Genomic DNA, 72,089 nt, shown 5'->3' with positions numbered 1-72,089 from the left:
CAGACAATAGTACTGAAGGCCTGGGCTGGGCAGGGGTAGAGTGGAGGAGGTCAAAGGGAGGAGAAAAGGGGGTCATGTGTAATACTTTCAACAATAAAGATAAGTTTAAAATAAAAATAAGTAGGATTTAACTGCAACTTACTATCAGTTGCCTAAGGATGCAGCTTCTCATCAGCTTACATCTAATTGCAGGCTGGGGCCTTCCTAAGCCTGGAAAAGCTAATGGGAACTTTCCTTGTCTTTTCTCTGTCTCGGTCAAACAATAAAATTAAGTCATGGGCTTCTCCCTGGAAGGAGCTTGTCCATACACCCAGCACTTCAACTGCTAAAGCGGCCAACAGAGGAACAAGTCCCCAAATTAAGCACATCTGAGAGCTACTAGGGCTTGGCATTCACACGTCTCACAGGACTGCAGTAAACAAAGAGGCAGGTTTTAAACAGGTGTGTGAGCACTTTCGGCATCTATACAGACATGTCCCACAGGCATGTAGTACTTAGCATTTTATTCAACAGCAGCAGAAAACACATTCTTCTCCAGCACACATAGAACATTCTCGGATCATATATTAGGCCACAAAATAAGTTTTTTGCAAATTTAAGAAGCTTGAACTTTTATCAAGTATCTTTTCCAACCAAAATAGCATGAGTCTTCCGATAAATAATGGGGAAAATGTTTCAAGAAAAGAAAAGAAAAAAAGAAGAAAGGAATGGTTGGCTGTAGAAAATGCAGTTGAGAGATAAGAGACATGGATCTGTTTAATGTGTTAGTATTTGACAACAGTGTATTTGAAATGGCAACAGCATGTTAATTGTCCGGTATTATATTTTCTCCAGCAAAAGCCATCATTGTGTCCAGGATGATGAAGTGTAGGAGAAGGAAGAGTGATCTCACAGGAGATGGGCTCTGTTAAGGAAGCAGCTAGTGGAAAGAAAACAACCCAGGTATGAGTTAAGGTAGGGGTAGTCACTCAAGCTATTGAACCTATGGTTTACGCTGTGGAAGAAGTGAAGTGAGATTTTTTGAAGCTGGAACATTCCATGTGATAACAAGACAGAAGGTATATAACAGATTTTGGATTCTGTTATAAAACGAAGGCCCCGAGATTGGACAAGCAACCCACATGGAGTGTGGTGTCCAGAATAACGACAATGACATGAACAAGTCTTTCAAGTGTGTGTCTAAGTTCTCAGGGGATGAAGAGCTGGAATGGATATTTGACAACTAGACATGTTGTGTTGTGTGCAGGTGAGTGCATGTGTGTCAATTTGCGGGTAATCATGCTACCCTCATGAACTGTTATGTTAAATTCAACAGGGTGTCTCAGTAGTTACAACTGATTTATGTGTTTCATTTGGTGAGAAATATTTAAGGCACAGTCATCTCATCTTATATGTGGTTTTGCTTTATGTGGTTTCAGTTCCCTGCAGACAGGACCAAAACAGTAAAGGAAAATTCTAGAAATAAACAATTCATCCATTTCAAATTGCACACCCTATGGGCACAGTAATGAAATCTCATGCTGTCTCTCTCCTTATATCTCTAGAGAGGAATCATCTCTTTGTCCAGGGTGTCCACACTCTATATGCAACCTCCTAAGTAGCCGCCTTATTTATTAGATGCACGGTTGTGGCCTCACAGAGCTTGTGTTCACTTAATCCTTATTTTACTTCATAATGTTCCCAAATTCATTCATATAACTTTTATTTTAGGATTCCTATACATTTTCTATTTTATTATTCATTAGTATTACATCCTTACTGTGCCTAATTTATAAACTAAACTTAGTTCATACATATGTATGCATAGAAAAAAAAAACAAAAACAGAAAAATAGAGTTTGATACCATCTTTGGTCTTAGCCATCTACTTGGAGTCTTAGAATGTATCTCCTGTGGATAAGGAGGGACTATCATGCAATTCAGAATGGTGGGAATAGTTATAGTGGTAATTCTTCTACGTCTTAAAATTAGATGTAAGAACTTTTCTACTTCAGAAAGTGATGTGCAATAAAATTTTGCACAGCTTTTTAATGGTAATTTGCATTATAAAGGAAAAATGGGAATATGTTAATTTGCTTGAGGTTTTTTGTTTTTTGTGTTTTTTTTTGTAACCACAGTTATTTCCTTTTTTTTTTTTTTAATATATTTTATTGATTTTGTACAGAGAGGAAGAGAGAGAGATAGAGAGTTAGAAACATCGACGAGAGAGAGTCATTGATCAGCTGCCTCTTGCACACCCCCTACTGGGGATATGCCCGCAACCAAGGTACATGCCCTTGACTGGAATCGAACCCGGTCCCTTCAGTCCCCAAGCTGATGCTCTATCCATTGAGCCAAACAGTTATTTCCATTTTGGAGTGAAGCTCCAAAACTAAAATTCAAATTTGCTATATTCAGTTATATCCTAGGTGACTTTGTTTAATGCATGGTTATAATTACACTGAATAATCAATGGACAAACAGAAACCTTCAGAGACTAATGAATAGAATACTCTATGGACTTAAGATAAAAAAAACATGTCTAGCTTTTCTTTTTTACTTCTCTATGCTTTTTGCAAAACTAATTCCTATCTTTCGTCTTCATGAACTAACTGGAACCCATGGTATTATTTTTACTATATAGGTTAGTTCTATTCAAAACTCTATTGCTTATGAGTTATATATTGGTGCTTTTGAGCCATCAGTTATCACTATAGATTTTTAAAATAACTTTGCTCCAATACAGATTATTTTTATGCTTCACCGAGACAGAAATCCAGATCAAAATATCATCAAATGGTGTTTTCTATAAGAGGATTTAATTATCTCTCCTCATATCCATTGCCATGTAATATTAAAAATAAAATTTTTAAATTACCTGCTTTCTTTTGTACTAACATCTCTGTAGATAAACTATGATATTTGGTCCATTTTTAAAAAATGCTTTCCAAGAATATAAATATGAGCCAAATAATTTTTAGGTTTAAGGATTTATTCAAACTTCTTCCTAAACTATATTTTTCTTTGCAATAGGTCCAAGTGACATTTGCTGACTTTTTGATGTTTACTAAAAAAAAAAAAAAAAAGAAATTTAATATATTGACTAATCTGCATATTTTATAAATTTCTGCATGAGGATGATGGCTGTAACTGAAGAAATAACCCAACTATGAACACATTTTCACAGCATTTTGACTATAATGTCATTTGTACAAATATAGTTTTTTAAGTTTTAAAGTGTAGTTAGCAAAGTTTCTATAGTAGTATGGAGTAGTAAATTTGAAACTGCTTTCTATGTATTCCAAGACTGATGAATGAGAATATATATGGTGGACAAATGTGTCAAAGTGTTTCACTTGTTGGAAAAGGAGTGGTGGATAGAGTAACTCATGGAGTGTCGAATTGTAATGGAAAGTATCTGCTTGTTATAGCTAATTAGAGGTCAATGTCTTTAGGTTTCTACTCAACAAAGATAATTTATCTGATCTTTCCCTTTGAACACTGCTGTTAGTGTTGAATATTTCTGTATATGTTCTAACTAGTTGAACTTCAGTTTTTCTTTTCTAGAATTACCATTTCACAGAGTAAAAAATAAGGTAAAAATTATATCAAACATTAATTTATAGGGACATTGGAAAAAGAAACTTCTTTGAGTTTGTGATCATTGTTAAAGTGACTGTTCTTCCCAATTTATTACAATCATCCTTGTAGACAGACAGCTTAGATGCTGCTGAACTCTGGCTCTATTTTTTAAATTTATTTTTTAACCAGAGGCCCGATGCATAAAATTTGGGCAAGAGTAGGCCTTCCTTCCCCTGGCTGCTGGCACTGGCTTCCCTCCAGCACCAGGGATCTAGTCTTTCCTTTGGCCACTGGCAGGCACCAGGGACCCTGGCAGGCCCGGCTTTGTCTGGAAGATCTTTCAGAAGGATGTCCAATCTAACTAGCGTATTACACTTTTATTATTATAGATTACAGTTGACATACAATATTACATTGGTTTCAGGTAAATAACAATGATTAGAGATTTAAAATTTAAAAAGTGATTATCTAAAGCCTTACTTTTGAGGGGTAATATTAAATCACCCTTCTTACATTCCTCTTCTTCATTAGATTAATGTTGTAAAACAGCATGTCAAACTAAAAGGCTAACATGGGCCAACTAAATAACACATGTGCACCAGGGGCCACAAGTTTGACATGCCTTGATATAAAAGGTTTAAAGTAATGTATAAAGGCTTACATTTATCAAACTGGAAATACCTTGTGACTGCTTGTCAGAAAAACACCTTTCCTGTTTTAAAAATATTACTGAACGAGTTTTATTCAATTGATGATTAACTTTAGGAGATCTGATAAACCAAGTTAGGAAATAGACTGGGGAAAATGCATGAGTAATTGGTAAACCCAATAAATATAACATTATGCAACATCACTGTTTGCCCTAGATTAAAAGTTGTACATATATAAGTTGAAAATACAAATATGGTGGATTTGAATCCTATACTGTTTCATAGTTTACGAGGTACCATATAAGTGTTTAATGCCCATTAAATAATTTGAAATCAACTTTGCAGTAATGTTTTATTGATTGCACATTCAATGTTCATTTATTAGTCAGGTTATGTTCATTGTGGTACCTCCAGTCTACAGCAGATGTCTGAGACCTGTTTTGAAACATTTAAAACATATCCTGTGAAGCTCACATAGTCCTTGAGTATTGCTGTATATTTTAGCAATATGCTGAATTTCTCACAAACGCCTAGCGTAGTGCTATAACTGTAAAAAATTGCCCTAATGCTTTCTAAAAGCAGCTTTCTTTAAGAGCCTGTCTCATTAACAACTACACGAGAACTTTTAGCTAATTAAACAACATTACAGATTTACTGAGTTACTAAGTCAAGAAATGTTAATTGATGTACTAAACTGAAAAAAAAAAAAAAGTTCATTTAGTTGTAGCTTATATGTTGTTTAAGCAAGGAGCAGACAGACCTAGAGTCACTTAAAGTCATAAAAACTAATTTCTGTAATTTAAAATGTTCAGTTCTAGGTAAATTGCAAATATACACACTAACATATGCTCACTATCATTAGTTTTTAAATGAAATTAAAATTACAATGAGAAACCATGACATGACTATTCAAATGGCTAATATTTTAAAAGGCTGACCATAACAAATGTCTAAGACATTAAAACAACTTGAATTCTTTCAAACAATCTGGTGTGTATAGAAAATGATACAACCACTTGACAAAAGTTTAGAGTGTTGTTTGTTGATTTTTTTTTTTTTTAAGTTAAGCATAAATCAACCATTTGACATTCATTCTACTCTTAGGTATTTACTCAAGGGGGAAAAAATGAAAATATAGGATGTCTTTAAAAGTGTATAGATTCTTTGAATGATTATAAAGTCAGGGTTTATTAACATGATTAATTTTTAAAATTTAAAAGAATCTATAGAAATAAATATACATTTTTTGTCAATGTCTATTTTCAAATTGATGACCATTCTTGTCCAGAAATTGCTGATAATATGAAGCAATGGAATCACAAATATCAAGAATCATTTTGTTTCATATTTGTGCAGCTTCAAATTGTCATATGTTGCTGTTTTTTACTGTAAACTTTATCTATCTATCTATCTATCTATCTATATAAGCCTAATATGCGAAGTATCTGACCATTCGACCATTTGACCAGTCACTATGATGTGAACTAACCACAGGGGGCAGACACTCTGCCTGGTAGGCTAGCTTGCTACTGGGGTCTGGCTGATTGGGACTGGGCAAGACAGGTGGGACATACCCTGGAGCCCTTCCTCAGTCCCTCCCTGGCCCAGATCATGCACTGGTGTGGTTCCTTGGCCTGGCCTGCACCATCTCTCAATCCAGCACACCTTGGGTGATGTCAGAGAGCTGTTTTTGGCCCTACCTCCGTAGGCCAGGGCGAAAAAACCCACTGGTGCATGAATCTGTTTACTGGGCCTCTAGTCCTTTATATATCCCCACTAGTAGTCCAGTGCATAAAATTCGTGCAGGGGGTAGGGGTTCCCTCTCAGCCTAACCTGCAACCTCTCCAATTGGGGACCTTTTGGGGGGATGTCCTACAACCACTTGAGCCCAATCCCATAGTCATTACATCAACAGAATAAATTGTTGATGTAATCAACACCATAGGTGAACTTCAAATATATATATGATTCCACTTATATAAAATTCAAGAAAATGGAAACTAATCTCCAGTGAAAAGAATACATCAGTGGTTGGGGATGGAAAGGTGGGCAGAGATGAGAGTTATTTAGGAAAGGATTACAAAATGTCAAGGCAAAAGTTGGGGGTGGGTGGTGAAAATATGTCCACTATCTTGATTGTGCTGTGGGTTTTACAGATGCATGCATCTGTAAAATATTAAATTTTACACTTCCAATTTGTGCAATTTATTTTGTTTATTAATTATGCCTCAAGAAAAGCCTTTAAAAAATAACTCAAACACAATTAAATTGTTTCCCTTATCTCCAGCTAAGGCCTGCTGAAGGTGAGAACCTGTGATTTTAGAAGTAAATTAGAAGTCCTTCTGCTCCCTTCAATCCAATATTTTACTTTCAACATAAGATTTCTGACCTTTTGAGGGCTGGTCTGAGAGAAGACAGAGTGGGGAAGTAAAACTAAAGGTACTGAACTGCTATTAAAGTATCTTTATGCTGCTATGATGTGTGGTCATGTGTCCTAGGTCCCTTCAACTACAACCCTTTCAATGTAGATGATGCCACTCTTTCATCTGCACATTCCCAGCCCTTCTTTCTGCTTCGGCATCTGAAGATATGCTCCTCCTCTTTTTTCCGAGGACATCTCAACTTTTGGCAGAAATCCTCAGGAACTGGAAATCTTTGAGAGGTTGTTGGGGTTCACACCACTTGGGCTGCCCTAGATAAAGAGTGCAGTTCAGACCTAGTCCCAGTCCTGCTCCAGCCAGACCCCTCCTCGCCACGCCCGGATCCTCTTAGTCAGGCATGGGTCATACATCAGCTCCCTGGGTCTCCAATGGCAGGAGGCACACACAAACTTTTCAAGGGGAACTGCACACCAAGGGCTTGGGAAGAGTGGGCTGTATTCTCCACCTTTTGGAGAATGCAATTTTAGCACACATCTTCCCAATTACACCATCCTCACAAAGTTCTACTGACACATCTGACTCTTGTGTATGTTAGATGGTGAATCTTCTAACTGGCTCTCAACCACCAATGATAAAGTATCAGCTTAGAGTTGTGCTCTACAAGCTGCTTTGCAATGCAACACCTATTAATTTTACATCTCATACAAAAGTGAGTTAGAAAACCTTCCTTTACCAACCCGTTATAGGTCTACTGAGTTGGGATATTTATGTATGTTTACTCTGTGTAAGACAATGTACCAGGTTCCATAGAAAATAAAGAGATGGTGATAAATATACTATCTACAAATATATTTAATAAAATCTAATCTGAAAAACAGGATACGTGGGTACATGAGTATAATTCAGATAAAATTTATTTAACCATAAAAGAGCTACAAGTAGCCGAAACTGGTTTGGATAGAGTGTCGGCTTGGGGACTGAAAGGTCCCAGGTTTGATTCCGGTCAAGGGCATGTACCTTGGTTGCGGACATATCCCCAGTAGGGGGTGTGCAAGAGGCAACTGATCGATGATTCTCTCTCATCGATGTTTCTAACTCTCTCTCTCCCTTCCTCTCTGTACAAAAATCAATAAAATATATTTTATATATATATATAAAAAAAAGAGATACAAGTAAATCACTCTTATCATTTGCAGCAACCTGGATGGAATTGGAGAACCTTATGCTGAGTAAAATAAGCCAGTCAATGAAAGAAAAACACCACATGATCTAACCCATTTATGGATAATAAAGAACATTATAAACTAGTGAACAAAAAGATACAGAGACAGTAAAGCAACAGACTGTCAAATTATATCTGGGAGGGTAGGGAGATATGGGCGAGATAAGAGATCAACCAAAGGACTTGTATGCATGCATATAAGCATAACCAATGGACGCAAAACTTTGGGGAGGGAGGTCATGTATGGGAGTGGGGGGGAGCAATGTTAAGATATGTATACATATAATACCTTAATAAAAAATGAAAAAAAATATCTGATTAAAAGAGAGAGAGAACATTATAAAAACATTATATAATTATATAATAAAGAACATTATAAACTGATGAACCAAAAGATAGATATAAAGACAGTAAAGCAACAAGCAGACTGTCAAATTACAGCAGGGAGGGTAGGGAGATCTGGAGGAGATAAGAGATCAACTGAAGGGCTTGTATACATGCATATAAGTACAACCAATGGATACAAAACTCTGGGGAGGGAGGGTATATATGGGAGGAGGGCAATGTTAAAATATGTACACAGATTAATAATTATTAAAAATAAATAAAAATAAAATAAAGAGAGAGAGAGAGAGAGAGAGAGAGAGAGAGAGAGAGAGAGAGAGAGACAAGTAAATCACAGTGAAAAAGTAAAGGTACAAAATAATCCAGTATTCTTGTTTTGTAGGATCTGGGATAGTGCAGATAGTGAAGTGAGTCTATATGTGTAAAAAAAATGATTAGAACTAGGGAGTATAATACTTTACAAGAAAAATAGCCCTTCATCACTAGTTATTTCTATTTAGTACAATAATTCAATTTTAAAACCTCAGACTGCATGACTTTGGTGCTATCCAAATATCTATTAGTATGTTTCTGAATATATTTGGAATGAGCAAATTGAAAATTTATGTGCGCATTATATTCTAAAAACATAATAAATTACAGTTTCATTTACAGTTTATTAGTGAATAGATTCCCTCCTATGCATCCTGGCTACTTTCATATTGATCAGAGACTTAATAGTAAGATAGAAATGATACTTACACTTTGTAATTGCATTTAATAAGGAGAGTTTTTATTCTATGAACAACATAGCAATATCTGATTTTAATTAAAAATATGCTATGTCATGAAAAGTATACATTCTTGAGATGATAAAAAACAGAAAGATGAAGACAACATTATGTAATGAATCTTTTATGAAAAAAAAATGTCTCCTGTCTTGATAAGACTATGTGAGGGTCATTATGCAATGGAAATATGTAATTAAGCTTGATGCCAGGTACTTTAGGGAAAAATTTTGTTTTTTGTATAAATGATAAGCTGAGATAAGGGCTTGATAGTTAACAGACGAAAGAGTAAATGATCCCCCAGGGTCCTCACCCTGAGCATGAACAGAGTAAATAGTATATATGTGGAAGAAGAAATCGGTGTGTGTATGTGCTTATGCATATTCATGGGTATCTGTGGACATACATTTTTTTTTTTCACTCTCTTCAGGATGGTGCAGAATCACTAAGAAGAAGATGAGCAAAAGCTCCCCTGGACTCAACTTTCTCCTCTATGTAGGGGCATTTTGTAGTGTTGCAGTCCCATTATATAACCCAGATGGAAATCCAGGACCTCATATCTGACTGCTAGTCTTCTCCCTCTTTCTTCTCTTTGCCAAAGCAGTAGCTCAAAGCAGGAGCTACTGCTTTGTCATGTTTCCCTCTTTCCAAATAGCATTCATCCTTTTCTCCTCTAGGCTAGACAAAAAAGTTCAGGTTCTGACATAATTAGTGGGCTGTAGAGAAATTTTATTTTGAAAGTATTTAAAATACATCTATTTACTATTGTCACAACATTATTTACATGTTAATTAACCTACGTATTCATTCTGATCACAAGAGTGCATTGAGTGTCTTATAGTTAACACAAATGCCAGCCTGTGAAGATACATAGTGATTCACTTAGTCTATTTTCTCAATGAGCTTAGAGTAGGGCAGGGAAGCAAATAATTTAAAAAGAGAATTAAAAAGAGTTTTATAAATGCTAGCCCAGAGGGTCAAGAGAGAATTATGGGAGAAATGATCATGCATACATAATCTAATATAGCTAGCTCACTTTAATGCAAACAGGAACACCTTGCAAGTATCTAGAAGGGCTATGGCTTAATGTAATAGTAAACAGGGAGTAAGTTCCCATAGGATGTAATGAAGTAATGCTACTTTAGGATGATTAATGTGCTAGTGGAAGACATATTGGATAGGATAGAGACAAAACAGATGACTGTCAGAGTCTCAAAATTGTTGATAACCCAGCCAGTTTAGCACAGTGGTTGAACCTCAACCTATGAAGCAGAAGTTCAATTTCAATTCCCGATCAGGGCATATGCCCAGGTTGTGGGCTAGATCCCCAGCTGGGAGCATGCAGGAGACAGCCAATCGAGGATTCTCTCTCATCATTGATGTTTCTATCTCTCTTTCCCTCTCCCTTCCTCTCTTAAAATATTTAAAAAATTGTTGTTGTATGAATGAATTCAGAAGAGAACTTCTTTTGTGTGGTGGGGATACTATAAGGTTTAAAGGTTAAAAAAAATAATGGGTAACTGGAGATCCATGACCATGGAGAAATCTTCAGTAAATGCCAAAATAAAAAGAATCCAATAAGATGCTGAGAAGTATTCAGATAGTTGTAGGAGGAGTACAGAGTAATCTCCCTGCTACCCTACATCAATCAGGCTTCTAGAACAGTGTTTAGTTTTAGACACTGAACTTAAAATAAATATTTTTAAAGTGTAAAAATGGGAGATTGTCAGGAATAGCAGCAAAGATAATTAGCCTTCTGGCAAATAGAAATTAAATGAATTAGATTTGTTTGGCTTAGAGAAAGGAAGGAAAAAAGTTAATCTGATTACAGAAATGAGTCATACACGGAGTAATTAGGAGGGAGATGCAATGTTCCATTTCCCCAGATGACTAAACAATAGGAAATGGACTTTAATACAGGAGTAATTTTATTTTCTAATATATGTGAAAAAAATGTTTAAAATCCAGTACAAATAGGCTACTATGTAGCTTGCTATGTTTGTGTTGGAGTCCATTAGTGTCTATATGTGCTGACTGGTTAGTTGTGAAGTTAAGATGGAGAACTAGATGTACTCACGGGTCTGAAATTAAAAAAAAAAAAATTGCAACGTCTCATAACTTGATTTCAAAGATTTGTTCTGAGGATTAATTTAAAACAATATAACTTTCTCACTGTGCTCTTTTAAAGTCAATGGCCTCTCAATAAAATGTTATTTAAATTTGAGAGAAAAGGAAAATCTTATAGAATAAAAGGGTAATATGGAAATTGATTGAAATAAGTAATGACCAGTTGTGGGGGGCGGGGCTAGCGAGTGAGTGGCACCAGGCCAGCCAAGGCAGGTGCCAGCAGGCAGAGGGAGGGTATGGTGATTGGGGGGCAGTGAGGCCAGCAGCTCGCCTGCAGCACCATCCCCCCACTAGGGTTGCCTCCCACAGAGGAAGGCCCTAGGCGATGGTGATTCAGGGCATGGCTGGCCGCTCTCTGGCTGGCACTGGCTCCCAATTGTCTGTGGTCGCCTCCCACAGAGGTTTATTCAGTTCGGCTGCACTGGCCTTTCTAATTTTATATTCGGTTCAAGCACAACATTTGTAAGATGGGGCAGTGGGGAGCAAGTGCCCTTCCCACTGGACACAAGGACTGGGTGCCGGCCTCATGTGTGTCCTCAGGTTGCCAGCACATGCTGTCATGCCCAGGGGCAGCAATCTAGGGATGGGACCACTGAGGAGCGGGTTCTTCCTCCTTGTGCCACAGCTGGGGCTGGGTGGCCTCTCTGCCTCCTTCTGCGTCGGGCCTATGTCCTTGACTGCAAAGCCATCATAGAAATTATGATGAGCAGCCCACCAACCCAAGTAGAGAGCCACAAAGCCTGGAAGTACATCCCCAGGGCCTTCAGTTTGAGACTCCTCCTGCATCCCCAGCTGACTCCCGTTCCCCACTCACTGGCAGCCAATCAGCCTCCCCTATCTCTGGCTGGCCCTGCCTCCTGATCACCCACAAGGGACCCTGACAGGAGAGAGGAGGGGGCTCAATTCCTCTAGGTCATCATCAGGACAGAATATGTCTGGAGACCAACTAATGGCACAACAGCACAACGTAGCTATGCAACTGAAAGAAAGCGGTGTTATCAACAGAAAATGTCTCAAGACCAGCTATTGGCACAATATATCTCTGCAGCCAAAAGAAAGTGGCATCATCAACAGAATATGTCTGAAGAATAGCCATTGACAAGTACTACCAATACTGGTAGAAACTGCCTTCACAGTAAATGAGGATGCAATTATCTTACATAGTTGTGTTGGAATGACTGTTACATGTCAATTTTGCCTATCACTAAATTTACCTGATGAAAAACCACATGATGGAAATTTACTCAGTGTTGTAGCAAAGGTAAAGTTTGTCCAAATGATGTACATTTTCCAGGATACCAGGCATATTTAAAAAAAAATAATGATAAACGAAGATTCTAACAGTAGAAATTTAATGGAAACTATTCGATCCATAAATAGTTCTTTTGCTTTTGCTTCCATGGGTGCAAATATTACATCACCATTAGGATATGGGCCATACTGCTTTAGAAAACAGTAAGTTAACACTGTACTAGAACTTTACATCCTTCAGATTGTGTTTCTCAGAAGTTTGCTCAAATCTATATTTTAGATAGGGCTGAAGCAATAAGTAAAAGATTAGCAATGCCAGAAAGCCACAGTTGCTCAAAAAGATTCATGATCAACATCAACAACCTCATGCATGGAATAAAGGAATTAACAAAATAATACAAGATGATACGTGAGATAGAAGCAGCAGCAAAAGGTATTGCTCCCACAGAAGTAATAATGGCTATACAAAATGATCATGATAGTGATCTGGGTAGATATAATTCTCCCCAAGTAACAGAAATTGCCATAATATTCAGAAACAAAGATGGAGAACCTTCTTTTGAAAGGGACTTCATTCATTGTAAACCAGATCCCAATAATCTGAATGCCACTAAAATGAAACAAATAAATATCCTGTTTCTTACCTTAGATATGATGACAAATCCTATTCTTTTTCGACATGGTAAAAAAGGCTGGGCAATGATATTGCATCAAGAATCAGAGATGACAGTTTAATCATCAATAATACTAGACAAAATGTAAGAACACACAAATCACACAAATGCAGTATTATGGATTTCATCTCTCTGTGTGGAACATATTCAATCCTATTTTAAATGCAGAAAAATTAACTCGACAGTATATTGTAGATTCATATTAAAAAATGGAAGCCAATCAGATAAATTTCATTAAAGAAAAACAATCTGAGTTGAGAGTTGAAAAATTTAGTGGTTTGATGGATTATCTCACATCTTTATCTGAAAATTACAATGTGTCGATTGGTAAAATGATAATACTTCCATCATCTTTTGAGGCTTATTCCAGAAATATGCAGTAGTGATATAAAGATGCTATAGCAAGTGTAACAAAGTATGACAAGCCATGTCATAACCATGATGTGCAGCCCAAAATGGGCAGATATTATAAACAATTTAAAATGCTGGCAAATAGTTGAAAACAGACCTGACTTTGTAGCCAGAGTTTTTAATATTAAGCTGAATGCTCTTTTAAATGATATATGTAAATTCAATTTATGTGGCATAGTAATAGCTAAAATTCATTTCACTGAATTTCAGAAATGTGGATTGCCTCATGCTGACATATTATTGATATTAAATAGTGAATCCAAATTACAAATGGGAGATGACTGACCAATAGTTAAGGCAGAAATTCTCAGTGTAGACCAGTGTCTTCAACTTTTTCAAATTGTAAAATCAAATATGATTCATGACCATGTGGAATACAAAATCCAAGTAGTCTATGTATGGGAAATGGAAAATGATCAAATGGATATACAAAAGAATTTCAAAATGCAATGGTTGGAAACATTTATGGACATCCCAAATACAAACAAAAATCTGGTAGCACCATTTCTATTAGAAATAAAGTTGTCAATAACACTTGCATTGTCCCTTATAACCCATATTGGTGCCTTAAATATAACTGCCATATAAATGTTTAAGTCTGCACATCGATTCCAAGTGTCAAATATTTATTTAAATACATCTATAAAGGGTACGATTGAGCAAACGTTCATGTTTCTGAAAAATATATTGTCCATCATGTTGAAGTTCAGGACTTCATTGACTCCAGGTAGATGAGCACTCCTGAGGCTGTTTGGAGACTTTTTGCAAGGCAAATGCATGACCAATCTCATGCAATCACAGATTAGCTACTCACTTGTCAAATGATCAGTATGTGTATTTTCATATCAATGATTTTGCTGAAGTTATAGATAGGGCTAAAAGGCATAACTCGTCTTTGATGGCTTGGTTCTTATTGAATAGAGAAGATTCTGATGCCTGTAATTATTATTATTGGGAGATTCCACAACGTTATGTGTTTAATAATTCTTTGTGGAAAAATGCCCAAGGACGGGAATTAGTTAGACTGTTCACTGTGAGCATTAGAGAACCAGACTTTTGCTTCCACATGTAAAATGTGCAATAAGTTTTGCTGATCTGCAAACTATAGGAGATGTAATTTATGATACATTTTGTGAAGATGCTAAACATTGATTATTACTAATTGACAACACTATCTGGAAAGATATGATTGACAATGCAATCATCCTTAATATGTCAAATCAACTATGGCAATTTCTTTGCATATATATGCATGTTTGGGTGTCCTTCTGATGCAGACAAATTATGGGATGAAAATAAATCTTATTTTATTGAAGATTTCTGTTGGAAATTACACTGAAGAGAAGGTGCCTGTGTGACCTGTGAAATGCATGCCCTTAATGAAATTCAAGAGGTATTCACATTGCATGGGATGAAATGTGCACATTTCAAACTTCCAGACTATCCCTTATTAACAAATAAAACTACATGTGATGAATTGTACGAGTGACAACAGGCAGAGGTTTTGATAAACTCTGAATGATGAACAGATGGCAGCCTTTCAGACTATAACTTCAGCCATTGAATATCAAACTGTACACCCCAAATGCTTTTTCTTAGATGGCCCACACGGTTGTGGAAAAAAGCATTTTTATAAAGTTTTAATACATTAGAGGTCATGGTGGTACCATTTTACCCACAGAGTCTATAGGAATTGCTGCAAATTTATTTCTCGGTGGAAGAACCTTTCATTCTCAATGTAATTACCAATTCCATTAAATGAATCATCAATCTCTAGACTGAATATAAAGAGTGAAGTTGCTAAAACCATTAAAAAGGCCCAACTTTTCATTATTGATGAATGCACATCCAGTCATGCTATAAATGCCATAGATAGATTACAAGAGAAATTATGAATTGTAATGTTGCATTTGGTGGGAAAGTTCTCCTTCTTAGAGAGGATTTTTGACAATGTCTCAGTATTGTGCAGTGTGCTATGCGATCGACCATAGAAACGAGTTTAAAGTACTGTAGTGTTTGCAGATGCTTCAGAAAGATGTCTCTTAAAACAAATATGAAATCAGAGAATTCTGCTTATAGTAAATGGTTAGTAAAATTTGGAGGTGCAAACTTGATAACAGTTTTCATTTAGGAATGGATATTATTGAAATCCACTGTGAAATGATTTGTAACAGATCTATTACTGAAGCTACCTTTGGAAATAATATATCTATAGATAATATTTAAATATATTTAGATTAGATAACATTCGATTCTTTGTCCAAACAAATAAGCATGTTCAAAAATTAAATGAAGAAATTATGGATATATTTGATGAAGATTTTCACACCTATTTGAGGGATGATTCCATTGATTCAAGGAATGATGCCAAAAAGGAAAATTTTCCCATCAAATTTTTTAATAATATTACACCTTTGGGAATGCAGTATCATAATAAAATTGAAAGTAGGAGCAATCATTATGCTATGGAGAAATCTTAATAATAAATGGGGTCTTTTTAATGGTACTAGATTTATTATCAAAAGATTGTGACCTAACATAATTGAAGCTGCAGAAGGAGAGGTTGTTCTGATTCCAAGAATTGATTTGTCCCAGTCTGACAATGGCCTTCCATTTAAATTAATTTGAAGACAGTTTCCCGTGATAACAGCATTTGTGATTACTATTAAAAAGCACAAGGACAAACTCTAGACAGAGTAGGAATATTCCTACCTGAACCCATTTTCGCACATGGTTAGTTATATGTTGCTTTCTCTTGAGTTCAAAGAGCATGTGGCGCTAAAGTTAAAGTTGTAAATATTCATCACAAGGGAAATTAGTTAAGCACTCTGAAAGTGTTTGCACTTTTAATATGGTGTACAGGGAGATATTGGAATAAGTTTAATCAATTTATCAGTCATTGTTTGTATTAATGTTGTTTTTACATCATGTTTTTGTTTTTATATCATGTCTGTTGTTATAGAATGTTATTATTATTTATTAATAAATTTATATATTTTATATATATTTTACTAATTTTCTTTCACCTCTGACACTTCTATATAGAGAAAGGGCAAATAGCAATATTAAAATATTTCTTCTAATTAATTCACTTTCAATGTGCATAAATTTGTGTACCAGACCACTAGTAAGTTTATAAATTTCTTGACTTTTTCATCTTACTACAAAAAAAAAAAAAAAAAATTAAAAATCCAGTCCTTAAAAATACATCATTAATCAAGAGTCTTCAGTACATTTTCTAGCAATTTGACAACTCATTTATGATTTTGCTATTTCTAAGTGATATTAGATGCTAGGTACATGAAATCAGTGCACTGGTAGGATGGGGAAGTCCCTCAGCCAGGCTTAGACCCTCTTGCAGTCCAAGAGCCCTTGGGGGATGTCTGATTGACAGCTTAGGCCCACTCCCCTCAGGGAATAGGCCAAAGCTGGCAGTCAGACATCCATAGTGGTGCTGCGAAGGTTAGAGAGGCTCCTGCCACAACTGCTGTGCTTGCCAGCCATGAGCCTGGCTCAAGGCTTCTGTCTGACTGGTGCTCCCCCTGTGGGAGTACACTGATCACCAGGGGGCAGCTTCTGCATTGAGCATCTGCCCCCTGGTGGTCAGTGTGTGTCATAGGGACTGGTGGTTCCACTATTTGGCTGATTAGCATATTAGCCTTTTATTATATAGAATAGAAAAATCTGAATTATTGAAATTAAAGTGCATATTTTTAGAACATTCTAAGATATCTGATTAATCATATTTCTCTTAACAAGTACATTGAAACTTCTAATACATAAGTTTCTAAAATTGTCTGTGAACATACTAAACACAAAATTGAAGGTAAATGTGAAGAGAATTAAGCTCCATATCAGCAGTATTAACAAATATGAAGACACAAGTCAGTTCCACCACAGAAATGGAAATGAACATTTTGATGAAGCTACTTTTAGACTGTGCAGAAAACCCTACTTCTTGGAGATCTTTAACCTTTTATGTTTTCTTATATATATTTTGTATAGATAACAGAGAGAAAGGGAGAGACTTATCAGCTGCCTCTTTATGACCTCTACTGGGGATCAAACCCACAACCTAGGCATCCAGGCATGTGCCTTGAACCAAATCAAAATGTGACCTCCTTGCCGAAACTGGTTTGGCTCAGTGGTAGAGCGTCGGTCTGCGGACTGAAGGGTCACAAGTTCGATTCCGGTCAGGGGCATGTATGTTGGTTGCGGGCACATCCCCGGTAGGGGATGTGCAGGAGGCAGCTGGTCGGTGTTTCTCTCTCATCGACGTTTCTAGCTCTCTATCTCTCTCCCTTCCTCTCTGTAAAAAATCAATAAAATATATATATATATATATTTTTTTTTAAATGTGACCTCCTTGTTCAAAGGTCAAGCTCAACAACTGAACAACACCAGCTGGGCAAAACTTTTTAACTTTTGAATTTATAAAAGCCCAGTACATTAAACAGATCATATTTGTTTAGAAGTGAAAATCAAAAGTTTATAGGGTGCTCTGAAGAGGAGGCTGAACTTTGAGTGTGATGAGTGTTAAAAAATCAACACAGAGAAAACCAGTAGCATCTTTGTTTTTAAGAAATAAAACAGTTTTTTATCAGTGGTGGCTGGTGTAAACCCAAGATTACAAATAGAGGGGATATTTTAATAGGAGGACTAAGAAATCTTATCATTTCACTTAAATGGAATGACAATGTATTATGGATGGGGAAAAATGTAGATTATGGAGACAGAAGCTTTTGAAGTAAAATTTAAATTTGACCCATTTAGTTGACATACTGAATGTGGGAGGTGCCATGTTCTAATACCCAAAACAGCATTGCCTTTTTATTGAGAGTTCCCTGTAAGAGTCAAATGCTTACAACCATGAAAACCATCTGATTCATAGATAATGCAAACATTTTTACAAAAATGAAATTTGTGTCTCTAAGATATTAAAAAATTTCACCCTACTTACATGTTACTTCAATTGCTAAACTTCTTTTGAACATGATAAATATTAATGCCTGGACTGCTTTGAATGGAGTTTGCCATCAGTTAGCTTACTTTATTATCTGCACACTAAATTGAGGATGATTATGCTAAGAGCACTTCATCTATTCATTATCTTACATTTATTTGACTACCCTACTTGACTACCTCGTATTTAATTGCAATACTAATTGTGGCTGGGATTTGGAAATAGAACTATGTATATTTCTCTCCATTTGAAGCATTTGTTTTTAGATTAGCAGTGGTTTTTTTTTTAATTATTCACTTTGCTTTTATCTTTTAATTTTTGATTTTCATATGAGAGAGAGAAAAATTGAGTGGATGCAATAGAATTCCTCAAATGCTCTAGCAACTCTTTTCTCTCCTAAAGTTTTCTTACCCAACATTCTCCAAGAATCAAAATAAAAATAACAGTAGTCAAAACTATTTTAAAACTGAGGAATTGAAATCATAATTTAAATATTATATAGGTTATCATGGTATAAAAATTTAAGAAAAAAATTGGACTGTCTATTTTTCCTGAACTTATAAGTCTATTTCTTTCAGCAAGTAGGGGAAGTTTTCTGTCATTATTTCTTCAAGTAAGTTTTTAATATCTTGCTTTTTCTCTTCATCTTGCATCCCTATAATATGAATTTAAGTACACTTGAAATTGTACCAGAGGCTCCTTACACTACCTTCATATTTCTGGATTCTTATTTCTTTTTGCTCTTCTGGTTGGGTGCTTTCGGCTTCCTCATATTTCAAATCACTTATTCAATTCTCAGAATCCTCTACTATTTATTGAATCCCAGTATGTTATTCTTTATTTCAGTTAGTGTATGCTGAAACTCTGACTGGTCCTTTTCCATTTTTTTAGGTTTCTAGAAGATTCTTGAGTAACTTTGTAACCATAGTTTTGAACTCTATATCCAGTAATTTGTTTTTTCCCATTCTTTCATTTGTGACATGTTTCACAAAAAATTATATTTATATATTTGTTTATATTTTACATATTTTACTGCTATAAATATAAACTTGCATGTGTGTTATAAAGTTCACAAAATAGAAATTAAAAATAGGAAAAAAATTAGGAATAAGAAGGAATAATGAAAATCAAGCAAGAATTCTACCTGATTTGATATCTTACTTAATATCATACATTATTGACAGAGCAAACCTCCAATAAAATAATCATTCCTATTTATTCCTCAATAAAATTTGACACTTTTCTCAGCACTTAGTTTTAACAGTGTTGTTATCCAGGATGGCCTCACACTATCATTTAGCAATACAGAAAAGAAAACTTTAAACCAGGGGGAAAAACAGAATGTGAGGATAAATGCAGGTGGATCAATAGACATGTCATAGAAATTTGTTTTATTTTATTTCTGACTAATTATACTTTTCCAGTTTACCTTAAAAAATAAGATGTTTGAGAAGAAAGACAAAGGTGTGTAGTCCTTGAGATTAGAAATAAAGAATTAACAGACTAGGAACATAGAATAGGATCTCTTCATGGGAAGGAAATTGAGGTTATGGACCCTCAGTAAAAAGTAAGATCTGTGATAGCCATAGTTTAAGTGGCTAAAACAGGATATTCCATCAAGGATATGTTCAAAGAAGAATATAAATGGGAAATTCCAGTCAATCATTACTTTATTAACAATAATACCTTAATTATTTATTCTCTATAGAGCACTTGACAGTTTCAACAAAATTTATTTTGATTTTATTTGACCTTTACAACAAAAACTTGACCATTTCCATCTATAATGGAGTCAACTTGCTGAATGTATGAAAACTTTGGATTCTTTATCTGTAAAACCAAGGTAACAAACTCTATCCACCTGGGTTTTTATGAGAATAAAGGACGGAATTTATGTAAAGTTGAGCATTTTGCCTTATTTGAATAAGTATTTGATTGATGGTACTTACTGTGGTTACAATAAAACATTTTTAATTAATTTCTGCCCCATGAGTCACAAAATGAATACTATTTTGATATATTAACAACTTTTAATGATTAAGGAACATGCTTTGCATAAACTATTTCTCAGAAATTTATAAGTATTTCCATGTCTTTTGGTCAGGTAATTTGAAATCATACTTAAGAATTCTTTTTTTTAATATTCTAGTTTTCTTTTTCTTTTTTTTTATGAAAAAAAACAAAACTGAAATTAACTGCAAGACTCTTCTGGATTTTTCCTCTCCCTCAGGTGTAATTAAAAAAGGACAAAAATAAGTTCCCAAATAAAGTATCTTGTCATGTGTGTACTAGAGGTGATAAAATATAAATAATGGGGCACATCTAAAAAGCAAAGTAAGATGATAAAAATGAATTCTAATATACCAAAAATCTCAATAAATATTAACATTTAATCCCTCACCATAATTGTTCGATTGATGAATTTAATACAACATTCATATCCCATTAGACTGTTTTTTGATAGAAATTATCAAATTTATTCTAAAATTCATTTAGAAATCAAAATAATTTGAAATGGTCAAAATAATACTGTATTTTCTTACTATATAACAACTACACTATGAATTATCAATATTTCATTAATATTACATTTGTGTTTCAGGCCATAAGTGTTGAATGCATCACATAAATTATTATAATTAATATGTTGTTTTCTTTGAGCTTTGAAATGAACTTGAAATAATGCCAAAAAATTAAACAATTTATTTAATTCCCATAATCTCTACTGTGATTAAAAGAAATAGTTGAAGTCATTTCAACATCAAGGACAGTGGAGGTTATCAAGCTATAATGTTGCAGGACTCTGCACCCTTCACATCTGGCATTCTTCTCCAAGGACCCATCCACTTTCCTGATTGATATAGTAAGTCAAATAGCTGCCCCAAATGTTTTGCTAATTCATATTCTTCTCCTTTTATCCATGGCCAAGGAAATACCAATTAAAGTACCTACAGTCCATATAAACTCTTAGCTAGTAAACACTATAGCTTTGTTCTCCATCAGGCCAACAGCAAGAAAAGAATACCCAGGCTTAGCCAGTTTTGCTCAGTGGATAGAGCACTGGCCTGCAGACTGAGGGGTCCCAGGTTCAATTCCAGCCAAGGGCACATTCCCAGGTTGCAGGCTCAATCCCCAGTGTGAGGTATACAGGAGGCAGCCAATCAATGATACTCTCTCATCATTAATGTTTCCATCTCTCTCCTCTTCCTTCTTCTCTGAAAAATATTGTTTAAAAAAAGGAGATTATGCCTAGCAAAGCCTGGTTATGGTTTTGTCATACACCTTTCACCTTACTTCTGCCAACTTCCCAAAAGCTATTCACTGTCCTGAATTCCCCAACTAGAACTGCAAAGTTGCCAAAGATGAAACCTAGACATTATCTTTATTAGCTCTTTCTCCATACCTGCCAAGATTTGGGATCATCTATAATAATAAATGTGTAATATGCTAATTAGACCGGACAGCTGAATGACCTTCCAGATGTCATTCTGGACATCCTTCCTGTTGAAGCAGTGGTGGCAGGGGCCCAAGGCAGAGGCAGTTTGGGGTGATGAAGCAGACAGGCAAGTGGTTAGGGATGATCAGGCAACCGGGCAGGCAGAGTGATTAAGGGTGATGAGGCAGGCAGGTGAGCAATTAGGGGTGAGCAGTTAGGGGTGAGCAGGCAGGCAGGCAGGCAAATGGTTAGGAGTGATCAGGCAGGCAGGTGAGTGGTTAGGACCAGTAGTCCCAGATTGCAAGAGTGTGCAGGCTAGGCTGAGGGACACCCCCTTCCCTGGTGCATGCATTTCAAGCACTGAGCATCTAGTTATCCATAAAAATCACTAAATTAGTATCTATTAAAACAATGAACAAATATTTTAATATATCATATCATCCTGATATTTATACTTTCCTTTTGGACTTACATCTGCAACCCTGCTTGATTGATATCAATTACTGTTTTTTTCCCCAAAGTGTGAGGTAACTTGTTTTAAAAGGTGCCATATTCTCACAAATTATATATTAATGTATTAAATTATTGAACAGCCCATCTAAAGTAATTTGCCAGTTTTCTTGTTGAGTACTAACTTTATATACTCTGTATAAGTTGGCAGGATTTAAGCATATATTTTCATCATTGGTCCTGTATATGCTTCATGATGGTGATTTCCAACTGGTGTGCCACAAGAATTTTTAAAATATGTAATACCTACCTATTTAGTTAGAGACACTGACTATATATATATATTGTATTTCAGAGAGGAAGGGATAGGGAGATAGCAACATCAATGATGAGAGAGAATCATTAATCAATTGCCTACTGGGTATTGAGTCTGCAATCCAGGCATGTGCCCTTGGCTAGAATCAAACCTGGGACCTTTTAATACACCGGCCAACTCTCTACTCAGTGAGCCAAACTGGCTAGGGCTGATTGTCAAATAAAAAAAAAATGATACAACCAACACAATACTAGCTGTCTGGTGTGAATGAATAAAAATTATAACTATTTTTGTCAGATCTGCAAAAATATATATTTTTGGTGTGCTGCAGAATTTTAGAAATTCATTTATGTGTGCCATGAAATGTAAAAGGTTGAAAATTGCTGTTCTATCACATTGTGAAGAAGATTTTAAAGACCATAACAAAACTCTACCATGACTGAATCTTTATTGGAGTAATATTAAGTTGCTCTGAGACAATAGTAATATTAACTAGCTTGAGACACTCTCCCCCCTGCAACAAGCCTTCTCCCTCACATTTCTCCACGTCATAATTTGTATCTTAGGTCTCACAGAGACTTTTTGTATCCATCCTTTTAAAATACATATATTCATGACCCATGATTTTTTTTTACTAACTTTAAGTTTTAAAATAGCATTTGTGATGTTAAATTAGAATAAAAAAATTACCTGTTAATTGATTTATTTCTTGTCTCACCACCAAAACATACATGACATGAACACCTGACCTCTTCTATCCTTCATGTCTACAATTACGACCTGACATGGTCTGTTTTAGTTGGGTTTTTATAACAAAACACCATGGATCAGACCATCAAACCTCAGAGGGAAGAGGGGGGGGCGTTAAAGGGAGAGATCAACCAAAGGACTTGTATGTAGGCATATAAGCCTAATCAAGGAACACAGACAATAGGGGGGGCGAGGGCATAAAGTGGAGGGTAGAGGGTAATGGAGGGATAAGGACACATATGTTATACCTTAATCAACAAAGAAAAAAAGTAAAACAAAACAAAACACTATGGACTGGAGAGTGGGAAGTTCAAAACTAAGACCCAGCATGGTCATGTTCTAGTGAGAGCTCTCCTCTTAGTCCATGACCAGTGCTTTCACATGTGTCCTCATATGGTATAAGGTAAGGGTGTCGAACTCAATCAGAGAAGGGGCCAAAATCTAAAATCCAGCCTAAATCGCGGGCCGAATGGTTTACTGAACAGTCATAAACTGTCATTGTGATGGAAACGCAGCGGAGTGCAGTGATGACAGCGCGGTGCGGGCCACATTGCAAGGCCTGGCAGGACGGATTTGGCCCGCGGGCCTTGTGTTTATACTATAAGGGGTTCAGATATCTAAACAGCCTCTTTTTTAAGCACTATTAGTGACTTAAACACTTTCCAAAGGTCCTATTCTCTTAATATCACCATCATTAGCAGTTAAGATTTCAACATAGGAAATTTGGAGGGTCACAAACATTCAGCCCATACATGGTTTATGCCAAAACTGGTTTAGCTCAGTGGATAGAGAGTCGGCCTGTGGACTGGAAGGTCCCAGGATTGATTCTGGTCAAGGGCATGTACCTTGGATGCAGGGTCATACCCAGTGAGGGGTGTGCAAGAGGCAGCTGATCAATGATTCTCTCATCGATGTTTCTAGTCTCTCTCTCTCTCCCTTCCTCTCTGTAAAAAATCAATGAAATATATATTTTTTAAAAGTTACAAATTCTGCTGATAGTTACATGCTTAGAGTAATAATATACCTTAAAAAATTCTGTGCTATTTCCAGTATCCCATCATTTTCCAAATAGCTTTAAATCACAAACATTAAATGATTGTAGAAGTGATTAATAGTTTATTGAATCTGTGCAAATTGTTATGTCTAAACATAAAGAAAAGAAAACATCTCAGAATAATCTTTCTTAAAAAGCAATTACATTAAACAAATTAATAAAAAAATAATTAGTAGCTCAGAAGTTAAGATTCATGGTAGTAATAAGATGTTGTACAAAGAGAAAACACAGTTATTACTGTACATTTAATTTTTCAGAAACTTTTGTATTTTTAATAAGTTAATCAACATTTTCAATTTATAAAAATAAGGAAGAGCTATACTTATTGTGCTATTTTCATATTTTTGGTGCCTATTATGTTTATAAAATTTCTATTTATAAACAATAGACTTAATATAATCATATTATTTTAATTTCCATGTTTCCAATTTAAACACTAGCCCCAAATTCTAATTAAGATTATGAGAAAGGTCTTGAACTGAACTTACAGATATTAATATTGGCTTTGTAGTAAATGCCAACATGGTAGAGAACATATTTGGAGAGAGGAATTCAAATAAAATTAATCAGTTACTCCTAAATTCCTAGTGTATAGTAATGTAGAAAGAGATTCTGAAGCTTAAGAGATATAAAAGCTCTTTACTTAAAAATCTAGAGTGTATTGCTCACTTTCTATTTCAATATCAAATGTTATTTGATCCTAGTAAGATTAGTATTTCATTCCAAAAAAAAATATCTGCCCATTTCAATCTTATTAAAGTTTAAAAATAAGTTAAAAAATAAGTGTCCTTTGATGGTTACTATTTTGGTCAGGAACCATTCAAAGTGAGCCAAGTAACTTAATCTTTTTAAAAATATATCCTTATTAGGTATTAGTGCATATATTTCACCAATGAGTAAAGCAAGATCCAAAGCACTTAACAATTCATCAAATCTAGGAGGTAGAACCAGGATTCTAAACAGGGTTTTCCTGACTTGAAAACACATACTCTTCATCATTTCCTCAGTTAGTGTGTTTGAGCCTTTGGGGTCCAGGACTATCAAAGAAATTCCCAATACCCCCAATTTCATGTATGTTAACAAAGAAACCACACAGGCATCTTCAAACTACGGCCCGCGGGCCACATGCAGCCCGCAGAGGAGTCTGATCCGGCCCGCCAGGTTTTTTGGGCAGTGAGCGCAGCCGAGGTGTTACAGTAGGAATTAGTAGTTCATATAGTCCGGCCCTCCAGCTCTCTGAGGGACCGTGATCTGGCCCCACTTTAAAAAGTTTGAGGACGCCTGATTTAGGATATGTGTAAAATCAACTGAATTGCTTCTCTTTATGATGAAAGAACTAAATAATGTATCCTCAATCCAACTCATATGTTAAAGCCCTAACTCCCAATGTGGTGCTATTTAGAGGTCATTAGGTTTTGATAATGTCATTCTTCTGAACCCTTATGAAGGGATTAGTGTCTTCAAGAGATTAGGAAGAGGCTATAGCTCTCTGTGAAGACACAGTAAGAAGATGACCATCTAAAAGACAGAAATAAGGCTCTGACCAAGAGCCTAATCTACTGGTACTTGGACTTCCTAGCCTCCAAGATTGTAAGAAATTTATTCCTGATGCTTAAGCTAATCAAGGAATCTGTGCATTTGGTTACAGCAGGCCAAGATGATTAAGACAGGAATCTGTTTAAACTATAGATCTATTGGATTCCATCTCCTTGCTCCCTCAAATGACTCCATTGTTAGCATATTACAATGCATCACTTGCCCTAGCTTTTCTGAGAAGATTTAATGTCTCCTTTTTCCTTGTTTCTGTCACATAAAAGTTCCTAGCACATAATATGTGCTTAGTAAATATTGTTATTTGTTTATATGATTCTTCATCTTGCAACTTGCAATTATTTTTATTCATTCCCCAAATATCTATCATTGATTTGTTTTTACTTTCTGTTTCCAATTGGTCAGGAATTATAGTTTTTAAGACAAACTCATTCTTGTATTAGTGTGAATTTCAATGTCAGGAAACTTTCAGATTAATAGCACGGGGGGTTAAGTGCTTTCCTCAAGGCAAACTGACAGAATTACTGTCCTCCTGGGTCTTTGTTGCACCATTACCATTCATGTGTCCCTGCAGGCTCCCCAGGGGCACTTCAGTTGAACCTGGGGTAAGGTGATCTTAAAGTGTACACATGCTCAGCATTATTTTTTGAGTTCAGATGAAATTAAAACTTCAATTAAACCAATTTTATAGTAACCAGAATAATAGCAAGTGGAATGCTAAATATTAATTTTTGTGACAATATTTTGAATGGTTTCTAATCCTCTTATTTTTCACACCTATGTTCATAAGAAAATGTCCCTGACTGTCATCAAGACTAAACAGTGACCTAACAAATTTTATATACTAATAAGGCTTTTTGATAGAGATAAAGTATGCTCTATAACTTTGTTACTTCATTGAAATGCACCCTGGGGTAGGTGTAAGCCCTGCTATTATTTTGGAAAATAAAAACAAAAAATAAACACACAGTCTATGTGATCCTTGATCTTAGGAACTCATGTGATATCCCAAAATTCCAGCATAATTTATAGAATAGTGATAAAAATTAGGTAAAACAACTAATTTATCCTATGTGCCAAACAGTCACTTAATACGTAATAGAATTTGGGATTAAATGTAAGTTTTGTTATTGGAGTATTAAATATTTAAGAACTATATAATCAGTTCACATTCTTAAATCCACTGAGTACTAAATTATAGTCAGTGTGATTGCTTTAAAATGTATACTGTACTTTAATATGTAAGGTGAACATCTATTTAATTATTCACTTTTCTCATTCCCCATAACTTCTAGAATTTACATGGGGAAGTAAATTGGCATTTTTCATAAAATGTCTAGTAAATTCAGAAAAGAATGACTGAGCACAGGGTGTGTGTGTGTGTGTGTGTGTGTGTGTGTGTGTTAAAAATTCAGGAAAGCAAATTATTCTTATGAGTTTAAAAAATGTTTTAAAAAAACACTATAAAATAATTTATAAAAACCTTACCACTTGAACTTGTTCCCAACATTAACATACCAACTTCAACTTCATTCATCAAGTTACTTTTAAATATGTCATTTCATAATTAGAGAACTTAATGTTGTACTTGACTTTATATGTTTAAAACAAGTGAAAATATTTTATAGGAATAGTTTTTCAAAACATAAACTTCCCTTGAAATAAAAAATGGGACAAATAAATTTCTTACTTATTTGGATAAATGTATTGCTTATCATAATTCAATCAATTGAATTCATTTAGAAAAGAAAGATTCATTCAAAAAGAGTAAACAGCTCATTTTACATTGAAAAGTCACAAAAGTCACCACATTGGTTTACAAAAAAAAATCTGGTGAAAAGGCAAACAGAAATCATCTTTACCAATAATTACTGCCATTTTCATTGTAATGTTGCAGAGGTTTTTGTGAAATAACTTTTTAAAATAGAATAAATGTGTATCTTCCCTGGGGTCAGGCAGTACAATGCAGTGTTATACAGAGAAAATGTATTGGCCTTTTAGTGGTAGCCACGGGCTCTATATTCCTGAGAAATGCAACTGTAAAATACTGAAAGCAAATTGGGCTAAAGAAATTTTTCCACTACCTACATTGAGCAAGTTGGAAGCATATTCAATTGCTGTTTGAATCTTTTACAACTGGCGATTGTCATGATGTAACATGTCACTTGCAATTACAGTCAGCTCTTTTCATTAGGTTTTCAGACTTAATTTCAGAAAATGAATTCATATTTTAAGCTCAGAGCACCTGGCCTATGACTAAGGCATGCATCAATAAAGACAATTGGACTGTTTGATGAGAGGAACATGCTTCTGGATTTAGTTGGCATTTTGAGACTATGGGTGCTAATTGCTAAATGGCTTGGCTGGTTTGACTGACAATGCTTCTGTGTATATATATATAAATCCCTGTTTCAGCTATGTATATCTCACACCATATTAAACGTGAGTTTCCCAAGTTGTTTCAAAGCTTTAAAACATAAAAATTCACAGAGTAACTTAGAAGTGTTTTAGGAACATAATTGAGGAACTTAGGGTCCAAACTGCTAAATGTATTCAGTCATAAATTTGTGCCGACTTCGTATACAAAGTTTGTATCAAAAAGTTGAAGTGGAAAGATCTTTAACAGGTTTAAAAAATAGCAATATAATATTGTTTCTAAAAAGGTACAGTTAAAGATATATAAAATTTATCAATAATTTTCATGTTTATATTTTGAAGTGATTTCAGTTTTCTAACGAAAAACGTATCCTATCTTCACATTCATATATATATATATATTTAAAAAAATATATTTTATTGATTTTTTACAGAGAAAAAGAGAGAGGGATAGAGAGTTAGAAACGTCGAGGAGAGAGAATCATCGATCAGCTGCCTCTTGCACACCCCCTAATGGAGATGTGCCCGCAACCATGCCCTTGACCGGAATCGAACCTGGGACCTTTCAGTCTGCAGGCTAACACTCTATCCACTGAGCCAAACCGGTTTCAGCCACATTCATATATTGATTGAAGGAATAACACAGCAATATTTCTAAAACACTTTCTTGGCTACAATCTAGTTTAATACTTGCATCAACAATATGAGGTAGGTATTATTGCTACTCGTATATCATTTATATGTGTGTAGACTTACACACAGAGATCTTTCAAATATCCTTCTCTTGAATTGTTCCTTTGCTCAATGCTTTTGTTATTCAAAGTGTGGCCAGAAGATCAGTAGCATCACCACCATTAAGCTTTTATAAGACATGCAGAATCATGGGCCTTATCAAAGACTGACTGAGTTAGAATCTGCACTTTAAAGAAGATTCCTAAGGAGTCACCTGGACATTAAAATTTGAATAGCACTGATGTAGACTACCTTTATGTTGTAGCAGAGAAATCTTCATGTAGTTTGAAGATAAATATTGGTCTCTAATATTAAACTTGGATCATATGTATCATGCCATATCACAATCTGTAAATGTCTATTTTTTGGTAGGCATATAAGTGTCTTACATTTCTAAACTGTGATTAACATATTAAAAAACACATTGATAATTAGTATATTAAGTGTAATTAATAATTAGTATAATTATACAATCAAGAAGAGAATATAAAACTATATCTAAACACTTGAATATTGTATACAATTATATCTAATTACTTGAATAAGAGTAATTTTAAAGCCTTAAAAAAGATTAAACTGAAAACCAAAAGGGTCCAAAAAGTAAAAAGAAAAATTGTAACCAGCAGTATAAATGAAAAAACAAACAACAACAAAACAAAAACATCATTATGGAAAAAGCTTCATTTAAATTTGAAATTGAATAATATAAAACAGATAAAGCTGGGAGGTTGTTTCCCTCAAAGAAGATTGGAGTATAACCAAAAATTCAAATGTATGAGAAAGGGATATTTGGGGGAATAAGTAGTCTCTGTTACTCAGAATATATTGTACAAAAGAAAGATAAAAATTAAGACTGGCCAAGTAAATTGAGGTAATATTATTAAAATGTTAGAAACCATCTTGAGGTGATTTTATTTCATTAGGTATTGTGATTCTTGAATGACTTTCATGGAGGTACTGAAGTGATTGTAACAAGGTGTGATTATTAATTTTATGTATCAGCTTGACTGGCCCACAGAATGCTCCTATTAAGTATTATTTCTGCGTGTGTCAGGACAGGTGTTTCCAGATGAGACCAGTGTTTGCACTGGTGGGTTTAGTAAAGATTACCTTCTCCAATGTGGGTAGACAGGGATCATCAAATGGGGCATAGAACAAAAGGTGGAGGAAAGAGGAACTTGCCCCTTTGGCATCCTGTCTTTTCGCTGGAGCTGGGGCAAGTATCTTTGTGGACTGGAATTACACCATCTGCTCCTGTGCCTCTCAGCCTTTAGACTCCCAGAGGATTCACACCACTGGCTCTCCTGGGCCCCCAGCTCACACAGCAGATCAGAAGACTTCTCAGTCTCCATAATCATGTAAGACAATTCTTCAGTAAACCTCTTCCCATACATATTATTTGTATTTCGTGATATTTTGGAAAGATCTGTTCATCTTTTTTTTTTCTTCCAATTACATTTTTACTGACTTCAGAGAAGAAGGGAGAAGAGAGACATAGAAACATCAGTGATGATAGATAAACATTGATCAGCTACCTTCTGCACACCCCACACTGGGGATCAAACCTGCAATCTGTACATGTGCAACCTCCTGGCTCATAGGTCGATACTCAACCCCTGAGACACACTGGTCAGGCTGTTCATCTCTTACAAGCAGGATAGCACAAAGGAGAGAGAAAAGGTTGGAAAAAATAGTTTGCCCAAAAAAACTCCTAGATACAAATGAAGATAGTGGCAATAAGGATAGAAGAAGAGGATATTAAAAAGCAATTTTGGAGATGTGACCTGTAGAACTGGGATCTCATGGTATAAGGTCAGTGATGAGAAATCCAGAATAAAGGTGAATGAAAAGTTTCAGTCCTGCTTCAGAGAGAAGAGCCAGGTCACTGACAGAACTTAAGGGGAAAAAAAATCTAATTTAGTTTTGGAAATAGGCATATAAATTAGTCAATATTGGAGTATTTAGGTGTCTGTGTCATAAAACAATGAGGGGAGTAGAATATTTCATGTATGTGTTTGAGAGTCAGGAGCACAGGGGAAGGGAAAGCTGAAACTAGGAAAGGGATGAGATTCTCCAAGGCCTGAAGAGGATGCATTAGGATATGTTTTCTCTCCTTTCCCCTTTCCTGGCTGTGATATTACCAGCATCCCAGTAAAAAAACCTGCTTGATTTTGAACTTCATTTCACCTGACTATGTCATTCTTTCCTTGTAGCACTGTTAGGCAAGTTGTTAAAAGCAGACATCTCCCATGCTGATAAACGTGACTCAACTGCTCAATGACCCCAGTATTCATTTTCTCCTTCATTCAAATTAGGGAACTTGATCTATCTGTGGCTTTAATAAGTTCTTTCCTTTTTCCCCCAAAAACAAATTCTTATAACTTCCATTTCAGCTCTTGTTGTCTTGTAATATAGGTTTTACCAACTGTGATCAAGACAGAACTTACTAGGAGCACTTTAAAGGGAGCTCAACTGCCCAGCTGGTGTGACTCGGTGGTTGAGTGTCCACCTATGAACCTGGAGGGTGCAGTTTGATTCCCGGTCAGGGCACATGCCCGGGTTGTGGCTAAGTCCCCAATGTGGAGTGTGCAGGAGGCATACAATCAATGATTAATTCTCATCATGGGTGTTTCTACCTCTCTATCCCTCTCCCTTCCTCTCTGAAATCAATAGGAAAAAAATCCTACATAATAAAACCCTAAGATGCAAATTGACAAAACAACGGAACCACCAGCGGAATACCCGGTATGATTTGCACTGACCACCAGAGGGCAGATGCTCAATTCAAGAGCTGCCCCCTGGTGGTCACTGTCCAGGCTCACTCCTGGCCAGCACAGTGATGATGGAGGTAGTCTCTCCTGCCACTTCCTATCAGTTGGGCAGTAAGGGGCAAGGGGTCCTGGATTATGAGAGGGTGCAGGCTGGGCTGAGGGCCTCTCCCACCCCCTATACTCCCCTCTGTGCATGTATTTGGTGCACTGAGCCTCTAGTTATTTTTTAAAAAAATAAAGGGAGCTCATCAATATAACATAAACTTCATTTCTGTTTTGTCTCCTTATCTTATGAAACACCTGCTTAATGGTTGAATTTTTGGCAGCCATCTTGCAAGTGTAACAATGAGGATCCTACCAAAGGGATGGTATTAGATGTTAGAGGAGCTTGGAAAAATGGTGTTAGACTGGTTTGCTTTGAAAACATATTGTAGTCACAGCGGTAGTCCTGAAATTTTTATTTTATTTTTAAAATTCCTAAAAATAAAAAGGTATTTTTAAATTTGTTTAACTGTTGTTTGGAATCTCATTGATTCTCTTGCCCAAGTGCAATTCCTAACTGATAAAATTCATGCAATGTGTTCTTGACATAATCTTTGTCACTCTGAATAGCAGATTTACTATCATATGAAAACTGTGTACATTTTAAGTGAAAGAAACCTGAGTGTATTATGCTGAGCCTGATAATCCATGTGGCTTAACATTGTGTGTTCAACTAGGGGTAGATTTTTAAAGACAGGTATGGTTTTTAAGATGACAGGCTTATTCATCACGTTAATATTACTTCAGCTTTCTGTTCCAATTGTCTGTGTTGATAGGAGCAAGCATGAATTCCATGTTAGCAACCACAGCATCAATCATGGGCACCAGCTGAGAAAGCAGAACATCCTAAAGTCCCTTGATTCCATATCCCTGTCATGCTGGCCTAGTGCAGTGTGAAATGCATGCTGATCTATTAGGGGTTGATAAAAAGCAACATGATTAATGTGTGATTTATATCCTGTGAGATCGACAGCATATAGGAAGTAGTGACAAATGGAGGATCTAGTGGGACTGAGAAACATTATATTAAAAATAGAAAGCCTGATTACCTTATCTTATGTAATTCATCATTCTTGTTTTCATCAGTTATCTCCCCTTCTCCTGGCACAATAATCAGTAATGCCAAATAAATAAATAAATAAAAGTGCACGCTCCTAGAACAAGTGTACGTTTTATTCTTAAGAAACATCTAAAATGCCCCAAGTTCAACTTTGTAAATAATGGGATATGCTAAAAATATTCAAATCCAACTGAAGAAGTCAAAAAATTAAACTCACCCTGCAAGCCTATTTGGCATATCCATTCAAAAACTCAAGCAACCCAAAACAGATTTGATTTATTAATGGTTTTTTATGATCCAGGTCAAAACTTTTATAAAATATTTAAAGAGATGCTTAATACCCACCAGGAGAAAATTTTGTTGGTTTGACCAAAATATATTTACTTCTTTGCTGTCAGAATCAAAGTTTGTGTTCATCCTTCACCAACTCCACATACTATTATAGAAACTCATCTCCAGCTCCATGCTTCATATCTGATCAGTTTGAACCAATCATTTTGGCTCCATTCTCACTTCCAATGATGGATCTAGGCATTGGCTTGTGAAGCAATTCTAGCCAATTATATCCAAGAGCATGTTTATTCTGGAATCTCTAGGATAGATTATGATCATCTTTTTAAAAATCTTTCCTTTCCATTCACTGACCCTTTGCATTTCTCGGTGTTTGGGCTTGGACTGCAGCAGATTTTTTGTGGCCTTATAAAAAGCTAGCCTGGGGCCAAACCAACATGCCCAGGGCAGCAGACAGATTTTAAAGGTTCATTGGTACTTAGTGAAATAATTTAATGGCTAGATTTATAATCCTGGAGCCTTCTATCTCCAGCCCTTCTGTTTTATAGCAGGATGCTTTATTTCTTCTTTTTTTAAGCCAGCCAAGTAGGGACTTCTGATGCGTGCATACGAAAAAATGCTGATAAAAAAACAAACAAACAAACATGCAAGCATCCTGTTTTTAGCTGGCATGGCTCAGTGGTTGAACGTTGACCTATGCTCCAGGAGGTCATGGTTCAATTTTGTGTCAGGGCACATGACTCAATCCCCAGCAGGGGGAGTTCAGGAGGCAGCCAATCAATGATTCTCTTCCATCATTGATGTTTCTATCCTTTCTCTCCCATCCTCTCTGAAATCAATATATATGTTATTTGCTTGCATGGTTTTTATTTTGTTTTGTTTATTTTTAATATATTAAAAATAAAAAAACAAAACAAAACATTTGTATATTAAAAATAAACAAAACAAAACAAAGACCATGCAAGCAAATAACATTAATGTCTATTATAGGCATTATTGCAAATTTTTTGTTTATATATATTTTTTAGATTTTTAGTGTAAAATAAATATAATTTCCATTTTCTAGTAACTTAAGAGCAATTCAGTGATCTGGTGTATAATACCCACTTTTCATTTTTAAACTGTGAGTACCTGAGTGCTAATTTCCTGAGTTTAAAAATACATATTCTAGGACACTACATGAGACCTATTGTCTCAGCACATTTAAAGGGATGGCCAAGATATTTAAACATTTTTAATTGTTTTTTTGTTGTCTTGAGTTGTTTGAAAATAATGATAGATATGTAATAAAGCTTTTAGTATTTTTAATCTTGGGTACTTCTGTAACTTCTCCATTAAATAAAAAAAATCCTGTGGCTTAATATTGTCATGAAGGCTTTTTCAAGCACTTCAAAATCTTATTTTAAAATAAATTTTGCAAAAGTTAGCTCTCTCTAGTCACAAAGATGTGTGTCTCACACTCTAAAACTTATAGACATAATTAATATCAGCATCAGCAGTTTCTAAGAATTCATTAGACCTACTTTTAATTATCTTAACTCTACATAGTCTATGCTGGCATTCCACTCCCTCAAAAAAATTTTTTTTGTACTGTTTGTAACAGATAAATGACATTCAAAATTTTAAGACAGTATTTAGATTGTTAGAAATCAGATCAATAATGCAAAACACAAAGGCTATAGAATCCTATTTTATAAGCATGAATGAATCAATTTTAACGATGGCTAATTTAGGAGGCTTTGGAGATTGCAATTGTGTTTCTGTATCTGCTTGAAGAGGAAATCTATTATGTAAAATAAAGGAAAGAAAATACTTATCAGACTCAGCAATGACCCAAAAAATATGGTTTCTGCTTTGGAGTCAGGCCCTAACACTGAGCTACATGATCTGCCTGCTGGTCATGAGAAGCGACAAGAGCTGGGGACAGAAGAGACTAGCTGTCCTGAATGTAAACCAGAGGAATGGCTTGCATTCCTCAGAGATACAACTGCAGAGAGGATTGGAACGTTTGCCTTTCATAATATGCTGTGGTTTCTACCGGTGATCAAGCTTTTTGAAGAACAAGACTACCAAAGTCATTACCAAGGAAGTAAGCAAGCAGAAATTTAGAATGTCAGTAATACACTTTGTCAAGATGTTCCATGGTAATATAATTTGCTGTGATATCTTTGTGAACTGGTCCTGAGAAGGATTGAATATGCAAATGTGCCAGCAGGATTGAGGATACAGTACACACCTAGTGCTTCCCATTAAATATGCATGAAACATAATGTCTTCAGGTTTAGTTCTATTATAATTTGGGGAGCTATATTTTCACATTCTGGTTTTACATTCCTAGTTTTTATTATTAATACACAGGTGTGAGAACTGTTTTCTGCAGCTACAATAAGTTAGATTTTCCAGATGTGTTTTTTTTTTCCTGACAAAAATAAAAGTATTATTGTAGGATATGACTAACTTGGCCACTTTTCTGTTGAATCACTAGCATGCAATATGCGTTTCTCTTAAACATTTTGTCAAGGTTACACACATTGTATGCTTAACAGCCATAGAGATAACTGTATCTTACCATAAACGTAAAGGTGGTAAACTTATTTCAGGGTACATTAATAATTTATTCAAAGCAATCTTGATAAGGTTAAGAAACTAGCTCTTATTAATATTTCTGTTTTTCTGCAAGATAGGCTCCTCAACTATTAACACTTTAAAACGAGATAACATTATGGGAATTTTTAATGAAAATATTGATATAAAGATATAAGATAGAAGATAGATTTAATTTATTTTTAATTAGTGGGCTTATTTTTCTCATATCCTAAAACAGAGATTAGTATTGTTCCTTCTGGTCCATATTTCCTGGGTAAACTTAACAGACATTAGTAACACTCGGCAAATACTGCCACATAAGGGCATGAAAAAGAAACCATCACTCATTTTATAAGTGGTCATAAATAGCCATTAACTTTGTTCCTAATTACAGACTAATGGCTAATGATATTCAGGTATTCCTTTTATTTCTCCAATTCAGAGGCTAGTTTTATAAGCAAAACATTGAAGATAAACTGTGTCTTTGAAACAACAACAACAACACAATATAGTGCTATTAGTGATGAAATTGAGATTAAATTGGACTTTTTACAAATCAAAAGCCTAATCAACATAAGATGCATATAACAGCTAGACAGCCTCAGCATAAAGATCAACTCATAAATCAACATAGATGTTTTTAGCAGAACCACTAGCATTGCTGGAGTTGTGAATTCAACATTGATTTACTTATTTTTTATTTCAAATATGACAGCCACAAACCTTTGGGTTGTCAATTTATGAGGCAGTTGAACAAAGTCCCTGCAAATTCAGAGCAAATGCATCCAAGTTCTCTGTCCACTACAAACATTTCTCTCCCGCCTGCATTTGCACTCTCTAGGGTAGGCGGTCCAGACCTCTCAATCCCTCTCCTCTTCCCTGAGACCCAAACCTCCCTCTTCCTATCCAGATTATCAGTGACAATTTCATCTATTTCCTCTATTAAACCATTCTCACCCTCTAGCTGATACTGGTCATTTTATTCTAAGTTATAGCACATGTTTTTTGTACTGCTCCTTTGGCAGAGAATTGACACACATTATTAATACCAACTATCCCAGAAATCGAACCCAGCTCCCTTTGGGAGTCAGATGTTACAGCAGTTCCCCTTTCCAAGCTACATACTGCTCTGGCCTAAGGATGAGGAACAGTCAGCTTCTCATCTTTATCTTAAATGTAACTAGCTGTTCCCCCCAACATACCACACACAGACACACACACCCTTGCTAGTGTTCCCACCCATCTAAGAATTGGGTCCACAGATGGAAGATGAAAAGATATTACACTTTTTTTCACGTGGAAAGCAGTGTGAGAGCTGGCATTAGCTTAGCAGATAATTGAATGCAATTGGTTCTTCTCTTGTAAGCCTTTGGGTGGCTTAATCAGACCCCTTGTTCCCCAAAATTCCAACCAAAAACCTTCCTTTAAAATCAAATGTATTAAGCTGAAACCGGTTTGGCTCAGTGGTAGAGTATTGGTCTGCGGACTGGTAGGTCCCGGGTTCGATTCTGGTCAAGGGCATGTACATTGGTTGCGGGCACATCCCCAGTAGGGGGTGTGCAAGAGGCAACTGGTCGATATTTCTCTCTTATCGACGTTTCTAGCTCTCTATCTCTTTCCCTTCCTCTCTGTAAAAAATCAATAAAATATATTAAAAAATAATAATAAAATGTATTGAGGTGACATTGTTGAATAAAACTATCAAGGTTTCAAGTGTGTAATTCTATATATTGCATTGAGCTCACCACCCAATGTCTAATCTGTTGTCACCATATAGTTGACACCCTTAACTCTTTACCATCCTCCCAACACCTCTTCCCTCTGGTAATCACCATACTGTTGTCTGTGTCTATGCATTTTTGTTTGTTTGGTTTTCTTGTGTGTTTATTTGTTGTTTTCAGGTTTATATCCTACATAGGAGTGAAATCACTTGGTTCTTGACTTTTAAGAAAGCCATCTTCCCCAAGGCCGGCAGTTCACAATCCCCCTTCTACAGGTTATTTCTGATACAGTACGTTCTTAGAGCACCTCCCCCAAAACCATCCTCCCTATCTTCTTAAGCTCCTTGATCCTGATTGATTTTTACGGTTGTAATGGGGGTAAAGACACCAACACCAATATTTAGGATTTCTTTACAAGTCCTATACAGCCAAGCAAGCATGCGTACTTTTGACATGTTTGTTAATGGTTCAGAGTCATTGCTCAGTTCATGCTTACATAGCTGGGTACAGATGCACTTTTTGTGTTGGTACTTGAAATTATTTCTCTTTGTTAGGAAAATACCTGAAGATACTACTCTAGGGTTGAACAACAGAGAACAGATAAATTGTCTAGAACAGTGGTTGCCAATCTTTTTCTGGCCATGCCCCACCTAAGCATCTCTAAAGTTCTGATGCCCCACCCCCATGACATGTGATTCTTATTATTAAAAAAGTGAATTTCTATTCACGTGGAGAAAGCCTAAATGCCATTAATTTGGTATAAACATGCTTCCATAGAATGTGGCATTCGTGAAAGAGAAAAAAATAAAAGAACAAAAGGGCAGTTGAAGTACTGAAAAAAAATCACTAAGAAATTGTTAAAATAATAATAATAATAATATGAAGTAATATAAAAATAGCAAATAAAGTTTCAAAACATATTAATAGAGAACTAAAATGCATAAATATATCACAATATATATTTACATACTGTATATACTAGAAACAAAGAAATGCAAAAAATTCACTTTTAATAACTCATTCTCAAATTGCCCCCGTTTAAAAATTAAATTGCCTCCTGTAGGGCATGTGCCCCACATTGAGAACCACTGGTCTAGAAAGAGATCAGTAGGTAAAAATATTTCTGAAATGTGATGTGACATTACTGAAAGGGTGGCTTGGGAAAAGAAGATGATTCTGTTACAGAAAACCAAAGAACCAAGCAGCACTTAGAGAAATGAAGTTACATTTAGTACGATGTGCAGGCCCAGAGGAAAATGTCTCTCAAATTCTGGGCCCCACCATGGAGGAATTTTCCCTATTTATATGTTTTTACCTTCTTTGTCTCCCAAATATAGGGTGTTTCCAGCCCACTTTGCAAGTACTTAAAGAGTCCCTATGTATTGGGGCCTTGAGACCTCAACCAAAGGCCTGGCCTGGTGCCAGCACTGATAACTTCATCTGGGGAATATTTAATGGCCTCTCTGAAGTGGGAGTAGTCTTATTTTCCTTATTTTTTAAAAATATATTTTATTGATATTTTACAGAGAGGAGGAAGGGGAATAGAGAGCTAGAAACGTCGATGAGAGAGAAACATCCACCAGCTGCCTCTTGCTCACCCCCTATCGGGGATGTGCCCGCAACCAATGTGCATGCCCTTGACTGGAATCGAACCCGGGACCTTTCAGTCCACAGACCCCGACGCTTTACCACTGAGCCAAACCGGTTTCGGCTTATTTTCCTTATTATTTAAGCAAGCAAGCATTTATAGAAGCCAAATAGCAGGGTTAAAATTTCAAACAGCAGTTTTTATATAAGATGGATGCTTTAATTATGAGGAGGAAGTCATCACAAGTCAAGTAAGGGCACATTTTTAAGATTGAGCACTTCTTACTATCCTAGGATTAATAGCGTATTGATAATAAAGAATGCTAATTCTATCTCTCTGTCTCTCATCCTGTTTCTATTGCAATTATTTTACCACTCTACTCACTAGAACTTTCCTTTCTCCTTAAAAAATACAAGAAGTTTGAGGTTTAATAAAGATATATAGAAATGAAAATAAACAAATGTGTTTGTGAGGGAGGAGAGAGAGAGAGGCAGAGAGAGATTTGGGAAGTTAATTTAGTCAAATTTTATAATGGAATATGTTAATTTTGTAATGGTTTATATTAGCCCTGTGCTTAGAATCTCTGATTCCTCACTCAATATTTGATGCTTATTTTACCTTTTCAAAATAAATATTTATCGATTTTAGAAAATTTCATACATAAACCTCAATATGATCTGTTAATTTTAATGTACAAAAATTAGCAAAAAAAAAAAGGAGAAATGTACATTATGTAGACATTCCAGTTATCCTGAAGGATATGCTAAGTGTGGGCAACAATTCATCACAGTCTTTTCTTTCAGTAAATTTTTCCCTTTATAAAATTTGACATAGATTCATCTCCAAGGTCACATTTTTCCTTCTTTTGCTTGCATTTATCAGACCACGTAGAGTAATATCTTACCCCTTAATTCTTCGGCTAATGATCTAAGCAAAGATCTGAATATGTTAGGATATATCCACTCTGGAGAAGAAAGTGCTTAGCCAGCAAAACAGACCGATTCTCTAACACAGAACACTGCTTTAGCAAAGTAGAGTATAAGAAATCGTTGTGAAAGGAATAGAATTTAATTATTCACAGTATTTTTTATACCATAAGTTATAGTTTGTTTTTGTTTTTGTTTTTTTTGTAAATAGATAGCAGAGCTCTCTGAAAGGAAGAAAAAGTATATTTCTGAGACTGAGATGCTCTCAAACTGAGAAGGCACTGGGAAAATTAACGTTTACCTATGGACATATTTGATCTCTTTATGCAAATCCACCAGTAATTTTATGCCCTTAAAATTTCAATTCATGGTGAATATATCATTATAAATAAGTATTTATATCTTCTCTGTGAACCACCATGTAATATTAATTAACCTCTTAAGAAAATGTAACAATCTGCCATCTGACTGCTCTGCCACATTATTAAATGCTTCATCCTGGGATGTCCCATGATATGAAGGTGTTGACTTTCAGCTTTCATAATGTTGGTTAGCTGTATAATTATAAACAGACATATTTGAATTTATTTTTTAAATATTTTTCTTTATTGATTTTTTACAGAGAGAGGGATAGAGAGTTAGAAACATTGTTGAGAGAATCATCAATCAGCTGCCTCCTGCACACCCCCTACTAGGGATGTGCCCGCAACCAAGGTACATGCCCTTGACTTTAATCGAATCCTGGATCTTTCAGTCTGCAGGCTGACGCTCTGTCCACTGAGCCAAACCAATTTCGGCCAGACATTTTTTTTAAGTCATCTTCTCCAACAAAAATGCGTATTGAGGGCATCAAGTGGTTATTAAAGGTTAAATCAGAAAACATTAAACTATTTTTAGCAAAGGTCCTCTGGTGTATTAAACTTGTTCTGTAATATGGGGAAAACAGAACCAGAGTGCTATCAACAGGAACCATTCAATGCAACTGAAAAAAGTGGGAAGAGTTGTTGAATTAGAAGTTGTGGTAGGAGAAGGGAACCCAAGACTCTCAATGATGAAGCCAATGGATGCCATCATTAAAAGCCAGGGAACTTGATTTTATGTATGCTGAAAAACTATCATTAAGTGATTGGCATGACTCCCTTATAAGCTTGCTTCCTCATTACTTGCATTATTCCATTTTTCAACTAGGTTTTTAAATAGTATACCATTCATAAACACACAACACACAAACTAAGGCTTACTTATTATACCTTGCAATTAATGTTGACTTTGATATTGTTACACATTTGTAGTCCTTAAAATGTTAAGGTGATAAAAAAAAATGTGGACAAACTCATCAATGAAGAATAGTTTCAGACTTATTTTCATCACTTTTAAATAAATCACCACAGCTATGTCATAAATTTTCTTTTTGTAAGTTTTACCTGTTTTGTTCAAATGGCAGCCTAATTATCACCATATAAATGAAAAAGTTGAATATCTGTAATATGTAGGAAGAAACAGATGGACATTTCTTGATTCTTTCTCATATTTGAGGGCAAATATATTTCTAGGAAATAATTTTATATATTCTTGTTTAACCTCTGACTATATTTTAAGATTTCTAGGTCATATGATGGCACTTATATTTTAGCTTCAAAATAATAAACATGGACTTAAGTCAGAAAATCTCCCTGGTGCCTGGCCTTGACAATGAATAATGTCTGCTTTTATTCGGGTTTCATACTTCTCTTGGAAGGGAAAATGTTCCGTGATATCTTTCCTTTGCCTTACTAGTAGGTACTGATTTCCTTGGGTGATAGTGATGAAAATCTTGGGGTTTCTACATTGTTCTAACCAGTTTTTGTCTGTATGCAGTTTAGTTCTCATTCTACTTAATTAATCCTATTCATAACTTCTAGGGATCTTTCTAACCTAATATTGAGCAATGGATTCTTTGGATCCACCTCTCTGTAATCTACTCCAGTGTAATTCTCCACTGGTTATGTGGCCATTGCTGGTAGTCATTATAGTCATTAACAATCTTTTTTTTTTTTAATCCTCATGGATATTTTTTTAATCCTTGTGGATATTATAGAGAGTAGAAGGGAGGTGGAGAGACAGAGAGAAATACCACATATGTGAGAGAGATACATCAATTGGTTGCCTCCTGCCTGCCCCCAACCAGGGCCAGCGATTTTCAATAAAGGTATTTACCCTTGACCAGAATCAAACCCAATACCCTTCAGTCTGCAGGCCAATGCTCTATCCACTGGACAAAACCAGCTGGGAACTCTTTTTTTTTTTTTTTTTTTTTTTTTTTTTTTTTTTTTTTTTTTTTTTTTCTGGGGCTGATGCAAATGCCAACAGTTTCACTGGATCTTGTCCTCTTTCTCTAAAAATCAATGGGAAAAATATCCTCAGGTGAAGATTAAACACACACACACACACACACACACACACACACTCACAGTTATCAAATGAATCTCCTTCACATAAGGGCTAGGCAATTTTCAAGCTAATGCTTTTGGATTGGTGCCCCAGAGAAATGAGTCTGTGCTACAGCCCTTTATCAGTGAAATCTCAGCTTTCTACAGCCCTTTGGATCACCTGGATATAAGCCCACTGGATTTTCAAAGCCAGCTGATTTATGGGTTCAATTCTCCAGTGGAGGTCCCAAGGGTTGGGGATCCTCCAAGAGGTCTCCAGGACCTCACTCCTCAGAGAGAAACTCCACATTTGTGAGAGCCCTCCTGATTCAGCGTCACCGCATGGAGGGGGGATATTTTATTGAGACCATGTCTCTACTTCTCCTATCTATATTTATTTTTTTGTTATGGGGGAGCTGTTCAGCTAGGGTTAAGGTTCACTTCAGAGAGATTTGTTTCATTTGTAACTGTGTATTTGGTGTGTCCCTGGAAGTAAGTGAGTTCTGGAATCCCCTACACTGCCATATTGAACTGTTTTCTCCCAACAAGTATCTTTCTGATATGTTTTCTTCATTTAATAAATCAACATATTCCTCAAGTAAAAATCCATGAGAATATTACTTTTACTTAAATAAAACAAATTCAAGATGAAACCATAAATCCAAAATTGCTATAACCATTTCTAGACACTATCTAAAATTATACTTCTTACCTTGTGTATGTGTGTGTTGAGGGAAGATCATTTTTCCGATAGTTTCCCCATTTCTAGAATAAAAATGGAAATCCTAAAAGACAATAAAAACAGGTTTTACATTTGAATTAGCATACAATGCATGTAGCATCCTTAATTTTTTGAGCAGAGTAATAGCATCAGATGAATTATTTCACATCTATAATTTACTCTCAAATAACAAATGTGCATTCAAGTCAGAAAATGTTCTAGGTTCTTGGTCCTGAGTATATCTATTCTACTTTCCACACAACAATTATTGCACACAAATTTTTATGAAAGCAACTTAAGAATACATTATAACTGTGTCTATATGCATAGAATGAATATGGGAATTGTCACATTTGCAAGTATAATGCAAATTACATAATATATCCACAGAAGACACTTGCCTATTTCAGTCAATAGTGTTTGGCTTGAATTGAAAAGAATTTTCCAACACACTATTTGGCATGTATGGACATGATCTGAATCAGTCTTATTTTATTTGGTTTCAAATGTCAGTGCATTTAGGCACTTAATAATTAAATATAGATGATAAAACATTCCCTGGCATTAAAATGGTACACTGCACTGTAAAATTCACAATAAAGACACTAAAAATTAAGGTGGCTGTCAATAGCCAGATGGCTCCTCTGATGTTCTAAAATACACATGAAAGATTTTATTAATTTAACCACCATCTGGGATATAGTTGGAAATTAGCATCTAAGGGCAGATATAATCTAAATGTCACAGGGTGTTATGCAGCTATTTTTTCTCTTTGGCGACATTGCATGGGATCATTTCAGTTCTTCTTTTCAATGTGCATGCAGGAATAGTATACTTTCTTCCTGTCAGGATGCTACTGTTAGAAGTACTTAAAATGGAAATAGGGAAATAGTTATCTATATATCTTTAAGTTAGTAATTTATTGACATGTAAATCCTAAATTATTTCCTCTTAGAGCCAATTTAGTTATATGCTTTCAACAATTAACATTAATTTGATTTCATCTTCACTGGCTCAGAAGGTTTTTTTATACCATATATAAATTTCAAATTAAGAAAGAGTAAATTAGTTTCCAAAGTGTCTATCCAGAGAAGTGGAATAGATCTGGGATTTTAAATGACATCCTGCTTTTGAGTAAGCTGGTCACCTTCCTTACATGTAATGCAATTTCTCACTGGTTGAATATAAGGTGCTGGTGGTATTAGCTCTGCTAGCCCAGGTATTGGCAAACTATGACCCCAGGGCCAAATTTAAGTCACCAAATGTTTTTCTGTTGCTTCACGTTAAAAGTTGTTATTGTTGTTGCATTTTAAAGGTTTGCAAAGCTAAGCAAACCAATGCATAAATATTAAGAAGAATACAAATCCGAAACTATATGCTAGCAAAAATACCATCTTTGCATATATTAGGTGTACTCTTTGCAGCCTCCTAAGTTATTTATTATTTGGTTCTTTACAAGGAGTTGGTTAATCCTTGCAGTAGATTACAAATTATTATGGAGATTTTGTCTTGTGGCCTCAACACTGACAGTGGATTGCAATAACTTCACAAATATAACAAGTAAGCACTAAAATTCACTCTACATAAATATGGCAGAGTTCTACGTTGAGCAGTGCTAACAGATCAAAGTCTAATATCCAAGCAATGATAATGTTAATCAAGAGCAGATACTCTGAATCCAATGCAGTGTATTTATTGAAATTTTAATTTACTATTAACATTAAATTATTTCAATTAGCTTATTTTTATAACCTGAGAAAAAGTAATTGTATATCTTTCTGAATGTGATCAACAATTTTGTGGTACCTTTGAATTTTATAAACTAAATTAGTCTATGTCTTCTAGTTTGATATTCACAAAGATCATGAGTTCCTGTGTTCTGCTGACAAAATTTACTTATAGTTGCATAGCTACTTAGTTATGAACCTTGAGGTTAAATAATTATTATTTCAAGTATTCAGTCCCCAAGATGTGTGAGTCTTCCTCACACAGGTTTGTTACTCATCAGATAAAAAACAAATAAACAAGTAGCAAAATGAAAAATAAACCCCCAAATAGCTTACTGTTATTTAGAGAAAGAAAATAGTTTTCTTTTTTGAAAATACAGTTTTTGATGCATGGAAAAATGATTCATTAAAAGCATACCAACCTCAAATAAACAAGCTATTTGTAGGTTTAAATAAATAATCCAATTCATTTTTATTCTATTTAATTAAAAACCAATTTTCAGTTAATATAAATAGAAGTTGGAGAAAATGGAGTGAAACATTATGAGCACTAAGTTATAAAATCATGGCCCATTTTTTAAAAATTTATTTTATTGATTTTTTTACACAGAGGAAGAGAGAGGGACAGAGAAGCATTGATGAGAAAGAATCATCGATCAGTTGCCTTCTGCACATGGGGATGTGACCACAACCAAGGTACACGCCCCTGACTGGAATCGAACCTGGGACCTCTCAGTCCTCAGGCCGATGCTCTATCCACTGAGCCAAACTGATTTCAGTTAATGGCCCATTTTTATTTATTTATTTTTTAAATATATTTTATTTTAATTTTTACAGAGAGGAAGGGAGAGGGATAGAGAGCTAGAAACATCCATGAGAGAGGAACATCGACCAGCTGCCTCCTGCACACCTCCTACTAGGGATGTGCCTGCAACCAAGGTACACGCCCTTGACCAGAATTTCGGCAATGGCCCATTTTTTAAGTTGTTTAAAACAGCTATTGTAAGACTGTGTCCTGTATATTTCTATTCTCAAAAAGAGCAGGTCAAAAACATTACATGTAGATGGCTGTGAGAGTACATGACTGAAAAATTTGCATAGCTCCTCTAGTAATACTTTATAAGACAGAAACCTACAGTGTAAAAATATTATTGGACCTATGTCAGTTTGGCTCTGTGGTTGGAGTTTCAGATTTCTGACCAAAGGGTCCCAGATTTGATTCAGGTCAAGGACATGTACCTTGGCTACAGGCTCCTCTGGCCCAGGCACTGGTTGCTGCTCTGCAAGAGGCAACCAATCAATATGTTTCTTTCACATCGATGTTTATCTCTGTCTTTCCCTCTCTCTAAAAAATTATTTTGACTAAACATCTTATTTAATACAAATAAAATATAAATAGACCATTTAATTCAAATGAAAAATATATTTTAGTAAAAGAAAAGAGATTACATTTTCACATTGGTATTCATTAATTTAATATCAAGTAAAAAGTTATAGTATTTCTGAGTCATGTAGATAGCCTTTTTACCACAACCATTAGCATTGGTTTGTAAAATGATAGCTTTATTGCTCTACTAAAATCTTTTATACAGCTGTATATAATATGAGCACTCTAGTTTTCCCTATTGTGTATAGTCTTCCATACTTTTGCATTTTTATAACCTCACTGAGTAAAACACTCTCCAAGTTACTGATTTTTTTTTAAAATATACAATTTTAAATCTTCACAGCAGATACACTTGATGAAATAACCAGGTTTTAAAATAGGCTATTATGGATGCAATAGATTGTTTCAACTCCAAACCATAATTCCTCAAATTAAGGTAAGGTCTGCCTCTTAGCCCTACAACTAAAGAAATCAGATTTCTGAAAATTATTTTAGCTGAGGTCTGAGGATATTCCTCATGAATTTCCTACTAAGATAATTTATTATCTTGTATTTCAACTTTATATTAAGAGATGAAATTCAAAAATTATATTTCACAAACCAAATCACACGTGTTTGTCATCTAATAAAACACCCAATGTATTACAACCTAAGAAAACTTTTCGAATATTAATTTTGAACACCAAAGCAGAAAGTGCTAGTCAATTCCTCAAATAAGTTCAAGTGTGCCTATTAATTTCTGTGACTTATTTAACCTACAGAGACCTTTCTACTTGAACGCAGAAGAAACATTACTGTGACTTTCCTACAGAAACCTCCGTGGAGAATGAAATAACGTGATTCTATCTATCATTGTAGCAATAACAGAGGGTCAACTTGGATGGTGTTATTTTTTGGTAACTGTTTAAACTTTCTAAGAGTAATAGTTCTGCCCTTGCCTCTGGCATTGGCTTAATTTCTTTTCTTGTAAATAGAAAGGGAAAAGTTATGAGCTAAATAATTAGGTAATGTCCCTAAAAGACTTATCTCCTCAGGGAAAACATAAAGCAGAATGAATGCATTTAATTATTATTTGGTCATGCATAAACTGCTTCTGTTTTTTTACTTCACTGCAACTTGCATGACATTATAGCAAATAAACAAATGCAATGACAATTCCAAATCATTTCAGTACACAAAATGATATATGACTCTGGAGAGATTAGCCGTTTTGAAAGATGGGCATATATTTAAAGAGATGATACATTTAATTATACTGCTAACACATTTTTTCACAAACATTCATCCATGGTATAAAGGAAAGCTCCATTTCCTTCACCCTCTACGTGTTTCCTCTCTAGAGCAGATGGACTTCCTTCTACATTCACAGGTAGTCAGTCTTTCCAGCTCCTGCACAGCCGAGAAGATGTCATGTCCCGGTCATAGCCCTAAGACTGTAGGATCTAGTATAAGGTGTGTGTTCAGCATACCCCTGCCATTTGCCAGCAATATCATTTCAGGCACAATTAGTTCATCTACCTGAACTTCAGTTTCCTCCCTTATAAAATGGGTTTTAAAATTTTAAGGTATAGGGTTATTGCAGGAATAAATAATTTTTGTGAAATATTTGGGGTAGCACTTATTGCAGAATATACACTTAATACATACCAGTAAATACTATTCAGCCCTGTCCAGGCAGCTCAGTTGGTTAGAGTGTCATTCTGATATGCCAAGGTTGAGGGTTTGATCTCAGGGCAGGGCACTTACAAGAATCATCCAATGAATACATAAATAAGTGGAAGAGCAAATGAATGTTTCTTTTTCTCTCTCTTCCTCTCCCTCTCTCTCTCTCTGGAATCAATCATTTTTTTTTAAATCTGGTTTTTATGCAGTAAGAACCTGAATTGCACATAACAGAACTAAAGATAAGGATTTAGGAAACCTCATGCATTTATGCATGAATTATAATGGAATCCACAAAAAAAAAGATAAAATAATCATCGAGATATAAAGAGGGGGGAAATGAACTCAAGAAGATCCAGTTTTGCACACGGCATGCTCTCTGTCTCAAAGCAAATATAATATCTTGTTAAGCTGAAAGGTTTGTTCAGATAAGCTCTAATATATTGCTTTTCTACCACAGCATAAAGATCTTTTTTAAGTCCTTAAGCAAAGAAATATAAAGACTTGAGGCTTATTTTAATGCATTATTTTGAATAGAATATTCTACCCCCAAGAGTTAGAGATCTATATACCATTGTTGGAGCAGATGGCTGAGACTGTTACTCTTTGAAAAATCAACTTTTTCATCACATTCTCTTAATTTTTTTGGTTGTCTTGACAGTTTTAATACAGGCATTAAAGTTTGTTTTAAAAGAAGCGACCTACTTATGAACCATGGGAAAGCACATGCTTTCCTTGTTTTGACATAACATCTATAAATAGAATCTAAGGCTTTTGAAACACCCTGGGCTCTAATTCCAGGTAGGAGGAAATGAGATTTCAGGATTCAACCCAGTGTGGTAAAAACAAAGAAAAGATCAATTTAAATGTTAAAAAGTCTGAAGTCAAAAGCATGCCAGCTAACTTTCCCTGTCCTTTTATTTCCCAATTTTAGATCCATCAACTTTCTAACAAAACCAGAAGAAAGCAGTAGAAGTCTGCAGCTGTATGTTTTGGGGTATTTGGGGATGTTGGTTTGGGAGAACCCCCAGAGGAGCATTCCTGGGTGGTATGTGAAGGTGGCCCCCTTTAAAGGAGGGCAGGGATAGATCTGAAAGGCAGGCCGCTCCTGCTTGGTGGCAGGTTCAATAAGCAAAGCTTTTCTTGGGTGACCCTCCAGATGAGTAGCGTTCTGCATCTGACGCCACTTCCAGGCTGGAAGTGGGTTTACTCATGTACCCCATCTATGTAGTCTCCTCACCACACTAATGCTTGGGGCAGCTTCTGGGAGTGGTGGGGATGCAGGGCATCCAGTTGACAGAACCCAGTTCTCAGGTTAAACCAGTAGTTATTTTTATTATTTTTTTATAATCACCTGAGGATATGTTGTTGTTGTTTTTTTTAACTTTTTAAAAATTTTATTGATTTTTTACAGAGAGAAAGGGAGAGGGATAGAGAGTTAGAAACATCAATGAGAAAGAAACATCCATCAGCTGCCTCTTGCACACCCACTACTGGGTATGTGCCTGCAACCAAGGTACACGCCCTTGACCGGAATCAAACCTGGGACCTTTCAGTCTGCAGGCCGGTGTTCTATCCACTGAGCCAAACCTGTTTCGATGAGGATGTTTTTATTGATTTTTAAAGAGAGGAAGAGAGAGATGAAACATAAATGTGAGAAAAGCGTCTATTGGCTACTTCCCAGAGGCACCCAAACTGGGGATCAAACTTGCAACCTAAGTATGTGCCCTGACCAGGAATTGAACCTGTAAACTTTTTTTTTTTTTTTTTGGGGGGGGGGTGGATGGTGATGGGGGAATGCTCAAACCAATTGAGCCACCTGGCCAGTGAAATCATGTCCTAGTGATGACCTTTCCTAAGAGGGGAGCAAGGAAAGTGACTAAAAAGCCAGACAAATGTTATAGAAAGAGTTGAAATTACAAACAATAATTTCAATATAATAAAAATGCATATTTTATGTACATTATTCAACCATGAGTTGCATAGAGGTTGTTTCGCTTTAACTAGGACACTAAGTTCCATCTTAATCAAGTGTTGGGGTGATTTCTGACTTTCCATCTTACACATGGAAAACCTAAAAAAGAATGAAAAAATCAAAATGTTCAAGAAACAGCTACCGTGTTTCCCCGAAAATAAGACATCTTCCAAAAATATAGGTCATCCCCCGAAAATAAGGCCCCCCTAGGCTAAACATGAGAGATTTGGTCCACTGATTCTGAAAGAAATGGAGTCACAAGAAATTCACCAGGAAATTCAGGAATTGGATTGTTATGATGATGTTCCAGAAGATGATGATATGATTGTCATTGAATAAATGAGTAAATTCTTGATACTGTAGGATTCACAGTTTGTCTGGTTTGTGTTGACAACTACCGTACTACGGTACCGTATACAGGTAATAAATTTCCTTTATTTTCATTTAACAAGAAATGTGTACCGTATTCTTCTTCATGGAAAAATAAGACATCCCCTGAAAATAAGACCTACTGCATCTTTGAGAGCAAAAATTAATATAAGACACTGTCTTATTTTCGGGGAAACAGGGTAGCTCTGCCTTTGCAGTCTCAAGCCATGTGGCAGCTCTTAGTGGTAGCCAAACTCTTTATACCACTTCACTTTCTTGGTGATAATGTCCCACCAAACTGTGATTGCCTGGTAATGAGGAAGACCTCACTAGAGTGGAAATATGATTAAAAAAAAAAATATATATATATATAGGAAGATATAGATAAAAATAAAATAGGTAAGGAATCTAAATAGGAATGCAATGAATAAATTGAAAAGTGGGAAAATGAAGCAAAGTGGTGAACAATGAGTAAATAATAAATCAAAGATAAAATGAAAGAAGACAATAAAGTCTTATTAGGTGTCAACAAATAGAGGTATACAAAAATTTCCTTTTTGAAGAGAAGGAAATCATCATAAACATTTATACATTTCTTGAAAGAGCAAATGAACTAAAACATTTGGAATTGAATGTATATTAGAGGAGGAAGTAGGGATTCTGCAGTTATGTTATTAACTTGATCAATACCCATAACCAAACAGGCAATTGAACACCACCTTCACTCTCAATTCACATTAATGCTTGGAATCTATTGATTGTCAGCTAACCAAGTAATTACAAAGCTCCACTTCTTTATGTAGTAAACAATCTCAGCGGCAGCCTTGACTTATTCAAAGTAGATAAAAGATGTGTCTCATAAATTAAAAATACACAGAGTATGATCAGTTTGAAAATTCAGATTTTTTTGATTGTTTGCAAAGCATTATATAATGACTAAGTATTGAAATAATGCAATCAATAAAATGTGCAAAATAGCTTTACTTAGATTGAGCATGCTTTACTTAGATTGGGACATTTTTGTAGAAATAACAAGAAATCAAACTACTTCTTCAAAGAACCTTAAAATAATGTAATCAGCAAATGTGTCTTCACACATAAGAAAATTTTAAATATGTGTATATGAAAAAAAATTTTTAAATACACAATAGCATAGGCAACATTTCAGTTTCTTATTAATATTTTATTATATAATATAATATGCTTCAGTAAATATGATGCCAAAAAGTGTTAAGTACAACCATCTAATGTCCATGCATTTTCCTTATAGATTGTAAGAAAAGAATCAATAAAGGGTGAAAATTCAGGAAAAACAAATCCAGATTCCTTACCAAGCTGTCCTTGCTTGACAGAGAAATAAAAAAATAAAAATAAAAATTTGGCATGCATAATCACCCAGCTTTATGCAATTAACCTAGAAATTATTATTCTTTAAATTAGTGTCTCCAGGAAAAATATACATATGTTCCTTTACTCTCAACTTTATGCAAACTTGTGCCATTAATTTAGAAATATCCTCTCATCTTCTAATGTATGGAGGTCCTTGTGGAAGATTAGAATGGTCAATTCTATGACTATTAAGTAAAATTCAATTGCAAATACTTCTGATTGTGTACTGTTCCTCAATGGAATAATTGAAAATTACAGATTCAATACCTTTAAATTATTAGAAATGTTTAGGTTAGCTATTTCATATTGAGTTTGCTTTTGGTGAGTTTTAACTTCCTAAGACTATATATATTTCACCTATATTTTCAAATGTATTTGTATAAAATTTTATATCATATGTACTATATATTAAAACTCTGCTGTATCTATTACTTAAATTATTCTATTTCTGTTTTAACTTGGTAAACTCTCCAGAGATTAGTCTATTTTTCTAAATAATCAAATTTTATTTAATGTTTTTTTCTTCTCTTAAAACTCATTTCCTTTAATCCATTTGTATTTTTTCTTTTCTTCTACTTGGTATTCCTGCCCCCTTTTGAAGGTTTTGTTTGTTGTTCCCCTTTCTTCTTTTTGGTGTTTGCTCCTATTCTGACATTTTTAAGTTAGTCATTCAATTCTATTATTTTCTAATTAATTATTTCAGTAAATTTTCTTTTAGGTACACACTTTGGCTCCTTCTTCATGTTTTGGCATGATATATTTATTTTTTAATTGAATTTTATTTAGAGAGAGGGAGGAGGGTTGAGAGAGAGAGAGATAGACAGACATCAATGTGAGAGTGAGAGTGAGAGTGAAACATTCATCAGATGCTTCCTGTTTAGACCCCAATTTGTTTAAGGATACAAACTCCCATCTATTAGATGAGTAAGTCATAGAGTACTAATGCACAGCATGGTCAGTATAGATAACAATACAGTATTATAAACATCAAACTCTCTCTTAATTTTTTCCACCATAAAAAAAAAAAAATTATCTCACACTGTAGATGTGTGAGCTAACACAACAATGACAATCATACTGCAATATATAAATGCATCTAATCAACATGTTAATCCCTTCAACTTACATATTGTTATATGTCAAATACATTTCAATTACACAAAAGTTAAATACAAATGCACATACACATATACTCACCTTTGCTTTTTAAGTATAGTGATTATTATTGCAATGTTTTAATAGGAGTGGATTAAAATGTATTAAATATATTTCATTGCTTAAATTTTCTGATAGATCTCTTGATTACTGAGAAAAATGTGTTAAAATATTTGCAAATAATAGAGAATTAATTGATTTTACATTGTCATTGCTTTAAATAATTATAGATCAGTTGCATTGGTAACCTTGATTCCTCACCTTTTTCTGAATACAAGCCCTTTGTGATGTGTTTATAGTGGCTTCTGGTGTCCTCCCCTTGACCCTAGTCTTTGCCTTCTCTGGTCAGTGGAGTTTTAGCAAACGTGACATAAGCTTGGACAGTAAGTGTGCTTGGTCCATTTGCTTGTTTCTTGCCATCTGCTGCTAAACATCAGATCATGCCCTGCTAGTCCTTTAGAGACATTCTAGCAAGACCAGATGGCAGTTAGCTGATGACTAGTTATATGGGTAAACCCATTTGAGACTAGAAAACTGCACAATTAAAGCAAGTGAAAACACCTCATGAACTTCATATATGTATGCACACTTTTTAATCCTCACCTGAAGAGTGTTTTTGATTTTTTTTTTAAGAGGAAGGAGAGAGAGAAACATCAATGTGAGACAGAAATATAAATTGGTTGTCTCTTGGACATGCCCAAACTGGGGGTCTTACCCACAACCTAGATATATGCTCTGGCCGGGAATCAAAGTGGCAACCTTTTGGTGTATGGGACAACATTCCAACCAACTGCCCAACTCAGTCATGGCCATATACCAGGATGTGTATTTTCTAATGCCTCTGGCATTTTATATGTTGGGGTGTTGTTTTTCATTTAAATAATTACAACAGAGAAATGACACAATATTTTAATCTGTTTTAGGTACCAAGATTTTATTATTTCACTGGGGATTGACAACATTTTATTTTTATGTAAAAACTCTCTTCAAATAAAGTAATATGTTTGACTTTGAATGTTTCTTTTTTTTTCTTTCTCTCACATGAGTGGCTGTTAGCTAAAAGCTGTTTTACTCTTTTATATTTAGCTTTCATTCATTTCTAGAATTTGTTTGGCTCTTTCAAATAATAGTGGTAGAAATGATAGTGGCTTTCATGGTAAATAGGTATTCTTATGGTTTATATCCCCTTACTTGTGCTATCTATACTGATAAAAGGGTAATATGCAAATTGGTCAGGATGCCCTCACAGTAACAACTGAACAGCAGGCTGCATGGAGTGATCAGGATGGCAGGCAGAGCAGTGAGGGGTGACCAGGCCAGCAGACAGAGGCAGTGAGGGGTGACCACACTGGGGCAGTTGGGGGGCAATTGGCTGCAACCAGGCCAGTGGGGCGGGGGGCAGTGGGGGGTGACCAGGCCAGTAGTGGGGGCAGATGGGGGTGCTCAGGCCAGGGGAGGCGGTTAGGGACAACCAGTCTGGCAGGGGACATTTAGGGGTGATCAGGCTAGCAGGCAGAGGCTATTAGGAATGGTCAGTCTGGCGGGGGTTGTGGGGAGGCAGTTAGGAGAGATCAGGCAGGCAGGTAAGCAGTTAGGAGCCAGAGGTCTTAGATTGTGAGAGGGATATCTGACTGCCAGTTTAGGCCCAATCCCAGGGATCCCAGGGTCAAACATCCCCCATGAGGTCCCAGTTGGAGAGAGTGCAGGCTGGGCTAAGGGGTCACACACACACACACACACACACACACACACACACACACCCCGTTCATCAATTTCATGCACCGGGCCTCTAGTTTTTCATATGTAGAAATATGTGCAAATAACATATAGAGTAAAAGAGAAGTTGGGGGCTAGCTACCCACTTTTAATTTCATTTCATATATTTTTTCAAGGATTCACAAATATCAAAATCCTTTTAGAATATTTCCTGTTTAATAAGCCAACACAAACATAAATATAATAGCTGGAAGACTGAGTCTATGAAAGAAATTCCAGCAAAACAACTGCCTTGTCAACAAGCAGGCTAGATAGCTCCTTCCAAGTTCTCACTTGCACGTCCATTATTGTATATACATTTCAATGGAATATCCTGATAGTGATCTTTTATTGTTTTTGTCAGTCCTCACTCGAGTATATTTTTCCCCACTGATTTTTAGACAGAGTGGAAGGGAGTGGGAGGAGACACACACACAGAGAAACATGGATGTGAGAGAGATGCATAGATTGGTTGACTGCTGTAGGTGCCCCAACTGACCAGGGACAGGGATATAGCCTGCATTCAAGGTACATTCCCTTGACCAGAATTGAATCTAGAACCCTGCAGTCAGTCCCCAGGCTGATGCTCTATCCACTGAACACCTAGCTAGGGGCACTATATTTTATTTTAAGTCTACCCTGCTCTTTGAGTCGGAGTCAGGAGAACCATTAGGCAAAACACTACCATTAGAATAAAACCATAAGAACAAAAACACTACCAAAAAGATCCTTTCTCCTTTCATTTGTGCCAACGGAAAAATATTTGGAGGTATTAGGTTGTTCGCATGTATAAAAGAAAACCTAAAATAATTATTATATGTCAAGGATATGATGTCTGATGTTCCCCAGTATCTGGAAATGTATTCTTCTTAAAACTTTAGTTTAAAATTCTTTATGACTCTGAAAGGTTTTTCCCCAACAAGCCTAAATGAATTTTCTTTTTGCTTACTTTTTGCTTACAATCTTTTAGCTAGTGAGTTTTGTTTATTGTGATTTTTGATATTTGACTTTTAAAGGTTAGTCTGTTTACTCATTGTGATTACTGATCTATTGGGGCTTATTTCTTGCATCATAGTTGTCTTCCTGTGCCTGTTAAATTTCACCAGGGTTGGCCAGAAGTCACTGGGAGAATATTCCCTTTAGTGTTTTTACCCTCCAGGGATGCTATTTTTACTTTCTTATTGGCCTGAGAAGATACCTTAAATTTTAAAAATTCAGATTAGTCATTCATTTCTAGTATTATTTAAAAATATTTGATTTCACAATTTAATTATTTTTAGTCACCATTCCTAAAATGCTTCTCAAACTATTCAGAGAAAGAGAGAGAGAGATGTTAAAATTATATGACATTGGAAAAAAAAAACAAATAAGTTACTTGATGTTGGAGGCAGCTGGCCTAATATTTCCAATTTGTTCTACTAACCAGCTGCCTAGAGGATAAATATTTTAGCATATTTTTGTCACTCATTTGTGGAAAACAAGGTTACATAATTATAAAGGTTTTAGTATTTATTTTGTTGATTTTGGTTGTTTAGTATTTTTTGTTCATCATATTGTAATATTATGCAAAAATATTCTCTACTTTAATTGGGAAAATACATGTAAGAAAAAATCTCAACCAGTTCCCAAACTTGTATTCTGTAATTAATAGCATTTAATAATATTTTAAGTATTGATAATAAAAAATGTAAAAACCAATTTTTGTTGTTCTCACATTTTAGGTACACAGAAAAAAAAACTTGCAAAAGTTGATATATGAAATGTATGGTACATGAGCTCTGCCCCGTTGTATTTATCAAAGTCTAGCTGTTCTCTAGGCACAGAGATAACTTTGTTGTTTCCCACAGGTACATAAGCAAAGCAGTATCTAACACCAGATGAAAAATAAATGTACCTATTCAAGTGAAAAAGAACATCAAGTGCATCTGTTATTTATGACACCAATTATTTCATGAATTTGCTACTTTGTTTTCAAAGTAAAAATGACAAACAAATGTCTGGTGCATTTCTATATCAGCTATGTCTCTATATTTAAATCACAATGGAAATTGGAAAGATTCATGTGGATAATTCAAGCCTAGAGTGTCATTTCATCGGGAAACAAAAGGGGTAAATGAAAGGGAAGGAAACACAATTTTATTTTCCTATGACTTATTTCAATCTTTGAATTTATAAACAGAGATAGGTAGTCAATGAAAAAACCTGTTATATGTAATTTCTGAAATGTTATGTAACCTAATCTTACACGCACACATACATGCATGCACATGTGGAATTTAATATCTATATGAGAATCCTGAGGCTCAGAGAGATAACTGTATACAGTCACATAGCAAACACACTGCTGAATATAATGATCATTTCTGTTGGATTACAAGTACTTATTCATCTTACTGTACCACGTTATATCATTGCAATGGAAATTTTACATTGGGTTATAGTATATTATATTATTATGTAAGGATCCCTCAGAATAAAATATATTTGATGATATTTAAAAATAATTATTTTTATGAAACATTTTCATAAGACATGTTCAATATTTTGGTATTGCTGTAAGATTTAAGTAATACTAAACTAAAGTTTATACATTTAAATTTTTCACATTATCCTTGATATTTAAATTATTTTTATTAATGTAACTTATGTTAGTTAACAGTTTGGTTCACTATAAGAGACAAGTTGGATTGTTGTGTATTAAGAGTTCATTTATACAAATAATGTTTGAATTTGTATCTAAAATATATTGACTTTAACTTTTTAAAATGTTATCCTATATAATAAAGTGATAATATGCAAATTGACCATCACTCCAGCACACAAGATGGCAGCCCCATATGGACACAAGTTGGCCATCACAAAATGGCCAGCAGTGGAGGGCAATTGTGGGCAATCAGGCCAACTAGGGAGGGAAATTGGGAGGGACCAGGACTGCAAGGGAGGGCAGTTAGGGGCAATTGGGCTGGCAAGGGAGCAATTAGGTGTTAATCCTGCTGGCAGGAGAGTGGTTAGGGGCAATCAGGTAGGCAGATAGGCAGGTGAGCAGTTGGGAGCTAGCAGTTCTGAATTGTGAGGGATGTCTGACTTACCAGTGGGATCTGGCCTAAATGGGCAGTCGGAAACCCTCAGGGGCTCCCAGATTAGAGAGGGTGCAAGCCTGGCTGAGGGATACACCCCCACCAGTGCACTAATAATATAAAAATAGTGAATTTTCAGAAATGCATCTCTCATACACTATAAGATTATGGGATTCTCTATGAATAATCAACAATTTTAAAAAGCTTGTAAGGAATTGTCAACAATATGTGAGATCGCTTGTGTATGTAAGCATATGACAGGAACAAGAAAGAACATATTGATTTATGTGATATTGTTTACATAAATCAATAAAATAAAATGTAAAATAAGTTAGTGTGTTCAATATGATTATTGCTATTTATACTACAAAAGGCCATTTTCTTAAACGTTTAAAATAAAACTCTTGTTGTTTTCTACCTTTTCTTATCATGGTGCTTTACCTCACACCCACTTCTGCCTCCCTGTCCTGCACGCAGGAACCACCTAAGAGAATGAATCAAACAAGGAACGCGGAAAGAATGGAGGCAAGACAAGGTTCTGATCAAGCCTCAGTTTTATTCTCTGAAATGGCTGTATTTATACAGCAGAAACAAAGGGGGGCAGGGCCGCCCATGCAGAGGGGTCCCTGGCAGTGTCCATGGGGGAGGATCAGGAAGGGGAAGTTGCAAAGATGTTAACATTCCAGGTGCAACATTCCAAGGCTGGGCTATCTAGGGGGGAGGATCAGGAAGGGGAAGAGGCAGGAAGGCAGGAGATGCTAAACCCCAGGTTAATCTTATCTTCTGGCCAAGCCCTCAGGGTACCGCATAACTTCTGCTAGAAGGAACTTAATTCTATTTCCTTAAGACTGTGTTGCTTGCCTCAACTCTGCTAGCTCCCAACACCTCCCACATCTATTCTCTCCACAGGGAACCCGGTGTTTCCTGAGAGGACACTCCTCATTGTCAAGTTAGGTGCAATGATCCCAGGTATTAGCCTTAAACAAATAGCCAGATATCTCTCCAGGAAAATTGATTGATTCGGGAACTAAAATAATTGCAACTCAGGACATGTGTATGGTCTGTTGGCAGACCCGTGCAAGTCCCAAGAAACAAAGGAGAGGGAACTTTATTACAGAGAAGAGGAGAATGAAAGAGCTATTATAAGCAACAGCTCTTCCTGTGTGACCTTGATCCACGTAGGGTGGAAGGGCTCTCTCCCTACTGGCCTCCGGACTTCATTTTCAATGAGGTTTCTGTTTATTATTTTTATGCAGAATAAAGGCAGTGGCTAATGTATATGCAGATTTGGAGCTGAGGACCAAACCTATTGGTCACGGTCACTGCTGAATTACACAGTGGACGGCCTAAGTGCATGCAGAAAAGCCAAATATTGCTCAGGAAAAAAAAAAAAATCCATATTTGATATCCTAGTGAAAGGATCAATAAGTCATTATGAGGAAAGTGAGAATTTAGTTGGAGTTCCTGACAGGCCTGCAAAGGTCTTTAATACAGAGATGAATAAGACACAATGGAAATGAATCCAGGCCCCACCCTGTTTTAGAGAAAAGCAGTTTCTGTGGGGAGGACAGACAGCAAGGTGAGAGAAAAAAGGAGGGCGAGCAGCTGCTGACCACCTTAGCTCATGCGTTTTCCTTTGAAGTGCAGCATTTAGGACGGCTGTCCCTCTAGGCTTTGCCTGCGAGAGCAGGTGTTTTTTCTAGACAGTTGTTTAATGTGCATTTCTTTTTTATCTAACTAAGGAGTTTCTCCAGTTTCTCTTTAGAACACTTTTTCCTTATTATGTCAATGAGGAGCCAAGATGTGACCTAAATTCTGAGAAAGAAGGCAAAAAATAAAGCAAATGGGGTTCTTCAGAGCCTTCTAATATGCAGTGGAACCATGCTTTTCTAAACACCTGGGGTTTTGTTTGTTTGTTTGTTATATGTTTGTTTGTTTTTGGTCAATATTGGGGACAACCTACTTTACTTTCTAGCATGATTGGTATATCTCTGCTGTTAGGGAGAAATAACTCTTGGATCCCTTTTCCACTCCAGTGGAGATAACGATGCACTGAAATAGCTCTCAGGTGCACCTGAAAGCTTGACATTGCAAGGAAGTTTATATTTTAAAGCAAAGAAGTTACATTCCATTAGGTGCTAGGAGCTAATAAATACTCGACGCACTAAGAGACTTACGAAAAAAAGATGGAGAGTTGGTACATATTTCCGAAATTGTTTGACAGAGATTAAGAGTGTCATAAATCACAATAAAATAGAGATGGAAACTTCATCTACAATGAAACTAGACAAGTTCCCATCATAATCATCCCACACAATCTGAACTATCAACCTGCTACCTTTGTCAAATTCAGATGAAGCTGAGAGATACCAGGAGCTAATACCTGGCAAGTGGGGGAAATGAAGTTCTAAAACTATATACAACATCATTATTTAAAAGAAAAACAGTAACATTTCTTATTCTAAAGGAGGGAGAGCTGAAGACCTGGATAGAACGTCAAGAGCAGAAAGAGCAACACTATATGGAAATCAGACTTGCAAGTAGGCCAGGGGTAGAAATCCATCTTCACATGCAGTGCTTCTGGGCTTTTAGCATCTCTCAGAATGACCAGGAAGGCCTCTTAAACAGCCATTACTGCATCTCCCTCCCAGATTTCTGAGGCAGTAAGGCTGCAATGGTACCTTCTCTAAAAAGTTCTCAGGCGATATCAAAACTCTCGGTCTGGGACTAATGCCTGGAATACCTCTTATATAAATGACTTCGTTTTTGGTCGTGTTATCATTGTTTAAAAGACTACTTTTAGAGCAAAGATGGGTTCATAAAAATAAATTCAGAGGAAGCTACAGAATCTTTCCATAAAGCCTCCTGCCCCACATATATATAGCATTCCCCAATATTAATATCCCCCACAAAGTTATCCTATATAATAAAATACTAATATGTAAATAGACCAAACAATGGAACAAGTGAAACAACCAAACCTAACAGTTGCTCGCTATGATGTGTGCTGACCACCAGAGGGTATGTGTAGAACATGGCAGGCATTGGTCATGGCATTACGGTGGAGCAGGTGAGCGGAGTCACCAGACCAAGGCAGGGTGCTGGTTGCTGTCATCGGGGTGAGAGTCTGGTGGTTACTGAAAATTCTTTGCTCCCGCACACCATGGCCCCACCTGGTACTCATACCTGCTACTGGGGCCGGCCCTGCTTGCACCCGCTACTGGTGCCAGAGCCGCTGCTCCTCAGACCCACTGCCAGGGCTAGCCCCACTCTCACCTGTAGCTGGCACTGGAGTCACCGCTCACATTTGCTGCCAGTGCCCAGCATGAGTCCCAATCACTTGGTGCCATTAGGGAGTGTGAGCGGAAGCTGCTGGCTCTGCTTACCCCTGAGAGTTAGTTTTCCACTTCATCCAGCTCCTGAGGGGTGATTGGGGTAGTAGTATGAGATTAAGGTAAAGAATAAGATTAATTTTGATTCTGGAAATGTTTAAAACTTTTAGAAGGTCAAATGCCAGAATATTAAATTGTTTTAAAGTATAAACATTTGCAAAAATAAGGTAACCACTGGTGATTTAGATATACATACAGATATATACTTCAATTAACTAATCTTAAAGATCTGCTTTAGGCTTCACAAATTTTATCATTTTGGCAATGAATTCTGAGATGTTTCAAGAACAAAGAGATCATATATGTCATATTTAACATTATAGAAAATACTAGAGGCCTGGTGCATGAAATTTGTGCATGGGGGCATGGCCCCTTAGCCCAGCCTGCACCCTCTCACAATCCAGGACCCCTGAAGGGATGGACAATTAAAACATCCCTCTTGCAATCTGGGACCACTGGCTCCTACTGCTTGCTTGTCTACCTGCCTGATCACCCCTAATGGCTTTGCTTGTCTGACTAATTGCCCCTAACCACTCACCTGCCTGCCTGATCACCCCTCCCCTAACCACTCGGCCTGTCTGCCTAATCACCCCTAACTGCTCGCTTGCCTGCCTGATCTCCCCTAATCACTTGCCTGACTATCTGATCACTCCTAATCACCTCTGCCACAGCCCCCACCACCAAGGCTTTGTCTAGAATGACATCAGGAAGGTCATTAGGTTGTCCAGTCTAATTAGCATATTACACATTTATTATTATAGATGATCCCAAATCTTGGCGGGCATGGAGAAAGAGCTAATAGAGATATTTAGCATATTATTAAAGATACATATCTGGCTGTCTATTATTCCTATGCTCCAAGCATCATTGGCAAAGGAAGATATAGAAAATATGGGAGTGCTTGGTTGTGTAACAATTTGGTAACGATTTTTTAATCCTTTTGCATCACAATACTAGACTGTTTTAGCTCAGGTTTGTGGGGAGGTCCTTAAGGAAGACATGGCAAATTGTTTCAACGTTTGCTTGTTGTTGTTTTTCCCCGGGTTAATAGTTTTAGTCAACTGAAAGCCAAATGATTTATGGCCCTTCATATTCTCATTTGTGGCTCTTCTCAAATTTTACCTAAGCTCCTTGTGATTCACTGACAACTTAAATTACTTTGTGAAGAAACACTATTTAAAATAAAATCATGTCATGACTGATTTGACAGAGGCATGTGAATGTGACAAGGACATCAATAGAACTGGTGGCTTTCCTGAGAAAGGTCTCTCATTCTAAATAATACAAGGCATGGACAGCAGCTTTATTGGATCAAAACTTTGTCAAATTGTAGTTGTATTACACGGGTTTATGCTTTCATGAGTGCTGGATACAGTTTCCAGTACAGCTATAAATGTGTGGTTTCTACATTGGGAATTGAAATGAAGCCTTTCACAAAATAATACTGTTAGCCATGGTGCTCCATATATTACAATATTAGGTATGTTATTTGGTTGAAGAGATGGTTAGCTGAATCAAATCAGTATTACCAAAAATAAAATTCAAATATAGAAACAGCCCCTTCTTGTCACCTTTATCTAATTGATTTAAAGACTGAACTCTGAAATATATGGCAACACTATTTTTAGAATGAGATTTAAGAAAATATAAAATAATCTGATAAACACACAAATACAGACACAACTCTCACAATGCCCATAAATGTACATTAATCTAGACACATTCTTGAGTTGGAAGACTAGTGTGTATACCATAATACTAGAGGCCCAGTGCATGAAATCGTGCACAAGTAGGGTCTCTGGGCCTAGCCTGTGATCAGGGGCCATGTCTGATTCCCCCTCGATGCCCTGCAACACTTGCCACCACCACCCCTGCCCTATGACGCTTGCCAACACTGCCCTGTAATGCCCCACAATGCTCACCACTCCATGAAGCTCTGTGATGCTAGCCTCCACCACCCAGGGACACTCCACGAAGCTCCCAGTCCCAAGATGCTTTGCAAAGCTTCCTGTCACCTCCCTATGATGCTTCCTAATGCTCCCTGCCCCACAATGCTCCGTGATGCCTGCTGCCCTGCAATGCCCCTCGATGCTCCCCATCCCATGATGCTCCTCAGCACTCCCCGCTCCAGGATGTTCTGCAGTGCTAGACACTGACGCCGCCACAGCTCACCACTGGATGCTCACCATTGCTCGCTGCCCACTGCCTGCTGACACTCAACAGTCTCCAGTCTCGCCCCACTGCCTTGGTTCCCTGTTCACCATGCTGAGATCAGAACCTGCAGAGCTGGGGTGGGGGTACTGAGAGGTGGTCAAAGCACATCATGGCACTGGTCGAGCAGTTGTTCTGGTCTTTACGCTTATGGTCCTGGCCTTTTATCATATAGGATGTGCTTATCATTTAGTCATTTTTTTTCTAGCTGGTACATTAATTATTATTTAGAACACATCTTATGGGAAAATGTATTAAATAAAAAAACAATTGTCTTGCACAACGTTTTCTTTCATTATCTTTTCTTTTTTAAAACAACCTGTATATATTTTGGAGATTGCCAACATTCAATTATCCAGCCAATCTCAATCTGAAATCTGTTGTATGAGAGTCTCTGTGACCCTATGTGATCTGTGAATACTTTCAAGAGGAATTTGGCACCCTCGACACCTTGGTTGGACTCTGTGGAAGTGAGAATTCAGAACACACCCTGAATTCTATTTTTAGCTGTGTCTGGTGCCTAATGAGTTAGACGCCTGTGATCCTTTCCTGTGGATCTCCTTCTAATGATAGAGTTGGGATTGCAAAAAAAAAAAACCCATAATGAACCTCCATATAAGAAAAGCATACATTCCTGACCTCTCTAGAATGCATGTCAATTTCAAGTGTTTTTAAAGAAGAAAAGCACTTTAAACCTTCCTGAGTCAAAAAGAGTGAGATGGAATCTGATCTTTACTTCCTTCTCACTCTATGATCTTAGGTATTTTAACCTTGTTATTTCTTCCTTTATAAGATGGTGATCAGAATGACTGTGCTTTCTTCTCACCTTATAGAAGTGTGTGTGTGTGTGTGTGTGTGTGTGTGTGTGTGTGTGTGCGTGTGTGTGTGTGTGTGTGTGTGTGTGTAGTATTTTTATTGTTATTGTTACTATTATTACTAGTACTATAACAGTGGCACTCCTTAATCCACCGTAACCTTTCTGATATATCAATAAAAAGGGAACTGGCAAAATGAAGAGAGAGAGAAGGAGAATAAGGAATATCAAGCAGATACAAAAGACTGGACACATACTAGTAATTTCTGAACAAAATGCAGGAATAGAAGCCTAAAGAGATTTCAAAATTTGCCCATGCCTCCCTGTTTCCTCAACAAGCTTTCTCTCCAGCTCATCTAGCTGGCATATTGTCAGGAAAATAATTTTCACTGGATTTTCGGATGCACGCCATGTGCATTTGAATGACTAAGGGTGTCCTCTAAGTGGATAGGTAGCAAAGCCAGAAAGCAGAGTGCGGCATTTATACACCACTCATCGTGTTGGGGGGAAGCAGTCACCCTGGAAGATGGAAGCAATTGTATCTGACCCTGATAACGGAATGGGTTACGTGCACCCAAACCTTGTTCTTTAAAACAAAATCATCAAAATGTGCTTCAGAGGAGATAAATGGCTCCCCAAGGAGGGGCAAGAGACATATTGCTCTGTGAGCTCTAAAACATTAGTTGTAGGAGAGAAAGATCCTTATCCCTATAATTCCCCGAGGAGGGGAGGCCCTGGGGAGTAAGGAAGATAGGCACAACATGAATGCAGGGAGCGTTTTCATTTCGGTGAGCATCTGCTGACAGACAGCAAATTCAGCGATAACTCTCATGCTGTGTGGGTGCTTCCCTCTAGTAAGCATGGTGAGCATACCTTATCCCTCCTGGCAAAACTATTCCCATTGTGCATAATGGAGACTCAAACACTCAAAGAAAGCTACAGGGCAAGGAAAACAATGTGACTTTATCGAAAAAGAAGAGCTATTTTTAACAAACCTGTTTTATTTTGAGGCAACTAACCTTTACCATTTTTTATAATTTCGCAAAGTTGTATACAATATTTCATAAATATTCTGAAATGTGTTGTTATGAATTCAGATGAAAACTCTTTACATGTTTGCTGTTATTTTCAAAAGAGAGAATGAAAGAACTTAAGAAGCAATACTGACAATAACGATGTTGCTTTGGCTTACAAAAGCTTTATGGACAAGAATTGCTTAGAGACAAATACTTGTTTTGACCTGAATGTGTAAAAGAGAGTCGCAGACATTTTAGATTTACAGTTAGATCAAGGCTATTTCTGAAGAACAAAAACAACAGAATCCCACTCTACTGAATGTGTTTGTTATTGTTGCTTCTTAAAATGAACAGAATTTTGGCCCTGGCCAGTGTGGCTCAGTTAGCTAGGCATCTTCCTATGCGCTGAAAGGTTGCTGGTTCAATTTTCTGTCAGGGCACATGCCTGGATTGTGGGAGAGATCCCTGGTGGTGGTGGAGGAGGTATGTGGGGGAGGCATGCTCAATGTATCACTCTCACATGCATATCTCTCTCCCTCTCCCTTCTTCTCTCTAAAAAATCAATGAAATATCTTTGGAAAAGTAAAGGGAAAAAATGAACAGTATTTTGGACTCTGTAAAACATTTATTTATATAGATATAATGAGTTATATTGAATTAGTGAATTGTATTGGGTATAATGATTTAATGCTGAAACTACTACTACTAATTACTAATAAAAATCTTTATATTTATGGCATTTCCAAAACAATTTAACTATACAATAAAAGCAATGAAATACTATGATGAATTATTGGATTTCCAACTGGGATCTGCCCACATTTTATGTACTTAGAGTCCTCTTGGATCTCATTAAAAAAAAAAAAAAGCATCATCTCAACGTGTACAAAATGACTACAGGATTATTGTCTCAAGAACTGTTCAAAGTGCAAGATAGTCCTGAGACACCTCTGAGGGAGTGTGTTTATCTCCTCTGCAGCTTAACATGATTCCCCCCTCTTGTAGGGGTAGTTCTGGTTTATTGTGTTTTAGCAATTGAAATATATGATGTCAACAAACCTGGAATAACTAAGGATTGCCAAGGTCAAAAAGTTTTTTTTATCAGTGGAAATTGCATGTAGCCTGCAGAGTTTTGCTGTCAGATTTAATTTTTCTCACCGAATAGCAACACCAAAAAAAACCATTTAAATATTTGAACTTGTCATTTCCATACTACATAGCATCATGCAGAATTCACAACTGACACCACTTTTGGACATTTCCCAGAGCATGGATACCAATTCTAGTCATTGCTAGCTAATCACACATTGTCGTATCATGTGTCTGAATAATTTGCTATGTAATTTACTCATATTAGTCAAATTAGAATATGGAAATGCATATACTATTTCAGCCAGTTAAGTTAATGGTAAGTGATATATTTAAGTCAATCATCTGCCATATCATTATCTGCCAAACTTAAATGTGTTTTGCATTTGACCCAAAGATTTGAAAATATTATATAAATCTGAGTGACTAATTTATCCCATTCATGGTCTATATATATTACACGGAAAGTGATATCTTCAAAACTTATACATATTTGATTGCAGATTTTTGTACAAGGGGGTATTATGTACAGAGAAAACTAGTTCCACATGCAGCAATAACCTAATGTTTGTTGAGAAAATGTACTAACAGAGAAGTGGCAGAATAAACTCTGTTTTCCTGTTGTTATTATTCTACAGCCTAGGTTGGACATGGATATTAAGTACACCCTATAGTCAAGGTTCTAGAAGAGATGCCAGTATATATAAACCTTTATTAGAGAAACTGGTATAGTTGCCAGTTTATGAAAACCATGCCAGAGACAAAAGCAGTCATAAATGTGTGAAACTGCTGTAGCTCAGGTGGTAGTTGTGCTTATTTGATAGTCCCCATGTTTTCCTTTACATGACATACATTTAAGTTCATGAGAAAATGTTGCTTCTAGGTATGTCATTCCTAATATGTACTTTACTAGACTTGTGTCCTGATCTTAGAATCAGGACATTATTTTTTTGTCCCAGCAATACCATATGTAGTTCAGACCATTAATCAGAGTGATCTGAGGACAATAACATTGATACAGCTTCATCATTATGATGACTGCTATTTTGCAGTGGTATGTCCACCTTGAAAGAAGGATCTTTTATCAGTAAATCATATTGTATTTTTAAGCATGAAGACTTGAAGGCAAAAACCTCATTGATCTAGTGGTTTTGATAAAGTAGTAGGCAAGGTTGACTCTATGTTCAATGGGTGAGCAGCTGCTTGTTAGTAACGATGTCTAAGGTTTTGAGGGCCAGTATGGATCCTTAATTGAATATTCAATTATAGGATGAGAATATCAGATTTGTGACATTGACTTCTCATTTGTAAACCTTCTCTATGTGCCACTAGGAACAGTCTAGCTTTACACATTTGCCAGCAGGAAGAATTATGGAGTCTTTTTTGAGAAAAATTTCAATGCACTGTGAGGTTGGTCCAGATATTTGTAATTTCATTAGATTTGAAGGGGATATAGGTCCCCAGGGGAGAGCTTGAGTTATTGTTTGGATTGCGTTCAAGGCTTCTAGCTATGGACAGTTCCATTCAAATTTAATTATCTGTCTGATGTGTTAGATAGACTCTAGAATAAAATTTTCAGATGTGGGATGCATTTTTTTTCCCAATACACAGAAAGGTCACTTAGATTGTGAGCCTTTTTTCCTAAGGAGTTGGTGGCTGTAGAGACAGTAACACAATGTTAACATTTCTTTGTTTCTCTCCATATGATCAACTGTATGTTGGGCCTTGACTTTGGTTTTCATGTAGAGTCACTGATAGTCATTTGTGTTAAGATGGCATGCAATACAATATAAATAGTTTTCTCAATAGCGGCCATTATCAAAAGCCATGATTCCATACAGGTATCCCTGTATTCACCAAGAGTTTATCTCGTCCTAAGGTTAGTCTGACCTAGAGATTTTCAGTGGTGTGCCGGGTTATCAGCTTATCCACACAAAACTGCTTTCCTTTTCTGAACTACCTTCACAACAGCTTGTTTATCCTTTAATTTGTTACCAGTTTCCTAGACTTTGACCACAAAGCATCTATATTTTGCAGTTTTATACTTATGAAAGTAATGTTAGGGATAAAATAGGCAGGTTTTAGGGAGTTTGGGGAATGAGGAGGGTCCATGGGGGAATCAGGCGTCTTCAAACTACGGCCCGCGGGCCACATGCGGCCCGCAGAGGAGTCTGATCCGGCCCGCCAGGTTTTTTGGGCAGTGAGCGCAGCCGAGGTGTTACAGTAGGAATTATTATAGTAGTTCATATAGTCCAGCCCTCCAGCTCTCTGAGGGACCGTGATCTGGCCCCCACTTTAAAAAGTTTGAGGACCCCTGATAGATGGAGACTTGAAGATGCCAGGGAGCTTATCTGGTTCAGAGGATAGAGAAATGCCACAGGCAGATAGAAATTATTTCTGGCCTAAGCAATTAAGACAGTCATAAACCAAGGACAGACAGGGGTATCTCTGGCCGGCGCAATTAAAGTGACCATAAGTTAGACCAAAAGTAGCTTTGACCTGAGTAGCTTGAGAGAACTATAGGGTAAGGCATTCTCTGCCAACACAACTGGGAGAAGACCATAGGATAAATCAAAAGTGACTCCAACCTAAACAGATGAGATGACAAAGTGAGGAAAAGTGCAGATGTGGGGGTCCTGGAGGCTGGTTACAGGGCTAAGCGCCCCCAGTAGAAAAGGAAGGTCTCCAGCCTATTTAATGTCTCAAGACAAAGAAAGCAATGGTTACCCTTCTTCGGGGGCCCCTCTGTCCATCCAGGAGGGACAAGTTTTAGGCTTAGAATTTAGAATTAAGGTTTTAGAAGTAGTATTTGCTTGCAATAAAGTTTCTGCACTTTCCCCCCACCACCTTTTTTCTGTGGCTTCTTTCTTCAAATCCACCCAGACAGCCAAAACTGGTTTGGCTCAGCGGTAGAGCGTCGGTCTGTGCACTGAAAGGTCCCAGGTTCGATTCCCGTCAAAGGCATGTATGTTGGTTGTGGGCACTTCCCTGGTAGGGTTGTGCAAGAGGCAGCTGGTCGATGTTTCTCTCTCATCGACGTTTCTAGCTCTCTATCCCTCTCCCTTCCTCTCTGTAAAAAATCAATAAGATATATATTTTTTAAAATCCATCCAGACAAGAACCCAGGAAAGAAATCACTCTGCTCAGTAAAACCACCCGAATTACTTATCTTCCCCTCTTGGCTATAGAAAGCTTTGCTAATTGATTTTCCTTTTTGACAAGTGCACTTGGGCTGCAAATACTCTACTTGTTTTGGTGTTTTAATAACTGAGAGATTTCTTGGCCATTGTTTCATCCCCTCCGAGACCTAGATCACACATCTCTGAGGCCTTGGTGGGTTCTGGGTGAATGGAAGATGGAAGCCATGGGTGGTCTGGACTTTTGGACTCTGAACAGACTTCTCAGCTGCTTCATCTGAGGCATATGGGCTAGTGGACACTGTTGCTGCTCATCCCAACCTTTGATTGCAAACTACCAAGTCAAAACACTTCCTGGTTACCTATCATATTCATAGATGAAGAGATAGCCTAACTAATGCCTCTCAAAAAACCAAAATAAAAACAAAAGCATGTCACCAAGGTGAGAAAGTATGGCCTCTGTGGAGTTCCAACTATGGTCTAAAGAGTCACAGAAACATACCGCTAGTGCCTCATGTATAGTACAGCTTTAACACACTTTATTGGACAAAGCATACAAACAATGGATGAAGCAAGTGGTATGCTTTCCTCCTCATTATTCCACACCCCAGGCACTTTATGGGTGGATGTGGTTGAAATTTTGAGTTAAGACACAGTATGAGTAAAAATATGGAATCATGAGAAAAGTTCTCATTTAGGAATTCAACATATTTCATAGAATGCCTGAAGCATAGGAGGTATAGAGAAGAAAGGGTTAGAAATAATGTTAATAGATTCAGAGGTGTTCCATCATGCCTTCCTAACTTTTGCTTAATGTCTTTAATTTCAATATTATGTCTTGGTAAGTTACTGACAGGTTTGATGCAACAGAAACTTATAGAAGAAATATGAGGGATGGATTTACATTTTTTAGAGACCGGATAAGAATTAACTGAGTTACACTTCAATTTTTATTTCAAATGTCTTACTATCTTCTCAGACTTTAACAATTTGTAACTTGACTTCTGTTCACAATCAAATTCAACTTGAATGAATAGGACACTAGAGCCAGAGTTTGGCAGTGAGAGGAAGACAGAAGTAATTATGAAAGAAATAAACAAATAAATATGTAAATTAATGGGAATGGTGGTGTCAAAAGAAAATATGGCAAATGGCTTGGCATTTTTAATAATAATAATAAAAAGAATTAAATTCTGTAAATATAAATAAATTAAATCCAAAAAGAATTACTATCAATTATGTTTAACATAAATAAATGGTGCTAAATAAAACATATACATTCACAATATTTATGATCAACAAACATTCAAATGAGCCAATTAAATTCACTGCCACAGTTTGATTGCAAATATTTATTAAATAATAGATTTGCCATTATTTATCTTCAAAGATTAAAAATTCATTTTCAAGACCTAAGACCATGAATTTTCTCTGGAGCTATAGATCATTTTCACTGAAGGTGTTTTGATGGCTATTTTTGCAGGAAGTATTTCTGTAAGAAGTGTATATCCTTATTTAGGTGGAAACATCTATTATGATTTAAAAATTCAAGGCATTTCATAGTAAGAAATCTCAGGGTCAATAGAACATGGAACTTCAGGTGCAATATACAGGCAGACTAATGTTTTGGCTCCCCCTGGAGGATATTAAAATGTTACAGAATTTATTAAACTATCTAGTCAGAGCTAGTTTCTCATGAGTAATGTAAGTTTGAAGAGATAACATTAAAAAATAAATAAATAAAAATACCAGGAACTTCTGTTTCTGACTAGGAGAGAAAAAACTGTTCCTATCTTGCTATCTGAAAGTATAGAACTCTAAACAGGACAGTACATATAAGACAACTTTCTTCAGTCAAAGCAAAAGGCAAGAAAAGACTGATTTCTCAGGGAAGGGAAACGCAGGAGGTGAACTTCAAGATCAGCCTGGCTCCTTGGCTGGGGAATATTTCACCAGCACAATAAGCTGAAGATTTAGCAGAGCATGGTGGCACTCCAGAACCCAAGAAGTAGGAATCAGATTTCAGACCAGCAACCTGAAATCTGTATAGTCAGGGCTCTGGTAAGTAGCTTCAAGAGGTTGGGATGGGGAAACAGAAATCTACCAGAACTTCTAAACCCTTGAGGGATGCTTAGCTGAGAATGTGCAAAGCAAAATGACAGGAAGCTGACAACAAAGCAGCAGTTACCCAATTGAGAACCATAGAATCGGATGAGAGAGGTCAAACAGTGCAGAGGAACATTAAAGATTAAGCTAGCCTGAGGGGAGAGAACTCCTGAGCCACTCCTTAATCCCCAGGGCCTGAAGCCACAGACAATGAAAGGACTTTGATTGGAGTAGGTACAATGCCAGAAAGATACACATTAAAATTAAAGACACAATTAGCTGAAACTAAAAGGACACTTCCCACAGAGAGTAAACAGAAGAAAACCCTATCTTGAACTGTCATCAGGCAAAATGGACTTGGGGGTTGGGGGGGGAAAGTAAGGGGGGTAGAGAGAATGGGCAATACTGAAAGACTTATATTTCATAAGGATAAATAGGTGACTCTTTAGAAAAACATCACAGTTCTAAATTACATGAAATGAAAACAGAATTTTTAAAGAAATAGACAAATCTTTGGAGCTAATTTGAGATTTTAATCCCTCTCCTGGTTATTAATAGGACAAATAGACAAAATTTAGTAGTCATTTAGGAGAGGGGCAATGCCGTGGACCAAATTAACCTAACTGACATTTAAAGAAAACTGCACCTAACAACTACAGATGCAATAGTCAGACGCACTTTACAAATATGCATGGAAA

This window comes from Pipistrellus kuhlii, unplaced genomic scaffold (assembly GCF_014108245.1).
Source record: "Pipistrellus kuhlii isolate mPipKuh1 unplaced genomic scaffold, mPipKuh1.p scaffold_m20_p_2, whole genome shotgun sequence".
NCBI classification, from domain to species: Eukaryota; Metazoa; Chordata; class Mammalia; order Chiroptera; family Vespertilionidae; genus Pipistrellus; species Pipistrellus kuhlii.
The sequence above is the reverse complement of the archived record's forward strand: the minus strand, read 5'-3'. Positions refer to the sequence as shown.